The sequence below is a fragment of the Chironomus tepperi genome, unplaced genomic scaffold (assembly GCF_022539635.2).
Source record: "Chironomus tepperi strain 1889 unplaced genomic scaffold, CSIRO-AGI_Ctep_v1 contig_158, whole genome shotgun sequence".
In the NCBI taxonomy this organism is placed as follows: Eukaryota; Metazoa; Arthropoda; class Insecta; order Diptera; family Chironomidae; genus Chironomus; species Chironomus tepperi.
In genome coordinates, this window is record NW_027226280.1 from 21,007 (window position 1) to 93,095 (window position 72,089).

Here is a 72,089-nt window from a genome sequence, read left to right on the forward strand (position 1 = left end):
AAACAGGTGCCAGTGACAGGCAACAGGCAACAGACTTAAAAAAAAGACTTTCTTTGGCTTAGTTGAAGAAAATCCAGTCGGAAAATTGAACTTTTTTTGAGTTTTTCATTTTACTTTAATTTAGAAAATTTCAAATTTCTCTTAAATTTTCTTTAATTAAAGTGAAAAAAGCACTCAAAAGAACCAAATTTCAACTCAACCCGTTCACAGGCAATGCACAGATTCCAACTCTTGCACCATTCTGAGGATGCACAAATTCATCGTTTTACGTGCTCACCTTAGCATGCTTAACTGAGTACGCTCATGAGCACACTACTGACACACATTCTGAGCATGCTCATGTCACATTTAATTTGAACATGCTCATCTGAGCACATCTTTGAGCATGCTCAAGAGCACATCCTGAGGACTACGAGAAACTTGGAAAATCTTGGAAAATCTTGGAAAAATCTATGAAAATACTTTTAAATTTAAAATAATTAACACAAAACTTACCATCTGAAATTCCAGACTGAAACTTATATCCAACATTTTTATTTTTAAATAATTTCACATTTAATTGTTTTGTGTCCATGGCTGTTTTATCACCAATTTTTAATTAAAACACTTTACACATCTTTTTAGTTCCACGTGCTAAGTGATTAACCTTAACAGGCAATGAGCATGTTAAGCTGATAATAATGCTCACAAGGATACTCATTTACTAAAATACATACTAAAATACATAAACACAAGTAAAATACATAAATTATTAGGTAAAATACAGCGGTAGAGTAATAAGGTTAAGGCGATGGTCTCAGATAGCAACAGATCGGTCACAGGTTCGAATCCAGGTAAAAGTGATATTTTCTTATAGTGTTAAGGAAGTGGACTCCTCTCCCCAGCTTTATGTCACATGACATTTCTCAAAAAATGTCTCATGTCACATCACATTCCAGAGCATGCTCACAATGTGCTTTGAGTACGTTAAAAGAGCATGCTCACATTAGTGTGCTCAGCGACGATTTGAGCATGCTCTTAACGTACTCTCTTTGTACACTTGGGTAAAATTTGATAAAAACTGTGCATGTGCATGCCTGTAAAATATATTTTTTGACACATTTATCTATATTATTAGCACCCAATTCCTTTGCTGATACAAGAACGGAATCTATGTGATGCCGAAAAATTGAGGGGTATCAGGGGTAATGGGGGTGTAATGTGATGCCACGTGAAGCTGTGTAAAATAAAAATGTTGGATATAAGTTTCAGTCTGGAATTTCAGATGGTAAGTTTTGTGTTAATTATTTTAAATTTTATTTCATGTCCGGAATTCTAATTTTTGTGATAATAGAAGTGAATTTGATAAAACTTAATGACTGTTGAATGAATTGTTAACATGTAGGTGGGGTAGAAGGGTATGATTAGTATTTATTTGACCCCTAAACTCATCTCTAAATACAATCCAGGTGGTAATAAAATTAAATACTGAAAACTAACCGTGTCCTATTGAACTGATCGTGTCCTTTCGAACTGAATAAGTCTCTGAAAACTAATCGTGTCCTTTTGAACTGATCGTGTCTCTGAAAACTAACCATGTCCTATTGAACTGATCGAGTCCTTTTGAATTGATCCGGTCCCTGAAAACTTATAGTGTCTTCTTGAACTGACCATATCCTCATGAACAGACCGTGTCCTCATGAACTGATCGTGTATCTGAAAACTAATCGTGTCCTATTGAACTGATCGTGTCCCTGAAAACTAATCGTGTCCTTTTGAACTGATCGTGTCCCTGAAAATTATCCGTGTCCTCTTAAACTGATCGTGTCCCTGAAAACTAACCGTGTCCTCCTGAACTGATCATGTCTTTGAAAACAAATCATGTTTTTTTGAACTGATCGTATCCTTTGAGTTTCGGATTTTCCTTTTGATCTGGACATATTTCTTTAAACTAATCGTATCCCTTAGAAAATAAAGTTAAAATCACTATTTAATACTCTGTTTCTTAAATTTTTCTTTATTAATTCATGTTTTTTTTTATCATTCATAATTATTATTTTTTTGATTAGTGAATTACTTTTGCTATTTCTTAACTCTTACAGTAGCAGTGAACAAACTAAATAATGTATTTTATTTTTTAATAAATGAAAAATTATCAACAACTATTGAAATGTTAAAATTATTAAACACAAATAAAATAAGTTTGTGGAACTAGCACCACCCGAATATATTTTTTAAGGTTTTTTTGTTTCTCAATTTTCTTAAATTAAGTTTAAGTTTTGGTAACAATTCGGGCAATTTTTTTTAAATATTTTAATCATTTGATCGATTTTTGCGAGTTTTTTAAGTCAAAATTCCAATCAAAAATATTTTAAAAAAATTAAGAAAAAAAATAAAATTTAAAAAAATTTCAAAAAATTTTTAAAAAAAATTTCAAAAATGTTAAAAAATATAAAAAATATTAAATTTAAAATTTTTAAAATTCAAAAAAATTATTTTTTTTAATTTGAAAAATTTTAAAATTCATATTTTTAAAATTTTTTAACATTTTTTAAATTTCAATTTTTGTTTTAAATTGAAAAAATTTTAAATATTAAATTTAATATTTTTTTAAATTTTTAAAAATTTTAATTATTTTTTTTAATTTTTAAAAATTTTAAATTTTATTTTTAATTTTGTTCTTTTCTTCAAACTTTTAATTTCAATAATTAAATCTTCAAATATTTAATTTTTTTTCAACCTCTTAAAATTTGTTAAAATAAAATTTTTTCAACTTTTTTTTTCTAAATTTTTAGCATTTTTAACTATTTTTAAGTTTTATTAAATAGTCATAATGGGGGAGGGGATTTTGAATAGTTATAAATATGAATATAGAATACAACTTTTTTTGACTCACTTAAATTAGAATGAGAATAAAGGGAAAATAATTGCAAGGGTTGGACACATTTTGATTCAAAATTTTTAATTTTTATTGCAATTTTTTGTCTTTTTTTGTGAAATTTTTAATAATTTTAACATTTTTGGCTATTATTGAATGTTGAAGTTGTGTATAGTAACTTTCAGGCCTATCTAAGTTGAATCAAAATGTTACCATCCCTTGCAAAAATAACAAGGAAGAAATTTGCTTTAAATTATGGCAAAATTTGAACATTTTTTGGCAGTTTTGCTTCATTTTTCACAAATTTTTAGATGAAAATTAATCAAAATTAATGAAAAATTAGCATGGAGACCCCAAAAGATGTCCAAACCTTGTCTTACAATAGGTTTTAGTGCAAATGGCGCAAAAATTAACTTAATCACGTATTAATCAATGGTATGGAACTGAAAAATGTTTAAATTTGACCAAAATTTGATTAAAATTGAATAAATTTGACCAAAAATTGACAAATTTTGATCAAAAAATTATAAAATTCATCAAAAATTGACAAAATTTGACCCAAAATTGACAAAATTGATTGAATTTAATCAAAAAACGACCAAAAATTTGTCAAATTTGACTAAAATCGACCAAAAATTGACAAAATTTGACAAAAAATGACAAAAATTTCATCAAAAAATACTCAAAAATTGACCAAATTTAACACCAAATTCAGTTCCACATCCTCGCTATTAATAGAAGTTCTTGTGTCTTCTTAAACAACCTTCCTTCATCCTTCCAACTTATTTACTTGCGTTGACGAACATCCGAGTCTTTGTTGTAATCATTCTTCCTAAAATGACAATTTAAAAATATCATTTAAGTCTAATTTTTTTTCGTGAATTTTTGTAAATTTTGAATTTAATTTAATTAATATACTTACTGATCGGGACTTTGGTCGGTATCACTGGAATGAGAAGAAGAAATGAGGAAAAATTAGCATTTTTTTTCAGAAATTTAGGAATGTTTTGTCCGTGTGTCCTTGAGTCTTGTGGAATGCACATGTGAACCTGATGCCGAGCACTATCAAACTGTGTCGAGCTGTATCGAGCTGTTCCAAACTTTACCGAACGGTACCAAGCTGTTCCGAACTGTACCGAGCTGTTCCCAACTGTACCGAGCTGATCCCAACTCTACCAAACTGAACCGAGCTGTTCCAAGCTGTTTCCAACTGTTCCGAACTGTACCGAGCTATTTCGAGCTGTTCCTAACTGAACCAAGCTGTTCCCAACTGTTTGGAACTGTACCGAGCTGTTCCGAACTGTACCGAGCTGTTCCCAACTGTACCGAGCTGTTCCCAACTATACCGAGCTGTTCCCAACTGTACCGAGCTGTTCCCAACTATACCGAGCTGTTCCCAACTGTACCGAGCTGTTCTCAACTGTTTGGAACTGTACCAAGCTGTTCCGAACTGTACCGAGCTGTTCCCAACTGTACCGAGCTGTTCCCAACTGAATCGAACTATACCGAGCTGTTTCGAACTGTACCGAGCTGTTCCCAACTGTACCGAGCTGTTCCCAACTGTACCGAGCTGTTCCCAACTGTACCGAGCTGTTCCCAACTGAATCGAACTATACCGAGCTGTTTCGAACTGTACCGAGCTGTTCCCAACTGTACCGAGCTGTTCCCAACTGTACCGAGCTGTTCCCAACTGTACCGAGCTGTTCCCAGCTGTATTGAGCTGTTCCCAACTGTACCGAGCTGTTCCCAACTGATCCGAACTATACCGAGCTGTTTCGAACTGTCCCGAGCTGTTTCGAACTGTACCGAGCTGTTCCTAACTGTACCGAGCTGTTCCTAACTGTACCAAACTGAACCGAGCTGTTCGGAACTGTAATAAGCTCTACCGAGCTGTTCTGAACTATACCGATGCAATTTGGGTCTGTAGTCCGATTTTTCCAATACTGACATGGTATATAGCCACACCATACCATCCCGTACCAGATTAATCACCCCCCATGTCCACCGTCCAGTCTATTCAACACAACTCACCTTTCGTCGAGATCAGTTTTGTTACGTCTCTTTTCATAAATAAGAATAATAGCACAAAGGATGAAAACTTCCGCACAAATTCCAAGGAATGGCCATAATGCTGCCAATTTTCCTTTAATACGAACAAGACCATCTGATGATGTTGCCTCAAGACCAGCATTAGTCATAACTGCATTAGTTCCATTACAATAATAAGTTCCTTTATCACTAAGAAGCACATGATCAATTGTTAATCTTGATGATTCAATCTGGTCGGTGTTACCGACTTTAATATCATCAATCCTGATTCGATCGTCGCCTAAGAGATCAATTAGACTGTCGGTTCCGTTGCCTAAAAATGAGATGAACTTTTTAAATTTTGATTGTTGTTTTGAAGGACTTGAAGATGATTTAGGCTTGTGCTAAATTGTGGTCTTCAAGATCTGGAATTAGGTATACTTACTGTAGTGCCAAGTGATTTCAGCATTGTCTCCTTTAACAATACAGTGAATTTCAAGCTTATCGCCTTCAACAACATAGGTATTTTCGGGAATTTTGGTTAAAACTTTAGCTGTAAAATTAAGAAGAATTTTGGTTAAAATTGATGCAAAAATGGCTAATTTGAATAGGACATGTCGGTTAGTCGATCTGGAATCCAGCATCAGGCACTCCGACACCATGTCAGGCACTCTGACACCATGTCAGGCACTTCGACACCTTGCCAGGCACTCCGACACAATGTCAGGCACTCCGACACCATGTCAAGCACTCCAACATCATGTCAGGCACTCCGACACCATGTCAGGCACTCCAACACCATGTCAGGCACTCCAACATCATGTCAGGCACTCCGACACCATGTCAGGCACTTCAACACCATGTCAGGCACTTCGACACCATGTTAGGCACTTCAACACCATGTCAGGCACTTCGACACCATGTCAGGCACTTCGACACCATGTCAGGCACTCCGACATCATGTCAGGCACTCCAACAACATGTCAGGCACTCCGACACCATGTCAGGCACTTCAACACCATGTCAGGCACTCCGACACCATGTCAGGCACTCCAACAACATGTCAGGCACTCCGACACCTTGCCAGGCACTCCAACAACATGTCAGGCACTCCGACACCATGTCAGGCACTTCGACACCATGTTAGGCACTCCGACACCTTGCCAGGCACTCCGACACCATGTCAGGCACTTCAACACTATGTCAGGCACTTCGACACCATGTCAGGCACTCCGACATCATGTCAGGCACTCCGACATCATGTCAGGCACTCCGACAACATGTCAAGCACACGGTAAGGTCATCCTAGCCTCAGATTCTTGATAAATTAGCCAACTCGTCCTAATTCGACAAACTTGTCAACTTACCTGAAACAATAAAGTTCTTTGATTCGCCATTAACATTACATGAATAATTTCCAGCATCCTCAACACGAAATCTTTCAATTAAGAATGTTCCGGCCTTTTCGTTAATTGTAAAATGTCCGTTTAAATCCTTAATTTCAGTAACGATTTCTTCTCCTCTTTTCCTGTTGACATTATTGGAAATTTATAGAAAAAAAAAATTAGAAATTAGGGTATAATAATAATTTGAGTGTGTATTAAGTGAGGCAGGGGGTGCACCTAAGAGGGATGGGGGTCAAACCCCCTCCCCCACTCATTTTTGTAGAAAACTCTTCAAATTTTTATGAATTTTCATTAAAAATCTTTCAATTTTCCCTTAATTTTCAAAATCTATTCAAAATACCCCAGCGCCCTAATTGTGACTGCATCCCTGGGTATAGCGGAGATATTCTTAGGAGGGGTGTATAGTGATAGCAGGGTCAACACCTCCTGACTCCTCTTATTTTGAGATTAAATTTAAAAATTTGTTGGAATTATCAAACAAAAAATCTCTAAATTCACTAAATTTACAAAGTTACCCCTTGTAGCCAGGGGTGTAGCCAAGAAGGGGAGGGGGACATTATGGGCATGGGCCCCCTCCTCCCTCTTAGAATTAGCAATCCATTTATTTGGTAACGTTTATTTTATTTTTAAATTTTTGTATATTTTTGTATAATTTTTAAAAAAAATTTTGAGCTACCCCCCTCCCCCACTGCACCCCTCAAAATTACTACCCCCCAAATATTTACCAAACAATTTTTGTTGGATCAGGTGTTTTGCATGCCAAAAGCATTGACTTTGTTAAACCGATAATTTTGTATTGTTGGCCATTGTCGTAGACTGCTTCAAGTTCTCCTGTAACATTAAATTTAATAAAAAATTAGTCAAAATTGTTGCATTTAAAATTAAATTTTTGGTTTTTTTGGGAATTTTTAAAATTTAAAAAAAAATAAATTTAATTTTCTACAAAATTAAATTAAATTAGACACAACAAAAATTTAAAAAAAGACACACAATTTCAAAAAAACACAAAAATTAATATTGCAAATCTATATTTAAAAATTTGGACACTTGAAACTTAAGCTATAGAGCAGCAGGAGCTTGGAACCGACTTGGGCTTTGTATGAAGTTGAGATGACATTTACATACAAAATCCGAGTCGACATCAAGCTTTAATTGTCAGACACTCTTGTGATATTTATTATTTTAAATTTAAAATTTAAAAAATTTAAAAAATAAGTAAATTTTTGAATTGAAAAATTAAAAGAATTTTCAATTTTTTAATTTTTGAATTTTCAAAAAATTACAAAAAATTTTTAATTTTGAATTTTCAAAAAATGTTTAATTTTCAAATTTTTAAAAAATTACAAAAATCTTTTAATTTTAAACTTTTAAAAAATTACATAAAATTTTAAATTGTTTTTTAAATTTAAATTTTTAAAAAATTACAATACATTTTATTTATTTTTTTGATTTTAAATTTTTAATTTTTAGATTGAAATTTTTCTTCAATTTTTTATTAAACAAATTTAATTCAAAATTTAAAAATTCTCAACTTTTTAAATAAAATTTGAAAATTTTCAAAATTTTTAAAAATTAAATTTCAATTTTTCCTAATTTTTCCAATAGTATCTGACTCTAGCTTCAAATATTAGACATAAAATCGCACAACTACATAAAAATCTACTCGCAAAAATATAACAAAAAGTGTGTGTTTCATGAAATTATGAATGTTTAATGAAATGCAAGGATGTAGAACTGATCAAAATCATTAAGAGATTAATTAAAATGATCAAAAAAAATTGTCAAAAAATATCAACGATGTGAGATTGATCAGCACGTCACCTTTTATGGATATGATTTATTTTTGGGGACAAGTATTTCACCATCACAAATTTGAAGAATTTTGTTGAATTTTTTTAAACAAAATTAAGTTAATATTTTTTTTTGTAAATTGCGACAATAAAAATCATGACTTAAGGCTTTGATAAAGCGTATCTCGACTTCATCTGGAGCACAGCAGTTAACAAAGTACGATTGCCCACAATTTTATTCAGTTTATCCCAGCAAAATACAGCGAATCTTTACTATGTAGCTTCAATTTAGATGGTGAAATTAACACGGTTTATACATATTATACACATTATGGTGATCGCAGACATAAATTAAATCCCAATCAGTCTTACATAGGGTTTAAAAACCCTGGATAGCATTTAATTCTGCAATCAATCTCGGCATTCTGTGATTGAAAACCAGAGCCCATGCCATACAAAGTCAGTTCTGACAAAATCAGTTTTGTACCAGAATATCAATCAATTCCCAACCTCAGATCAAGATAATTCTGGTCTTTGATGAGAATTATTGTAATTAAAGACTCAAAAGCTCATCTGGAAAATTGAGAAAAAATCCACAATTTTCACAGCTATGTCTGTGGACAAATCTTGCAGAAATTGTGAAAATTACAAAATGTGGAAATTTTGGCAATTCCTGTAGTTTTTGCTGTTTTTCCAATTTTTTCAATTTTTTCAATTTTTTCAATTTTTTCAATTTTTTCAATTTTTTCAATTTTTTCAATTTTTTCAATTTTTTCAATTTTTAATTGAAAATTTGAAAATTTGAAAATTTGAAAAATTGTGAAAATTATTCCAATTTCCCGACAAGCCACTTGAGCCTTTATCTGTCGTCTGTTTAATGTATTTATGATATCAAAGTAAATGCTAATAAATAAGCAATGACTCTATATCCCTAAACTATGGCCAATTTTTTTTATTTCTTATTTCTTCTATTTTTAGCACTAAATAACTTAAATTAAAATTTATAAACAGGAGCATAAATTGATAATTAAATAATGATGGAAATTATATTATAGCAAAAAAATTAAAATAAATTTAAAAAAAAAGTGAAATTTTTAAAGTGAAAATTAAACTAATTAAAAGAAGTAGGAAGACTAGAAGATAAAGTTCTTAGAGGGTACTCAACCGCGTCCACTAAATTGTTGAATTTTATATGGCAATTTAGACTTGTTTTTGGCACTTTTGTAATTAGGAAGACATGTGCCTGAGACTCAGAACTTGAAGCTGAATAAAGAAGTCCATTAAGTCAATTTAACCTTTCCGGAAAGCACATTTGGAACAATTAGGGTTTGGTCAATTCACATGCCTGCATTTCTAACATTTTAGATGCTCAGGCCAGCAATTTTGGACGAACCTTAGAAAAAATGGAACAATTGTGTCGACAGAAGGGATTAAAGACAGATTCGACATAAATTTGACACCAAATCCAGACTCAATGTCACATTTTGTTGACATTTATCGTGTCACGTGTCACTTGGAATTGACCATTTGGCTCAGAGCAATTTGATGTCCCTATCCTCTAGCCCAGTGCTTCTCAAACTTTATGGAGTGTGGCATAACAAGTCAAATAGTGCCAATTTGATGAAATGTCATTTGTTTCATGACATAGTCGAAGGCTTGGCTCCTCTCGCCGCTTTGTAGGGCTATGCTTTCTCGAAATCCCGGTCCCGATAAATTTTCGGGATCGGGATTGAAATTTTCGGGATCTCGGGATTTTTCGGGATTGAAGAAGCTTTTTAGAAGCACTGACCTCAACCCTTGCATTTGAACTCTAAAATTGTACCTGACCACTTGAGCAGCTTAGAGCATGTATATTGCTCCATTTGGTTCCTGTACGAATGTATGGACATTCATGAATCTGTGAGAATCCACGAGCTTTCTTCCCATGAATTCCCCATTGTGTCGGTGACCGACAATCCCTCCTTCCTACTTAAGATCCCCCTAAGACCTCCTATATCCCAATATTCCCTACAGAGTACCCTCAAAGAAACAAATCTCCAACAATTTTTTTGGGGACATAAAATCATGCGAACCTTCGCGATGTTGCTTTATAGTCGTCGTTGTGTGTTCAGTTGTAAGCAAAAGAGTCGACTGTGGCTCATGCATCGATGCCGTTTGACTTTGTTGAGTTGGAAGAGCATGATTCTCATGTTTTTGATGTTTTGTCGACTGTGGCTTATGGACTAAATCTTGATGGGTATTTTTGAGGTTATGTACGGGATCATGGGGGTTATTAAGGGGATTTTCATGTACATTGTATAGGGATTTGGGGTCATGTGGGGTGTGGATTTTATGGGACTTGTGTTTATGCTGTTGACTTTGAGTTGTTGTAGGAATTGTTGTTGTTGTCATGGCCTGCGTCGTCACTTCTACATCCACAAACTCATCCGATACTTTTTCAATGGAATCACCCCGGAATTGCTCATAAGATTGATCAAAATTTGACGAATATAATCGACTTGATTCCGATGTCTCATCAACATACATCATCATTGTACTTTTTAAGGCATCATCGGCAATAATTGGCGGTTCGTAGCTTATACGTCGACTTATTTCATCATCATATTCATCCTCTATGCTTCCATCATCATTGTCTAGTTCCACAATTGCACTATTATCATAATGTACATGCAGAACATGAGACTTTTCATGCTTTGAACTACATTTGTACTTTCCGGCGTGCATCATTAAGGCATGCTTAACTTTAATGCGTGACTTAAAATATCGACTATTTGGAATTGATTCGTCTTGTTGGACATAACCGTAATCATCTTTTGAGTGACGTATTGAGTGAAGTTGTTGGATTGGCTGATCGTCTTTGTGCCACTCAATTGGACCTTCCTCAAGGCACTGTATCCAAAATGGCTTACCAACTGTCACGTTTGTATCGCCGACATACACAACGGAGTAAATATTGTTGGGATTATCCAGTTTGGCTGCGGTATTGTTGGGGGTTGGAGGTTGGTTAATGAAGGTGAATTAAGAACTTCCATGCCGGATTTATGGAAGGTATTTGATTATATTTTTTAATAATAAAATACAGTAAATAAAAGTGAAAAATTAAGTAATTTAGTGCCTATACGTCCTGTCATCGACCCACTCAATTTTTGAGTATTCTGTACAAATTAAACAGCAACAAAATAAGAACCAAAATAACCCAAAAAATAACTGAATTTAATTATCATCAATATTTTTTGTTGTATATCCTTTAACTAAGGCACAGCCAATGTCATTCAGTGGAAAAATATTTGCATAAATAATTTTTATAAAATTAACTGAAAAATGACGTCAAACGAGTCATGATAATGAAGTGATTCAATAAACTGAACGAGATGCTCTTTTGCTTTGTGGAATAAATGTTTGCAAACTAAATTTGTGTGGCTTTGTGCTTTTAGATAGAAAGTTTGTGCATTTAATAGAATTGTTGGAAAATTATTGGAATTGTAAAGAGTGATGAAGGAATTAACCCCAAAAACCCTTCAATCCTGTTAAGAGTCACAAAAACTTTCCAAATTGAACAACATTACCAATCCCATTTTTGTGACTGCGGTTTCTCAAAGTCTAGTCTAATTCTTGGGACCCAGACAGACCAAGAACCAAACTGAGACCCAAACAGAGACCCAAGCCGAAACTCACATTGAGACCCTGAACAAGACTTAGACCGAGACTCAGACCGAGTTCCACAAACAGATCGAGTCCGAGACCCAGACCCAGACCCAATTCGAGACTTAACCCGAGACTCAGACCAAGATCCAGGACAATACTGAGACCTTGAACTAGACTCATATCGAGCCTTAGACCGAGACCCAGAAACAGATTGAGTCCGATAACCAGATAAGACCCAAACTGAAACTCAGATAAAGAACTAGACCGAAAACGGAATCGAGATCCAGACCGAGCTACAAACCTAGAACTAAACTGAGTCCGAGACCTAGATTTAGACTGAGTCCCAAACAGATACCCAAACAGAGATCCAAACCCAAACCCGCATTTGGACAATGATCTAGACTCACAACGAGACTCAGACCGAGACCCAGAAAGAGATCCGAAAGAGTCCGAGACCCTGGCCGTGACTTAGACCGAGACCCAGACTGAGACTCAGACCTTGTTAGAGACCTAAACCGAGACTTAATCCGAGATTCAGACCAAGACTCAGAAAAAGATCTAATAGAATCCAAGAAAAGACTCAGACCCAGTACGAGACTTCGACCGAGACACAGACTCAGATCCAGCACAATACTGGAACTAAGACAGAGACCCAGATCGAATCACAAAGTGAGACCGAGTTCCAGACGGAGACTCAGATCGAGACCCAGAAAGGGGACCCAAACAGAGGCTAAGACCGTAAAAATTTGATAGAGACAGAAACGACAGTCATCCAAATCAAGACCCAGACTCCAATTAAGACCTTGACCGAGATCTCTACAGAGACCGAATGCGAGACTACTCGAGAATTCCTTACATGAGTAACCCTTACTCATAACCTCAGTATTAGCTTCTAAGTCCTAATCTTAAACTCAATAGTCATTAGCACTTCCATTAACAAATGCCATCTTATCCACATTATTACACCACATTCCCCATTTTTATCTACACAAATACACCAAAACTGTTGAAAAAAAAATGAAAATCGTAAACTGATAAGTCTTATGACTCGTCATAGTCACATAATGAGCATGTAAATAAATGTTTTGTAAATAATCAGCAGTGCGGTAAGTGAAGCTAAGACAGACATAAAAAATGAGATATTTGTGGTTGCTTGCTATCATTTTACGAGTGTTACGGAATGTCCGATTGTGGATTTTTTTTTTATATGCGGAACAAAAAAAGTGTGAATTGACGTCAGTGAATTTCTTGCTAATTTTCAGTTTAAAGAATTGGATGTGGAATTTATTTGTCTTATTGGATAGAATTTCAGAATATTTAGGAAGGTTGAATTACAGCACAATTTGGTGTTGAGTGTCAAATTATGCTAATTTATAGTAAAAAAAAGTTAATTTTTTGGAATTTGAGAAATTATAAACAAAATGGTCAAATTATCATGGGCAGCTGTTCACTTATCACGTAAGGCAGTGATGGGAATGAGACCCAGAACGATACTCAAACCGTGACCCAGACTGGGACCCAAACTGATACTCAGACAGTCAGACAGAGATTGATACTCCAAGATCAAGATCCAGACTAATCCAGATAATTAGACCCAGATAGAAACCCAGATCTAAATCCAGATCCACACTCACATCCAGACCCAGATCCAGACCAAGACTCATACTCAGATCCAGACTCATACCTAAATCCCGACGGAGACCCAGATCTAGACCAAGACTAAGACCCAGACAAAGATCCAGATTCAAACCAAGACAATACTCATACTCAGATCCAGACTGAGACCGAAACCCAGAACGATATTCAGACAGTCAGCCGGAGATCAATACTCGGACCCAGATCTTGGCCCAAATTCAGACAAAATCTTAGATTCAGATCCAGACTCAGACCTAAACCCAGACCGAAACCCAGATTCAAAACCAAGACTCAAGCCTTGATCCAGACCGAGACCAAGACGAGACTCATACCCAGATCCAGACCGAGACCGAGACCTAAATTGAGACTGAGTCCAAGACCCAGATCCAGACAAATACCTTCTGTGCCATGGCACATTAGTGGAAATTCTTGAAAATGCCATGAACAATATGCTCCGGATGGTTTCAGTCAGTTTTGACAGGACACCAATGTGGAGGTGCCTCCACTTTAGTCCAGACTCCAAAAAAACAAGTGAAGTCGACTTTAATAGAGTCTGGACTCCCAAAGTCTTGCGAATTCTGGTTTCAGGCGAGACACTATGGGTCCAAAATGGCAAAGGTTGTCAAAAATTCAGGTTATGTGTGGATGTTGTAGTGCCTGAGGAGGAGTGTACGGGAAAAAAAGAAATTTTGTCCAAAACTGCTGTGTGCCTGACTTATGGCCAAAAAACGATTTTTGGTACCTGCCATTATAAAAATTGTTGGCGTGCTTCAATGCATGGACCAATTTTTTCCAAACTTTTTTTATTTATTAGATATACATAGAACCTACAAAATAGCAATACATTTGCATAATTTAGGTTCCACTGTATATCCAAAAAAGTCAAAAATATGTCAAAAAATGCGATTTTTTTACATTTCATGCTCTCATGTAGCTATAATGCACTATGGGACAAAAAATATATATGCATTTGATAGAACCTATTTATACATAATAATCATACATAGATTGTAATTTAATTGGATGCACTACAAAAGCATAAAATAACTTTAAAGCCAAAAATTTTCGGTTTTTTGTGATTTTTTGACCTTTAACCCCATTTTTCCCTATAAACTAAGTTCGTGCTGTTTCAGGTGAACATTGATTATTATAGGACTAATATTGTACTATTATTATGTGAAAAAAAATTTCTATATGGGACCCCCCTAGCTCATTTTTGGGGGGTCCAAAGGTATACCCCCTCAAAATGGGGTCTCTCAAAACTCAATGTTACTTTTCTTAACCGAATGTTTAACAAATAATTTAAAAACACTTTTAAACTACATTTAAACAAATTTTAAGTAGTTTCAAACTGTTCTAAACAATCGAAACTACTCATGTTAGCCAGTTCATAGATTTGTAAGTTTTTGAGTTTTAGACATATTTTCACGAGGTTTTTTGGACTCAAATGGCAATACATATATAAATTGTTTATTTTTTCATAAAGTACTAACAATATACTATCCAACAATATATAAAATGTCATACATAAGGTCAATTCAGCCAAAAATTTTGAAAAATGTTCAAAATTTTATGTTTTTTTAAAATTCATCCTTCACATTTATGCTTATAAATGCTGTTAATCTTAAGTATATGAATGGAATTTGGTATTTTTGTAGACATTAGAGTAGTATTAAGGTAATAAAAAGAAAATCAAAGTTTTAAAATAGCTTAATTTAAGAAAGGACAAAGTCCAATTTACCATATTTTGACTTCCTTTACTCAGTGCAGAGAGCATCCAAATTTTATTTTTTAAAATATTTTCTATAGATATATACTAGAACTTATAGAAAATAGGCAAAAAAATAATTTTCCGAGATTAAATCGAACAAATTTGTCCATTGAAAAACCCTAAAAATAGCAACTTTTTGAATAAATTTGTTTATTCGATTCTTACAATTAGCAACGAAAAATTACTTTTGCGAATATTTTCTGTTAGTTCTAGTATATATCTATAGGAAATATTTTAAAAAATAAAATTTGGATGATCCCTGCACTGAGTAAAGACAGTCAAAATATGGTAAATTGGACTTTGTCCTTTCTTAAATTAAGCTATTTTAAAACTTTGATTTTCTTTTTATTACCTTAATACTACTCTAATGTCTACAAAAATACCAAATTCCATTCATATACTTAAGATTAACAGCATTTATAAGCATAAATGTGAAGGATGAATTTTAAAAAAACATAAAATTTTGAACATTTTTCAAAATTTGTGGCTGAATTGACCTTATGTATGACATTTTATATATTGTTGGATAGTATATTGTTAGTACTTTATGAAAAAATAAACAATTTATATATGTAATGCCATTTGAGTCCAAAAAACCTCGTGAAAATATGTCTAAAACTCAAAAACTTACAAATCTATGAACTGGCTAACATGAGTAGTTTCGATTGTTTAGAACAGTTTGAAACTACTTAAAATTTGTTTAAATGTAGTTTAAAAGTGTTTTTAAATTATTTGTTAAACATCCGGTTAAGAAAAGTAACATTGAGTTTTGAGAGACCCCCATTTTTTGAGGGGGGCATACCTTTGGACCCCCCAAAAATGAGCTAGGGGGGTCCCATATTGAAATTTTTTTTCACATAATAATAGTACAATATTAGTCCTATAATAATCAATGTTCACCTGAAACAGCACGAACTTAATTTATAGGGAAAAATGGGGTTAAAGGTCAAAAAATCACAAAAAACCGAAAATTTTTGGCTTTAAAGTTATTTTATGCTTTTGTAGTGCATCCAATTAAATTACAATCTATGTATGATTTTTATGTATAAATAGGTTCTATCAAATGCATATATATTTTTTGTCCCATAGTGCATTATAGCTACATGAGAGCATGAAATGTAAAAAAAATCGCATTTTTTGACATATTTTTGACTTTTTTGGATATACAGTGGAACCTAAATTATGCAAATGTATTGCTATTTTGTAGGTTCTATGTATATCTAATAAATAAAAAAAGTTTGGAAAAAATTGGTCCATGCATTGAAGCACGCCAACAATTTTTATAATGGCAGGTACCAAAAATCGTTTTTTGGCCATAAGTCAGGCACACAGCAGTTTTGGACAAAATTTCTTTTTTTCCCGTACACTCCTCCTCAGGCACTACAACATCCACACATAACCTGAATTTTTGACAACCTTTGCCATTTTGGGCCCATAGTGCGAGACTTATCACCAAAGAATGCCTCAAAAAATAAAAGGTTGTCCAACAATGACATAAGTGGTGAGGGGGTGGGATGTTGTTACTTAAGGGAAGATGCTGTACATATGGAAGACAGTATAGCATGATATTGTCAATTATCAAAAGACAGCCAGCAATAGAGCCAGCGATAGAGCCAGCGTTAGGAACCATCTAAAAGAGACGCGTTCTGGATCTTTTTGGGATGAATTTACATTTTACGTAAGGCTCTTGAGACAGATGGGCATGTTTGAAGTGCTGTTATGGATCACAACTGATCTGTCGGGCCAACAAATTAAAGGAAGTAAGTAAAGAAAGAAGTGACATTCAAAAAAATCACAATCCGCAATAAATGCCCAACTCATACAATGAATCACAACAAAAAGAGAGACATGATAATCAAATTGATGAGCTACAAAGTTAATTAGGCTAATAGTCTGTTTACAAATAATCTCACATTTTTGGACAAAGAAACTGACATTCATTGTGGAATTTTGTTTATTATTTATTATTTTGCTTCCGTACCCGAGCAGCACAAAGTTGCTAATTGTCTGTTTAAAGGTCTGAGAAGCACATAGGGGAAAATTGGATTTTGAGTCTCAAAAATGGGTCAAAATTAGCCGTCATGGTGGAATTTAGGGCAAATTTGGGTCTTGTCGTTAATATGGCAACGTACTGGTGTCTTAGTGGACATGCTGTACTGTTCGGGAGAGTCATTAGAATGTGTCATATGTTACCGTTAACGCAGCGACTATCCCTCAAAGAAAACAGCTTTTAAAATGTCAAAAAATTGAGTTCCAGACCAGATTTACATCAACCCCGAGTCAGCATGACTATAACCAGCATGACTCAGTCATATACCTCATTTACGAACGTCCCCATAACTCAATTCAATCACATTTAACCCCAATAACTTCAAATCCCATTCACAATCATGTAATTCACTTACATACACAATGCACACAATGACTGACTCTTATCATCCTCAAGTCTCCAACCAACAGCCTTGCTGGCGATAAAAATGAAGTAAAATTATCAAAATACAAACTGTATGAACCCTAAATCTATCACATTATAGTCAGTTGTCTAATCAAAGTCTTATCAGCATTAAGTAACTGTGTAATGCAGCATTGCTGGATTTTAGTAAGGAAAAGACAACAATTTATCAGAATTTAAACTAAAATGTCTGCAGCAACACATCCAAGTCTACTTGAAAAAAAAAGAGAAACTAGTCTCAATGACGTCACAATTTTAAAGGCTGACTCATCAGCATTGTCTCAATGATTATCGCATTTATTAGCTCATAGTTGCTGCTATAGTATAAATTATACTGACACATTCAAGGCAATTCCAAGTATGATGCTGAATATTGATTCATTGGAAAGTTATTTAGACTTGTTAAGGGAACGTTCTAATGTTATGTATCGTGATGAGTTGACTGTTTTGGGATTGACCGCAAAAAATATCCATGAAAAAAATCAATTTTATTGATTTTCATTGTTTGAGGCATAACAGTAAGCGGTAGCTAGCGATATAGTCAGCTTCAGTCGCCGACTGAGGAAGGCCATGGATCACACTTGATATGTACTGCCAGCCAAGTCATTGACACTCTTCACTCACTCCGGATGAAACGTGTGTCAATACCTTGCTGCCAACAAAGTAAGTAAGAGGCATAACAGCACCCCAAACGCACTCCTTTTCGCTTCAACAGCCTTACATAAAATGTGAAATTCCTATCAAGAAGATCCAGAATCGTATCTAGTGAGGTCAACTACTGTCATTTTTGGACAAATACTTCAATTTACTAGGATTTTTCAAGATATACATAGCCTTACTCTCAGAGTCCTGCCAATTATGTTGCATACTAGGGCAATTACCCTAACTGACTAAGAGCATGCTCTCCAGAACAGACTAAACTGACATAAATGGTTAAGTTCATTCCCATTAAATATATTGAAGATGAGTAAGCTCTTGAGAGCATGTTATTTGTCTGCTAGGATTGACTGCAGTACTCTGACGAGCCCGCATTCATTACACAATCTCAGAAAGGCAGACGGTCATGAAAAAGTTGGAAAATTGTAATTTTAGCCCAGCTCGACGCTAGCATAGAATTGAATTTAGATGAATTTGAATCTAAGCCAGAATCATGCTGATCTAGAAGACACCATTTACCGATATTTTCATATCGTGTGTCTTTTGGCTTATGGAGCCTGGAGAAGCTGTCGATCGATAGGGTGGCCAGAGGATTTTCGAAAAATATCGGGACATTTTGAGTCTATGTCGGGACACTGCAGCAAGGTAGCAAAGTACAGCAGTGTCCGGGCAAAAATACAGCAGATGGCCGTGATATCGATCGAGAAAGTATTGGCTTTGGAATCGACAATTGGCAAACGGTAGCCACTGATAGAGCTGGCTTTAGGTGATATCTATGGGATGTCATGGATCATAATTGATCTGTATGACCCGCAAAGTAAGTAAGTAAGTAAGTGTATTTTGGATCCTCAAAAGTAAACCCCATAAGTACAGCTCTATACCTTAATGACCCTAACCTTCCCAAATATTCTCAAACATTCCACAAAACAAAACAAAAGAATTCCGTCCAGTTAAAATAAATTTCAAACCAAAAGCATGGAAAATAACAAAAAAGTTAAATTCAGAATAAGTATTTTTAGTGTGTGTCCATAAAAAGCACAAAACATGTCAAAAATATCATTTCGTGTTTGTTGTGCGCGAGAATTAAAAACAATAACAATAAAAATAGTTTTCACATTTTTTAAAGTTTGTGAAAAAAAATGTGAAAAAATTAGGGAAGAAAATTGGAGAAATTTTAAAGATTTTTTTAATTTTTTTTTTAAATTTTTTCACAATTTTTGAACTTTTTTAGATCAAGTTTATAAAAAAATGTGAAAAAATGTTAAAAATTGGTAAAAATTAGGAAAAATATCTCAACTTTTTAATAATTTTTCACAATTTTTGAAATCATTTTTGAATTAAATTTAGTAAGATTATTAAAAAATGTTTAAAAAATTGTATAAAAAAATTTAAAATAATTGTTAATTTTTAATAAGTTTTTAACTTTTTTTTCACAATTTTTAAAGTTTCTTTCACATTTTTTTAATAAAATTAAAACAATTTAAAAATTATAAAAAATCTGGAAGAAAATCTCAAATTTTTTAACTTTTTTCACAAATAGTTTTAAATATTTTTTAATAAATATTATAAAAAAATGTTTAATAATTGTGAAAAATTGTGAAAAATCAGGAAAAAAAATCTCAAATCTCATCAATTTTTTTTACGTTTTTTTATAATTTTTAAATATTTTTTCACATTTTTTTAATAAAAATTACAAAAAATTGTTAAATTTTTATCAAGTTTTAAACTTTTTTTTAACAATTATTAATTTGTTTTTTACTTTTTTAATAACAATTATAAAAAATTTAAAAAATGTGAAAAAATAATGGAAATTTTTCAATTTTTTAATCTTTTTCACAATTTTATAAACTTTTTTTAATAAAATTTATTAAAAAATTGTAACAAAAATATTAAAAATTGTGAAAAACTTTTAAAAAATTGTGAAAAAATCCTCAATTTTCAATAATTTTTTTAGTATTTTTTTTGTAAATATGAATTTTAGTTTAAAAAACTTATTATAAATAAAAAAGCGAAATAAAAATTTGTAAAAATTAATAAAAACTAGCAAATATGGTGCAATAGTCATTACCTGAAACAACTGTAAAGGCTATAAATAGCATCAACAATAGATTGAGCGAATATTGAATTTTCTTCTCCATTTTGAAAAATTTCTTTTTTTTTCTCCTTTTTTTATTAAATTTTTGTTCCTTAATTCCAACACGATTATTGTCACCTTCTGCTGTGCCTTGATTCTGTCATTCACTTTTTGCAATTTTTTTTAAATTATTTAATTAATTTTTTTCACTATTTTAACCTCTTATAATCTACAAAAACTTCACAGTAAAGCACTTAATGACTCAATTTTTTAAACTTTTTTTTAATCCACAAAAAATTAAATTTTAATTTAAATTTTTAATAAAAATTATTGACACCTTGACAATGCGTGCTGCGATCTTAAATTCTAACAATTATTTGAAAACGATCTTTGAGATTTAACGCAATTTTTTGTGAAAAAAGTTTTCCGACTTTTTTTATTTTTGCTGTCTTTCTCGTCTCTTTTTTTTCTTCACAAATGTCAGGCAGGGTTGAGAATGAATCAATAAAAAGTTTTAAAGACATTTGTGAGGTTTTTTGGATGTGATTCATGTGATGAGAAATTTGAATTTATTTTGACCGTTATTTTTATTTTCTTTGGATTTGTTGTTGTTATTTATTTTTTATTGAGATTGTGGATGGTGATACTTAGATATGATGCAGAGGAGTAGTCAGAAACTATTTGAAGGGTTTAGAATGAGCGGCTCAAGTTTGGAAACTTTAGAGTATGGATACAATAACACAATTTTAAGGAGGTATTTAGGATAATTTTTTTAAATCGAAGTTGACTCAATCCTTGCCTTGCTATCCCCTTTTTGAAATAAAAAATAATTCATTTTCGCAACTCCCCTCCTACCTCATCCCTTCCCCGTTCCCTTTCCTTAAATTTACCCCATTAGGTATGTTTCTATAATATAAGGTTTTTATATAAGGTATCGACACTGTTCATTCGGCCCATACAACCTTTCATCCGGATAAAAGCGGATGAACTATGGCAATGCCCTGGTAATAACCAGAGCCTCGTTTGACTCTTTTTTACTATGTAGCTTGGATATTTGATTGACGGCTTTCACTGCTAGATGGTTAGGTTGAGACATGGTTGTCTTATTGTACGTGGATTCGGAAATTGAAAAGCGATAGTCAGCAATAGAGCTTAGCTATTACATTACTGTTGCTTTTTTGCTGCTTTGTTTTGAGTAGAGTAATATCGTGAATTTTAATATATGGTATAATTAAACCATCATATTTTGATTTTACAGTTTTATTTCCTGAATTTTTGTAAATTATCAATTTTTACAAAATTAAATCAAGTTCTCAGTTTAACAAGATTGTTCTCAAGAATATGTCTAAAAAAATCAATTTTATAATTATTTTCATGATAATTAAATCAATAAGTTCAAAAATGATTAAATCAAATTCAAACCAAATTTACGAATCCATAATATCCAACCTTAGTTACCCTCAAAATATATCAGAATTCCTCCATCATTTTGTTAATCAAAAATCAGACATATGTCAAAATTCTATGAGGAGAATTGCTAATGGATATTTAGCAAAATTTGGTCAATTTCCTTTTGTTGCTGAATTAATAATAAAATTTTCAAATGATAAAATTGGAATTTGTTCTGGAAGTTTAGTGGCACCTAAGTGGATTTTAACAGCCAAACATTGTGTTTTTGAGTGAGTAATTAAGCTAGAACTTATTGAAGTTTGAGTGGTCATTTTGGTTATTTGTGCATTTATAATGCACTTGCATTTATATTTATGTGAATCATGGAATTTACCGAAATTTTGACGAATTTTTAGAAGATTTTGGTCAAAATTCAGTATAATTTAATCATTTCGCAATTTTTGCTTGATTTTAGATGAATTTTCAAAAATTGTTGCATGCTCTAAAGCAAAGTTTCAGCTATGGACCTCATGGTCTGAAAAGCTAATGTTTTTTTAAAGCAAAGTTTGCATCAGGGCTCGAAATCGACCTAGATTTGAAGTTCAACCAAAATCGCTCTAAAATTTGATAAAAATTCATTCAAAATCAAACATTCAACCAATTTTCTTTATTTCAAATTTTGTATCATCCAAAAATGATCATTTCATTCTATAATTCCAGTTTAGACAATCCTGTAATCAACATAGTAATTTTAATGGGCTCATCAACAAGAACCCAAACCAAAAATCAACAATTTGGAATTGTAAAAAACTTTGTGAGATTGAAAACCTTAATCCTTCCTGACATAGCATTAGCAGAACTTCATGACAGTATGCATCTAAATAAATTTGTAAGCACAATTAAACTACCAGAAATCGAGTCATACAAACCAGGACAAGTGTTTACTGCTGTTGGATGGGGAAGTAAGTTGAAGATTTAAATAATTTAAATTGTGACCAATTTTAAAAGATTTTAATAATTTAGAAATTAACGACCAATGCTACTCAAGTGATCTTCAATATGCAAACTTTCAAATCCATGACAATGAACACTGCAAAACGGATATTGGAATTTGGAGTCAATTTGCATTCTGTAGTAAAGGAATTAATCAAGATTCATCAATTTTGAGTGGTGATTCTGGTGAGTTTTTGTAAGATATTTTCAAATTATTGCAGCTTTAAAGTCGAGTCTCAATGGAGTCGTTAGAATGGGCATTACGATGGTCTCTCAGTTAGGATATATTCGGTTCCTTTAGGTTCCTTAAGGTTCATTTCGGCTTATTTCGGTTCTGTTCGGATCATTTCGGCACTTTCCGGTTCATTTCGGTTCATTTCGATAACATTCGGCTCTTTTCGGCTCTCTTCGCGCCCTTTCGGTTCTTTTCGGCTCTTTTCGGTTCCTTTTGGCTCATTTCGGTTTCCTTCGCGTCATTTTGGTTCCTTTCGGCTCATTTCGTGTCCTTTCGGTTCTTTTCGGCTCTTTCCACTTCTTTCGGCTCTTTTAGGTTTCTTTTGACTTTTTCGGCTCCATCTGACCATGTTCTACCTTGTGATAAGACAGAAAGGTGTCATGGTTGCTACGTTATGGCTGATTTTGGGTCATTTTTGCTGCCAAACATGAAATTTGCCACATATTGATGTACGGCAATGAGAAAAATCATACCGAATAATACTTAAATAATACCAAGCATAAGTCAGCATTGGCAATCTGCTAATGATACTCAATTCCAGATTCAGCTTCAAACTCCATCTAAGACTAGCTATAAATCAAATTTGATCTAAAAATCTCTGCAAAATTTCACTTCCAATTCACTAAAACCACAAAAACTACCAAAAAATCCAAAAAAAACATCCTTGCCGTGACCAGGATTCGAACCTGGGTTACTACGGCCACAACGTAGGGTCCTAACCACTAGACGATCACGGCTGACCATTGATGGATATTTGTGTTGTTATTCGTTTTGAATTTTTGCTTTATTTTAACTTCAAATGTGAAAGAAATGCGAAAGAAAAGAAAAAAAGAAATTGAACAAGTTTTTGTTGTGGCTGTAAAATAAGTGTGAATAATTAGTAAATTTTATGGAACAGATTTTGTTTTCATTTGAAGTACGAACAAGTGTATGGTGATGTAGATAGAGTTGAATATGAAGTGGATGGTTGATGTGATTTTATTTGAATATTCATCCTTGAGCCACCGAGATCGATGGTGATTCGGAATTTTTATGGAATTGAGTCGACTTGAGTTAAATTGTTCACAAAATTTCGGATCAATTTTGAGCACTAATCTAAATTGATTTCAAAGGTGTAGAAATAGAATAGAGTGGATAAAGCTTGGCAATCTCGGTCATGAATTGTATAAATCCCAGACTGAGAAGCTCTGCGATATCCATACGAATACCGCTAAATACCGCCAAATACCATGGTATTTCAAATAAATACCGCCGATACCGCCTAGTTTCTCAGCCTGGTATAAATCCCGGGATCAATCCGGGGACTCAGTATATATTGATTTACGGGTTAAAATCCTTATCTGGAATTGATCAACATTCAATATTGAACAAATTGATTAATCGATCAAAAATCCGAGCCCAGACTAGCGTTGCTCTGACTTAGTGCCTGATTTGGTATAAATTCACTGATATCATTGTGATTGATCATTGAAGATTGAACTCCAATCCACATTTTAATTTACACAGGTGGTCCAGCTTTGATCTACAACAGTCAAAATCAACCCATTCTAATTGGAATTAATGTTGCAACAAAACGAGATAGTAATGGAACTATTCTATGGCAAATGACAACAAAGATTGATCCATATTTATCCTGGATTAATCATCATATAAGGGATCAATAATATCCTTTTAGAAGACGTGCTTGAAGGTCTGATGATCAGTGATTTCAAAGTTGTTGAGACTTTGGGAACCTGGACTCTAATAGTCCAAAAAGGTACGGATGGTCTCTTTTAGTTGGAACTGTTGATCACTTCACTAAAATTAGTTCCATTCAGGTGTATTTCACCGAAAAAATGTGAATCCGAGTACCGGAAATTGGTCAGTCAATCCAAAATCCGGACCGAGACCGGCTTAACTGTTGGTGCTCGAGAGCATGACAGAGATACGCTGGTCTGCTGCCGGATTTCGGATTGATTAACCGATTTGTGCAATTTGAAGGATTCTATATAAATCTATTAGGATTCGCTTAGAATTTCTTTGAAATTAGAGCATTTTGAGGTTTTCCGTTAGGTCAGTGACCTTTAACCAGACTACAACCTTAATTTAAATGATTAAGAGACATTAATCTGCTGAAATTTCATTTTAAAATTTAATAAATTTCACCACAATTTTACTTTTTTTTTCAACACTTAATTTGTCAAATTTTTATTCATTTTTCATTTAAATCTTTTGTTAATTTTTCATTTTTTTGTTTTTACAATTTACAGCAAATTTGATTTACAAATAATTTTTTTACTTTTTTTGAGATAAATTTTAGACTTTTAATAATTTTTTTTTTCCATTATTTATCAATTTTCGACATAATTTTTTCATGCTTTTGTCAAATTTTGTTCGGAATGAGAATTTTTTTATTCAAATTAATTAATTAATTTTTTTTTTATAAATTTTATTCTAATAATCAATTTTTTTAATATCAATTTTAATTAATTATTTTTGTTAAAAATTTAATATATTTTTTTTTGTACAACATTGTTATGGTCAGTGCTGGTTGGCACATGTGAATTGAGCATTATTGACATAAAAAATTAATGCAAATTTTTTTTACTTCCACGCTGATGTGGGTCATGATGATGGCCATAAAATGCCGCGCGGAAGTTGATAAACATACAAGACAAGTCGGGGGAACAAAGAATCAAATTAAAAATGACTTTCGTTGCCCTCATGCTGATTATCATTTTTTGTCAATATCAAGTTTTGATTTGTTGTCAAGAGATGACGTTACCATGCTGCCACCATTTCCTGGATACATTTTGTCTAAATGTTTTATTGATTCATTTAAATAGTTCTGGAAATAATTGAGAAAAATTAAAATTTAGTCGGATAATCGAAGCAAACTCTAGTCAGATAATTAAAGTCAAACTCTAGTCGGATAACCGAGTAAAACTCTAGTCGGATAATACAGTCAAACTCTAGTCGGATAATTAAAGTCAAACTCTAGTCGGATAATCGAGTCAAACTCTAGTCGGATAAATAAAGTCAAAATCTAGTCGGATAATTGAGGCAAACTCTAGTCGGATAATCGAGACAAAATCTATTCGGATAATTGAGGCAAACTCTAGTCGGAAAACTAAAGTCAAACTCTAGTCGGATAATCGAGTCAAACTCTAGTCGGATAATTGAGGCAAACTCTAGTCGGATAATCGAGACAAACTCTAGTCGGAAAATTGAGGCAAACTCTAGTCGGATAACTAAAGTCAAACTCTAGTCGGATAATAGAGTCAAACTCTAGTCGGATAATTGAGGCAAACTCTAGTCGGATAATCGAGACAAACTCTAGTCGGAAAATTGAGGCAAACTCTAGTCGGATAACTAAAGTCAAACTCTAGTCGGATAATAGAGTCAAACTCTAGTCGGATAATAGAGTCAAACTCTAGTCGGATAATTGAGTCAAACTCTAATCGGATAATTAAAATCAAACTCTAGTCGGATAATAGAGTCAAACTCTAGTCGGATAATCAAGTCAAACTCCAGTCGGATAATCGAGGTGAACTCTAGTCGGATAATCGAGTCAAACTCTAGTCGGATAATTGAGGCAAACTCTAGTCGGATAATCGAGTCAAATTCTAGTCGGATACTTACTTGAATAGCCGTAAGAGCAGCAACTATGGCAGGTGAACCAAAACCATGTGATATTAATGAAAAATGTGTCAAATGCCTTTGTATTGATCCATCCAAAATGTGTTGTGGTCTGGTGTTGCATAGCGGTGATCTGTCTTGATTCAAGAGATCCATCAATTCCTTTGTGACCTAAAATTGTAATGAAATGAGTTTTAGTAAGGTGGTATGAGGTATGTCAGTGCTGTCCAAGCTAAGAATGCCATGAACCGTATGCCGTGTGCGGTTTTGGTCTAGGCTAACCAACAAGGTGCGCCATGACACTCAGAATGACTTCCTTACCTGTTTAGTATTCAACAGCAGTTCCTTCCTCTTATAAGAATCATGAGGCTGTTCAGTATGTGGCCGGGTGAGATATTCAGCAACTTGTCGTGCAGGAAATTCAGTCTCACATACATAACCAAAGTCTCTGGCTAAATGAATGGCTTCACCTTCAACAAGTGACGTCAACAATGTCACATTTGCGGCTTTTCTTCGTCCAGCTGGCAAATTAAGGCCGATTTTTTCAAGTTTCTCACGTAACAAACGACCGCCGTTCTTGCTTTTGGCACGACGAAGAACACCGCCAAGTAAACTTGCATTAAGGCTGTAAATGGGAAATTTTTGACAATTTAGTATTTGGTGGTGTTAATGGGGAGGGTGGGGTGATTGGGGAGGGGGTATTCAAGGATTCGGCCTTGGCTTCAGCTTCAACTTCGGCTTCGGCTTTGGCTTCGGCTTCGGCTTCGGCTTCGGCTTCGGCTTCGGCTTCGGCTTCGGCTTCGGCTTCGGCTTCAGCTTCAGCTTCGACTTCGGCTTCGGTTTTGACTTCGGCTTCGGCTTTGGCTTCGGCTTCAGCTTCGGCTTCAGCTTCGGCTTCGGCTTCGACTTCAGCTTCGGCTTTGGCTTCAGCTTCGGCTTCGGCTTAACAGGCTTCGGCTTCGGCTTCAGCTTCGGCTTCAGCCTCGGCTTCGCACGTTAGGAAATTTTTCAATATTTTTCCAGAAATTCTAACTTTTAGTGATTATGATAGTTCCTTATGTCTAGTATATGAAACCGTAAAGAAAAAATTTTTCAACCCATGGCTGACGAGAAATAGGGTTTTGAAAATTGAAAAAGTGTATCGACCACTTTTACTAAAAATGCTCTAACTTTTTAAGGTTTATATCAATTTCATTCAAATAACTTTTATTTAGTAGATATAATTAGGAACTATATTTATGACAACAATTTTAAAAATTTCAAGTTCCTTAGTGCCTCTAAAACTTAGATTTATTGAAAATATGAGAGTTCTTCTTACATATTTTCACTTTTCTCAGGTCGAATAGTGCCGATTTTATTAAAAGTTATTTTGTGTGTTAGGTACTAACAATATCTACCAAATATTATAAAAATTATTTTTTTTGACTCCGGTTTATGTAGACAAAAATGGACTTTTTCCTCAAAAAATAGCGTTTTTTCGACATTTTCGAGTATAGCTCTAAAATTAGGGTGCATGGTACGGTATATTATTGCAGTTTTGAATAGTTCGTATGTTATGCTACAAGATTATGGAAAAATATGTGCAACTTTATCTGCGCGTTTTCGAGAAAAATGACAAAGTATCTATTTTCTTGCAACATTTTCATAAAAAAATTAATTTAAAATCATCTAATGACATTTTATGAGGTAATACATATGTTTATTTAACATTTTATGATAGAATTAGTATATGTGATAATAATTCTATAAAAAATTTGAAGCTTTTTTCTAACCTATGCTGGCTGCTTCGCTCAGAAATCTACTATGTACTCAAACCTCTACTGTTCAGCACTGCTGCAAAAATTTTTATTTCTGTCTTAAATTATGTTTAGCTAAGGTCAGGAGCTTTCCAACGATATATAATACTTATATGTTTAGTCTTATATTAGTGGCTAAATAGTCAAAAGTTTAAAATTTAAATTTTTCGACCTCATTTTTTAAGTCAAATTTTCATTAATTGATGTTTGGGAAGGTTTTATAAAATAATATGCAATTTTTTCGACTGATTATGACATAAAATGACTAAAAGTGGATATAAAAAAATTTTCAGCTCATCGAATGGCCGTAGGTCCAAAGTCCACAGTTACACTATGGGATGAGCCCAAAACATTTTTATCATTATTTTTGATAATCCTTAGTCACAAGCAGTCAAAAAAATTACATATTATCTTATAAAACCTTCCCAAACATCAATTAATGAAAATTTGACTTAAAAAATGAGGTCGAAAAATTTAAATTTTAAACTTTTGACTATTTAGCCACTAATATAAGACTAAACATATAAGTATTATATATCGTTGGAAAGCTCCTGACCTTAGCTAAACATAATTTAAGACAGAAATAAAAATTTTTGCAGCAGTGCTGAACAGTAGAGGTTTGAGTACATAGTAGATTTCTGAGCGAAGCAGCCAGCATAGGTTAGAAAAAAGCTTCAAATTTTTTATTGAATCATTATTATATAATCTAGTTCTATCATAAAATGTTGAATAAACATATGTATTACCTCATAAAATGTCATTAGGCGATTTTAAAATAATTTTTTAATGAAAATGTTGCAAGAAAATAGATACTTTGTCATTTTTCTCGAAAACGCGCAAATAAAGTTGCACATATTTTTCCATAATCTTGTAGCATAACATACGAACTATTCAAAACTGCAATAATATACCGTACCATGCACCCTAATTTTAGAGCTATACTCGAAAATGTCGAAAAAACGCTATTTTTTGAGGAAAAAGTCCATTTTTGTCTACATAAACCGGAGTCAAAAAAAATAATTTTTATAATATTTGGTAGATATTGTTAGTACCTAACACACAAAATAACTTTTAATAAAATCGGCACTATTCGACCTGAGAAAAGTGAAAATATGTATGAAGAATTCTCATATTTTCAATAAATCTAAGTTTTAGAGGCACTAAGGAACTTGAAATTTTGAAAATTGCTACTATAAATATAGTCCCTAATTATATCTACTAAATAAAAGTTATTTGAATGAAATTGATATAAACCTTAAAAAGTTAGAGCATTTTTAGTAAAAGTGGTCGATACACTTTTTCAATTTTCAAAACCCTATTTCTCGTCAGCCATGGGTTGAAAAAATTTTTTCTTTACGGTTTCATATACTAGACATAAGGAACTATCATAATCACTAAAAGTTAGAATTTCTGGAAAAATATTGAAAAATTTCCTAACGTGCTTCGGATTCGACGCATATTTAGGGGTGGGCATGTAGAGGAGCATTCAAGGTCAGGTGTGGTAGTTTAAGAGTCAACCATTCACAACTTACCATTCAGGAGGTGATAGTCGTCGTTGAACTTCAGCTACTGTAACCTAGAGTGACAAAAACATAAACAAAGTTAGTCTTCACATACAGATGGCGCGTCGTCAGACTACCTTATATTTACTCGTACTCGACAATAGACTCAATCGACCGGGAACCGAACAGAAAACGTCACTCGGTGAACCGACAATGTTGAGGGACGTTTGATCTTTCTTAATGTCGGGAAAGAATGGCGGTGAATCTGAATAAATATGCAAAAAAGAGAAATGAAATGCATTAAAGAAGGGGGAACATGATGACTTAATGGCTACTTATGTATGGGTATGGATGCAAATTGTTTATTACTTTGTACATGAAATTTTATGTTTGGAAATAAAGTAAATATTCAAATTTGAGTTGAGGAAATGGGAATGGATAGGGGTAATTTAATGGGAAATTTGTAGTTTTGGTGATAAATTTGAGGTTATGTGAATAAATTTTGAGGTTTTGTTCCTCAATTTTGAGGTTATTTTACTTAATTTTGAGGTTATGTTGCTGAATTTTAAGGTAATGTTCCTAAATTTTAGATTTGTTTCATGAATTTTGAGGTTACTTTAGTAAATTTTGAGGTTATGTTGCTAAATTTTGAGGTTAAGTTACTTAACTTTGAGGTTAATTTTATGAATTTTGAGGTTATAATTGTGAATTTTGAGGTTAAATTTGTAAATTTTGAGGTTAAATTGATAAATTTTGAGGTTAAGTTTGTGAATTTTGAGATTAAATTGATGGTTTTTGAGGTTAGGTTGCTCAATTTTGAGGTTATGTTCCTAAATTTAAGGCTAAATTGATGAAATTTCATCAATAACATTCCAATTCCTGTCGTAAAATCCATAAAATTCTCAAAACTACGCCAAAACTACAATTTTGACGCAACACGACACCAAAGTTTTTTGGAGGTTGTATTTGATGAGATTATTAGCAAGGATCAATTTCTCATATTTCTCTCGCACCTTTCCATCTCTTCATGCTGTTCATACAAACAACAACAACAACATTTTAAAGCTTCAAATTTCAAGATTTTTTTTTTTTTTGTTGCTTTCACAATTTTTTTTCTCTTCTTTGTCAGTTCCTTTTCTCATTTCTCATTACTTGCTTCTTTCTTTCTTGCATTTAATTCGCCGGTATGAGCTGCATAAGTGTACGAAGCAAAAAAAAGGGGGCTGGGATGAAGGGAATGACTATGTTGAACTATTAAGCGACGGAAGGCAGTTAAAATTAATTTGTGAATGCTAATAAAAAAGTCTACGTTAAGTTTTTAGGCTTTATTGAGGCACGATTGAGATCTTTTTAATTGAAACTTGTACTTAGTGATGGAATTTTGAGTAGATTTCTGGTTTTGGGCTATCTAGAGCAGTTATTAAGATGATGAATGAATGAATTTAGAACGTCAATGTGATGTGTAATTGAGAATTTGTTCAATAATATAGCAATAGCTACATAACCTCAAAATTGAGCAACATAACCTCAAAATTTAGCAAGTTAACCTCAAAATTGAGCAACATAACCTCAAAATTTACAAACTTAACCTCAAAATTCACAAACTTAACCTCAAAATCATTCAAGTTAACCTCAAAATTTACAAACTTAACCTCAAAATTCACAAACTTAACCTCGAAATTCATCAATTTAACCTCAAAATTCATCAATTTAACCTCAAAATTCACAAAACTAACCTCAAAATTTGCAATCCTAACCTCAAAATTCATAAAGTTAACCTAAAAATTGGGCAACTTAACCTCAAAATTAATAAACCTAACCTCAAAATTCCTAAACTTAACCTCAAAATTCATAAATTTAACCTTAAAGTCCTTCAATTTAACCTCAAAATTATCAATCTTAACCCCAAAATATTCCCAAATAACCTCAAAATATCCCCAAACATCCATCCCCATAAAAGTATAAATGCATAAAAAAATGTCAACACTCACAATGAAACTCACTTTTCAATAAAGGCAAATCAGTCATGAATGTTGTCGCATTCTCATCACAAACTTGATTCTGTTCTTGATCATCGACTGCATTTTGTAGTGCCTGATGAAGTGAGAGTGGATCATGATCGTGTCCGCTAACTGGTGCACCAAGTCGTCCTGTTGCACCCGAGCCTGCAAGTGATGCGCCATAGTCGCTTGTACGACGATCTGTGTAGGCCATTGGGAAGCCGTGGGAGAGTTGAGTCTGAAATAAAAAATTGGGAAATTTTAGTCAAAATTTGGATATTCAGCTTTAACATCTTTAAGACAGTCTAATTTATATGAAGCAACGAGGGGCAACATCTCATCATGTTTTAGAATATTTGTGTAGAAAAATTCTTCCGTACCCTAACTTTAAAAGGAATTTTTCTTGCGTCTTTCGTCTGTATAAACTTAGGAAAATTCTTCTTTGCATAGCATCTGTAGCATAATTTGAGGAAATGATGGGAAAATGGTCTAATTGAGGCTGTATGACTTGATGATGGTGAATTTTGGGGATTTATTAGATTTTATGGAGATTTGTCGTAGAATTGTCAAATTGGAGTCTTTGGAAGGTATCTGGCTGTATCATGGCAGCATTTACCTTCTCCTAGACATCATCTAGACCAGTGATGGACAACCTTTATTTCCGCGGCACACTTTGGCTTTAAGTCTCAACTAAAACCGCTCACTAGTGTTTAGCGGCACATAAGGTTGCCCACCATTGATCTAGACATCCTAACCAGAGTTGCAAAACAAGCACCTGTGACAGGAACAACCTATTAAGAATACATACACATAGCTAGGCATCACCCTTGCTAGGAATCATATTTGCTTAGACATCACCTATACCTGGATGACATCAAAGCATCATCTATATGTAGACATAACTATGATTATCATATATGTCTGCTACAATCAATCATTGTCTATATTCGGTCATGGATAGTAAGACATTGCCTATACGGAGTCATTATACGAAGTTATAGTCTTGCCCAGTCATCGACCTATGCTTTGTCAAAGGATTCAACCCCAACAATTACCCATCAAAGAACGTTTATAACAGACTGTGGAAATGTCGAGACTTGGCGTTATTTAATGTGTAGCAACAAATCATGCTTCATGTGACAGTTTAAGCTGAAAATCAATAGATTTTTACATCGATTTTTATAACGGTCAAAATTTATTTAAAATTTTGACTCCCTTCGGTATTTTTTGAATCCTTCGACATTCGCTTGTAGGAGGTTTACAGAGTGGTTATGCTGGTAACCGGCCGATGTTGTCCATCGATGGGCGTCGGTCATCGGGAACATCGGCCGCTGTTTCACCTTCTGTGCTGCCGCCATAGTGATTGACAGCCGACAGTCCATCCATCGAATATTCAAATCATAACGGTCGTCGGAAGGAAAGGAAGCATCTAAAAACGCATTTATTACATAACATAACTTCCATTAATCCCCTCAGATATTCAACAATCCATGACCTCGACCAAAAAAATTATTAAAACATCTCCAACAACTCAATATTCATCCTCAACAGTCCTCAAATAATTCCTAATCATAATCACAATAAGACATTCGAATATCCCAAAAGTTAATAAAAATTCCTCACAATTCATTCATATTTAATACTAAATATGAAGAAGAACTGACTGCGGAATGCGATGAGATACAGAAGCAAATGGTCAACATTCTCATGTCTCTTTTTTGTTGCCAATTTTTTATGTCCGCTTTTTAATAATTTTTTTCGATTAAAAAAAAAATGTTTGTTTTTTTGGTTCTGTTGCGGATGGGAGACGTAGGAATGATTAGGGAGGATGAAAATGGAAGTTGTGGATGGATTTAGATTGAGATTCTTGGAATGTAGGCGATGGGGGAAATTAGGGGTGTGTTTAGAGGGGTTTATGGGGTAAAATTTGCAATTTTTGAGCAAATTTGTTCGATTTTCAGCCGTAAAATTGAGTTTGGTGACCAAAAAGTAGCTGAATGTGCAGTATGAGCTTGATTAGTCGATGATGGTATGACAAGTCATGGTGTGGTTAGGTATAGGTCAACCTGGGTATGTCTATGTTATCCCAGAGTGCATAATGCGGTAAAATGGCCTATTATCTGTCCCCAGGGTGCCTTAACTCTGATCCAGGAACCAGATTTTGGGTCATTTCCTCACCAAATGCCTTTGGACTATACCAATGACCCACCTGTCTTATCCCAAAGCCCCCAAAACCTACCATCCCTTCATTCATCTCCCCCACCTTAAATTCCTTAAATTCCTTAAATTCCTTTAACCCAAACCCCAATAAACCCCTCAATAATTCAATTCTTATACTCACAACATGACATCCCTGAACGAGATCAACTGAATCCCGATGAGATCGACCAGATAAGCTTAATTGTTCCTGAGACGGACGACTTAAACCAGCTAATTGATTATAATGATGATGTAATGATGATGTATGATGATGTAGTCCTGACGATAATGGCGTTTGACTATATGGATCGGCTGCTGGACTCAAATAATCTAGTCCATGATGATTCTGAAATAAATTGACTTTAAAGCTTCAATTCCTCACAAAAAATTCCAAATTTTACCTGTTGTTGCTGCTGCGGTGGACTCTGATGTGTCGATGGATGATGAAATGGAGGTGGAAAGTATGGCGGTTGAAAGTCAGCTGGTTGATGCATACCGGGACCATGTTGACTTGCTGATAGTCCACCTGATCGGCCCGTACCACCAGCTGTGTGTGCTGAATATGCTGGACTACCGCTACTTAAACCGATACCGCCGCCGTGACTTGTTAGACGTTCCTTTGGTAGAGAAAACTTTTTTGAAATTTCGTGTCAATTTTTTGGGGTAATTTTAAAATTAAAGAGTGGGGAGAGTGTTGGGGATGGTAGTGGGGATTTGGATGGGATGACATGGGGTGTAGGGTAGATAGAACGACATGAAGCATGGAGTTGATAGGATGGTATGAATTGTGGGGTAAAGCGTGACATGGTGTGTGGGTTGGATATGACATGGGGTAGACTTGATAGTATGGGGTAAATTGAGCATGGGATGGATTGAATGACATGGGGTAAATTGGATGGCATTGGGGTAAATTTAATGGCATGGGGTAAATTTGATGGCATAGGGTAAATTGGATGGCATGGGGTAATTTGGATGACATGGGGTAAATTGGATGGCATGGGGTAGATAGCATGACATGGGGTAAATTGGATGGCACGGGGTAAATAGGATTGCATGGGGTAGATTGGATGGCATGGGGTAGATTGGATGACCTTTGGTAAATTGGATGGCATGGGGTAGATAGGATGGCATGGGGTAAATTGGATGGCATGGGGGAAACTAGATGGCATGGAGTAAATTTAATGGCATGGGGTAAATAGGATGGCATGGGGTAGATTGAATAGCATGGGGTAAATTGGATGGCATGGGGTAGATATGATAGTGAGGGGTGGATAGGATGGCACGGGGTATAAAACATAGCATGGAGTAAAAATGGAAAATTCTTTTAAAAATTCTGAGAGAAAAATTCAGTTAAATGTACCTGAACCTCAATAACAGAAGACATATCAACATACGATAGCGCCATGCTTTTAATGTTTACAAAAACTATTGACCTCAGCTTATTCATATACAAAATAACATTGACACATCACAGATAGCACCAATAGCTGTATATGCTAATTAAATCGCGAATGTCCAAAAATATAGACGAAATAAATAAATCTAATCAAAAATCGTTAAATTAAGTATGACGCAGCGTCGACGAGTAATTATCTTATATTTCCCGTTAATCTGTTCCTTCTTCTTCCACCTTTTATTCCCTATTCACTCAGCAAATTCTTTTTTTCGTCACTTTACTAGTCTTATGTATGTAAACATGTATTCATATAAGTCCATTTAATACTGGAGTAGATGATGATGATGATGAATGTTGAGCAAGTTGAGATGAATGAATGAAAGATTCATCAAAATAAGTTAGAATTGTGGATGGATTTTGGAGTGAATTGGGTTTAGAGCGCATTTTTTGGGGTCTGGTTTGGTAAATTAGTCAAAATTCAGTGAATAATGTTTCTGAGGCTTGATAAGCACTCTTGAGCAGGCCATCAATAGCCGTCGAGGTACCCTCAGTGTTAACAGAACCTTCATGCAGTGAAGAGTGGACTTTGGGGGTCCGGACTCTTAAAGGCGGCTTTTTTGGAGTTCTAGAGCTCATAGAGACCAAGAAAGTGACGTTCGGACTTCAATGGAGACACAATCGACTCCAATCAACTCTGTCTTCATACAGCGACGTCGCAACGTAACGACATAGCGACATAACTGCTTCCCTAGCAACAATCTCATCCCACTCGACACCAAATCAATCTCAATCTCAAGATTAAATTAAATCACAAAAAAAAGTACAAAAAAAGAAAAATTTGGCTCCAGAGAGGATCGAACTCACGACCTTCGCGTTATTAGCACGACGCTCTAACCAACTGAGCTATGGGGCCAGATTATTTGTTGGAGCAATTTTGGCGTAAATTCGATGCACGTGCTGAACTAATCATCTTCATTTTTTCTTTTCTGTGTAGAATTGTTTTGATTGTTGGTATGAGATCAGGTTTGGTTAGTCATAGTTTTGAGGAAATTGAGTGATTTGAGATAGTTGGTCAGTTTTTGGATATTCTGAGTAAAAATATTCAGGATTCTAAATACCAATGTGACGCCAATACCCTCAGGTGTATCTGGACAATAAGACAACAAATCGAAGTCTAACAAGACACGGGACGGGCTCAAAACATTAAATTATGCTCCAAATGGTCTGCTTTACTAGGTCAATCCCAAATTACCTTCCTACGATTTACAGTAGATCTTTAGGAACCCATCCCGAATATCTCAAGATGGTTAACCAAAATCCGGCATCAGGACTGCATGACTATGACATGGTATTGGATTTAAGCCTTATCTGGATCCAAATCAAGACTATTTCCATAGTCAGAGTCATGTCAGCCTGGGGTCGGATTGTTGATCAATTAACCAATTTGCCCTATTCAAGAAATCATCAATATTGCTCTAATATTGACCCTAATTTCAATAAATGTCGATTAATTCCCAATTCCACAACAAATATTGTCAGAATTACTAAATAAGTTCTACTAAGAATCATCAAAGAACTCTGGCAAGAATTGTTTCATCAAATAATCTGGCCCCATAGCTCAGTTGGTTAGAGCGTCGTGCTAATAACGCGAAGGTCGTGAGTTCGATCCTCTCTGGAGCCAAATTTTCTTTTTTTGACTTTTTTTTGTCAATTTTTGAATCCAACTAATTAAGTATTTAACCTCAAAATAACCCAAATTATCAACAATTACACCCAAAGTGGCACCAAAGCTTTTAATCATCAACACCGCACCTGAAATTATTGCTGACAAACTACTTGTGCTTGTACATGGCAATTAAAGTGAGTCTCAAAAAAATCTTCTTTTTGTGTCATGCAAAAGTGTCAGTTTGAGATGATTTCTGTTGCTTTGTTGCTTTGTTTTGTGGGACAATTCCTCAAAAAATGAGAATAACATTCAGGAACATGTGGATGATGTTCATTTAAATAGAATAATTTTTTAATTTGGATGTAATCTGAGAAGATTTTTTGTACATTTTTTAACAAAAGCAATTTGTCTGTGGACATTCCATCATTAACAGTAGCCATTTAGATTTTTTTAGAGGAATTACATGAGAAAGTTAGCACTAACAAGATGTTCGGCGACAATCTGTGATGATTTGGAGTGTTGGAATGGATTTTTTTGGGAGGGACAGGATTGGGGGGTTTTGGTCTTAAATCAGAGTAAGGTAACCTTTTTATTTTTGGTGACACAACTGGTGGTAAGCTTCGAGAGAAACCGAACATGGTATACAGGTTTCTTACCACACTATGAACTGTAACTTTAAGATTGCAAGCTCAACAAGTCTAGCTAGATTTACTCTAAGGCTCCAACCTGGATCTCTGGATGCTAATATAAAGAATCAATGCTACATGGATATTTTTAAGATCCCAGAGTTGCCAGGACTCCGCAAATCGGATTCAAAATTCCAAAATGGAGTTTTGCCTACTCTGTTAGATTCATTAGCAATTCAAATGACTCTAAAGACTGTTCTGACTGTTTCATCATTTGCACATACTATGCAGACCTTTAACCTTATGCTTTTCAATCCAGAGGATATATGACTCCAATGTGGAGGCATCTTCAATAGAGTCCGGACTTTGAATTTCGTGTCAATTCTGCTTCAATCCCAACCGTCCAGTGTCTCAGTCAGTATCACAGTCATTATCCAAACCCTGAATAGTGTTGTTGCTTGGGGCAGAGACACAAGCTTGTTTAACTTGTCCTTGGTTGGAATCCACAAGAAAAAAGGTGTCTTGGTGCTCCAAGAGCAACATGGCGTAGGACGGTAATGAAGGAATACCAGTTAGATGTCAAAAATGAGAATTTGTATAAGCTTTGTGATACAGCCAGGAATTGAGTCAGATGGAAAGCATTTTGTAGCAATCTAAGCTCCAAGCCGAAGCGCATGGTTCCAATAAGTAAGCAAATATCCCAACCCTGACTCAACCCAGAATCTCCAAAGACCATTAAAAATTCTTATTTCTTTCTAAATAAAATATACAACAAGATTTTAATTATAAAGATATGACATGACACTAAATTTGTTGCTGTTTAGATGATAAGAAGTGAGAATTTCGCATCCAAAGGAGTGACAAAAATTTCAGCTCAGATAAGCAATTTGAGACAAATTCTGAGAACAATTTTTATATTTGTGAAATAGAGAATTTTAGAAGGAATGAGAGGAAGTTGCTTTGTGGAATTTGTGACTGTTTTAGGGATTTTTGAGGCTGTTTGGGGTGGAATTTTGACGAACTTTGTGAATTCTTAGACAATTTTAGCCAATTTTTGTCAATTTTTCATTGATTTTCGATCATTTTCTGTTAATTTTTGTTCATTTTTTGTGAATTTTTTGTCAATTTTTGGTTCAATTTTGTTCCATTTTTGATTACTTTCAATCAATTTTTGACTATTTTTACACCCTTTTTTTTACCAATTTTTCATTAATCTTGTCAATATGAGTCAACCATTCCATCCGAAATCCAAATCAACTCCAACATCTTCAACCATCCATTCCCATAAATTCCCAAATTCTCATCCCATTTTCCACAATCCCCTCTTAAAGAACCAACTGAAAAATGAAACACATTTTTCTTTTTTTTCATCACATTCTCTTCTCTCAGTGTCCACTGACTCACATGTGCTAACAGAGAAAATGTACTCGACGACATTTAGCAAAAATCGCTCCAACAAATAATCTGGCCCCATAGCTCAGTTGGTTAGAGCGTCGTGCTAATAACGCGAAGGTCGTGAGTTCGATCCTCTCTGGAGCCAAATTTTCTTTTTTGAATTGATTTTTGATGTTTTTTTGGATGTGAATTAATTTTTATGGAATTAAATAGCATTTAATACTCAAGTAGGAAAGTAAGTAGATACTTGATCGATTTTCAAGAGATTGGGAAGTTAGAGGAATCTGGGATCAGGGGTATCGGATGACTTTTGTTTCAAAAATTGGATTTTTATCAAATTTCTCTGAAAAGTCCAAAAATATGTCAAACACATATGAACATGTAGCCTCAACATCCACAACCCCCATCCCCTCCTATCCAACAACTCCTGATATATTAACAGGAAATAACTGAAAATTCATTTTTTTTCTCCTAAATTTCCGCTCCTTTTTTTAAAATCTGAAACAATCTGAAATCTCAACAAAAAAACACACAGCAATAAGTTCAGTTACAGTTTTTATTTAAAAGGGGTTCCCTGCCCTCCAGCCATATTCATTCAACTTCATATTTATATAATTCCTAATAGCTGATTTGCTAGTTTTTGGGTTGAATGGAATCGGAATTAAAAAAAATAGGAGGAATCGAATGCCTTAAGGGCTTAAAATTCTCTGCATTTTATTTCCATTCGATTAAATTTTTGAATGAATTTGAGAAAAAAAAGGATTTTTTTATTCAGCATGAAGTCCTGACTGCCATTTGCTGATACATTGAAGGTCAACGAAAATATTCGAACATTAACGACGTGTAAAAAATGTCAAGCAACAGGAACAAAAAAATATTTTCAGGAAATTCCATTGACTGAGTTTATCGCGACTTGATGGCTTTTGTCATGCAGACATTGAATTTTTTTGGAGTAGCTTAATGTGCTGTCGATAAGAAATAAATTGCTGGTTATGAGGACATTAAGATAAAGATGATGTGTGCTTGTGTGGATGAATAGGATTGAATGTTGGAATGAAAAATGTGGAAATTTTTGGAGGTAAAATGGGATGAATGAGGCTACGATTTTTGATTTATTGTTGCTTATTATGCTCATATTTTGGGTATTTTTTGTTAAAATAGCAACTAGAATAAGCTATGAATGTTCGATTATTCGACTAGAGTTTGATTCGATTACGAACTTAACCTCAAAGTCCGAAATTGAACCTCAAAATCCAAAATTTAACCTCAAAATATAAAATATAACCTCAAAATCCGGAATTTAACCTCAAAATCTGAAATATAACCTCAAAATCCGAAACATAACCTCAAATTCAGAAACACAACCTCAAAATCAGAAACATAACCTCAAATTCCAAAATTTAACCTCAAATTCCGAAATCTAACCTCAAAATCCAAAATTTAACCTCAAATTCCGAAATTCAACCTCAAAATCTGAAATATAACCTCAAAATCCGAAATTTAACCTCAAATTTCGAAATTTAACCTCAAAATCTGAAATTTAACCTCAAAATCCAAAATTTAACCTCAAATTCCAAAATTTAACCTCAAAATCCGAAATATAACCTCAAATTCCGGAATTTAACCTCAAAATCTGAAATATAACCTCAAAATCCGAAATTTATCCTCAAATTCCAAAATATAACCTCAAAATCCGAAATTTAACCTCAAAATCAAAAATTTAACCTCAAATTCCGAAATATAACCTCAAAATCCCAAATTTAACCTCAAAATCCGAAAACTAAGCTCATTATCTGAAATTTAACCTCAAATTCCGAAATTTAACCTCGAAATCCGAAATATAACCTCAAATTCCGAAATTTAACCCCAAATTTCGAAAATTAACATCAAAATCCGAAATATAACCTCAAATTCCGAAATTTAACCCCAAATTTCGAAAATTAACATCAAAATCCGAAATATAACCTTAAAATCAACAATTATAACCTAAAAATCTAGATTTTAACCTCAAAATTAAGAACACAACCTCTCATTTTGCTCTATTTATCCTCCTAGGGATTTCCTCGATCATCCGACTAGGTTGTTCAACTAGATCACTAATGCAGCACCAAACCATTCAGCTACTATAGCCAATTTCTCAATTCTCCCTATGCCTACTTCTAATTCCATTCATTCAACACTAAACAAATTTTACTGCACAAACTTAACATTATAAAGCTGTAATAATGGCAATAAAAAACTGAGTAGAAAAGAATCATTGATACTATTATAGCTCATAACACATATCTTGAGGCGCAGTTGAGAACTAACAATGAAGAGCAGATAGAAGAAGGAAAAAATGAATAATTATCATGTCTTGAAGCGAAATTAGATCATGATTGCCAAAAACTGAAAAGTAAGAACTGAGAATGATGATAGATGACAGAATAGAGGAACTGGAATAGCTCAAAATATTTAAAAAAAGAATTTTTGGAATTCCAATGACTATGAAAATTTTCTGATTTTTCCTCATGTTGAGGGTTAAGGCAGAAAGGAAGTTCTCTTGTGTGTGCATCTTCTTGATGTTATCGTAGCCGTAAATTCTTTATGTGAAAAATTCTTTTTATTTTCTTTCGAGATTTCGGTCTTTAAAGTATGTTCTGGAGGGGTTTATAAAGGAGGGAATTTACGATGGTTTTGATGATTTTTACTTTAAATTTGGAATATTTTTAAGATTTTATCAAAGAAATGCTTGAAATTTCAAAAATAAACCAAAATCTAGTCGGATAATTGAAGCAAAATCTAGTCGGATAATTGAGGCAAACTCTAGTCGGATATTTGAGGCAAACTCTAGGTTACGTTCATAATTTTGAGGTTATATTTCAGATTTTGAGGTTAAATTTTGGATTTTGAGGTTAAAATTTGGAATTTGAGGTTAAACTTCGGATTTTGAGGTTATATTTCAGAATTTGAGGTAAAATTTCGGATTTTGAGGTTATGTTCCTGATTTTGAGGTTATGTTCGTAATTGAGTCAAACTCTAGTCTGAAAATCGAAGTAAATTCTTGTCGGATTAAACAATATTTTATCAACAGCCAACTTCCAATCAAAACAAATGGATTAGCTCCTTCCATAATTTCCATACTCAACAGATCTGTCAAACAAATTCTCTTAATACTCTTAATACTCTTAAATCCCAAACTAAAACACAATCCATAAAAGAGAGAACAAAAAGTCACAGCAAAACCGAAAAATAAAAAAAAGTTTTGAAATTATGAACCAATTTATTTATTTATTTATTTACTATTCTTGCTGCCTTCTATTGCCTATTATCGCTTTCTTTTAATCACACATATATATGAATTGACCACCGCGTTCTTATTCATCAATATATATATATATATTTTCTATTATTTCGATTATAATGTCTATGAAATGACGATGATGATGATGATGATGATGGATAAACATACATAAAATGTAAAGTGGAATAGATTGCAAAGAAATTTTTAAATCAAAAATGAGACAAAGAAGAATGAAGAAAAGGTGAAATAAAGTAGCATGAAGATGATGAATAGTAAGTTTGGAAGATGGTGTGGTGCCGAGATCTTTAAGGTGCATTAATTAAGAATTTTGAAATGAAGAACATAACCTCAAAATCAGGAACATAACCTAAAAATCAGGAACATAACCTCAAAATCATCAGGAACATATCCTCAAAATCAGGAACATAACCTCAAAAACAAGAACATAACCTCAAAATCAGAAATATAAGCTCAAAATCAGGAACATAACCTCAAAATCCGGAACATAACCTCAAAGTCAGGAACATAACCTCAAAATCAGGAACATAACCTCAAAATCATCAGGAACATATCCTCAAAATCAGGAACATAACCTCAAAAACAAGAACATAACCTCAAAATCAGAAATATAACCTCAAAATCAGAATCATAACCTCAAAATCCAGAACATAACCTCAAAATTAGGAGCATAACCTCAAAATCAGGAACATAACCTCAAAAACAAGAACATAACCTCAAAATCAGAAATATAACCTCAAAATCAGAATCATAACCTCAAAATCCAGAACATAACCTCAAAATTAAGAGCATAACCTCTATATCATGAACCTAGCCTCAAAATCAGTAGCATAACCTTAAATTTAGGAACATAACCTCAAAATCACTAACTTAACCTCAAAATCCCATCAGCAAACCCAAACTGAGCCACAAAACCTCTCTATTTCAGCTAACAATCTCTTCCAAAATAACTACAGTTCATCTTAATTTCTTGCCGTCAACATCATGTCAAATGTTATGAAATGCTCGTATTGATGAGATGGTCCGAGTCTCTATATATCTTTAAATGTAGAACACTCGTGTTTTGCCATTTTATCTAGCGCTTCTGTTGAACCTGTTCAGCAGCGAATTTCAGTCATAAAGGAGGATTGGAAATAAAAACCAACAATTTTCAATTCTTTCTATTATGTATTATGATGTATATTTGGGGATGAATGATAAATTGATCAGTTCATTGGCCGATTTGGTGGATTTAAAGATTAGATTTGTGGATGTGTTTTTGGACTTCCGCGTTTTAAGGGGATTGAAGGTTATAGGATTAGGTGTAATGATCTGTTGTGAAGCTACGGGAGGAATTTTAAGGGTTTCGAGGCATTAAGAAAGTAAAGTAAGACATTTGAGATTTGTGAGATGCAATGCAGGTCTTCCAAACCTTATAAAATATTTTCCAGATCTTCAAAACCTTTCAAAATATATTGTGTATCTTTCAAACATTTTAGTCTGAATTTTAGTTCTTTTGGATCCTTTCAGATTGCAATTCAGGGTTTCTAAACCTTGTTGAATCTAATACAGGCTTTCTAAACCCAGCTAAATTCAATGCAGGTCTTCTAAACCTTTAAGATTCGAACTCAAAACTGTTCAAACTTTAAGAACACATTACAGATCTTCTAGATCATTCGAAGACTACAATGCAGGTCTTCTAGACATTTTGGAATAAATTGCAGGTCTTCCAAACCTTTTAGAGTATATTACAGGTCTTCTAGATCTTTTAGAGTATATTCTAGGTCCTTTTATCCTTCTAGATTGCACTTTAATTATTCTTAACATTGGAAAATCCAATTCAGGTTTTTTAAGCCTTTGAAAATACAATATAGATCTTCTAAACCTTGTCAAATTCAAATCAGATCTTCTCAACCTTTTACAAAATAATTCAGGTCTTCTAAACTTTTAAGATTGCAATTAAAAATTCCTCAATATTTAAGAATACATAACAGGTATTTTACATCTTTCAGGGCCATAATGCAGACCTTCTAAACCATTTGGAATAAATTGCAGATCTTCGCAACCTTTCTGAGTAGATTGCAGGTCTTCTAGACCTGTTGAGGTACATTCTAGGTCCTTTAGACCTTCTTGATTGCATTTCAGTTGGTCTTAACATTGGAAAATTCAATCCAGATCTTCTAAATCTTGTCAAATGCAAATCAGGTCTTCTCAACCTTGTCAAATGAAAATCAGATCTTCTCAACCTTTTACAATACAATAAAGAGCTTCTGCATCTTCTAAATTGCAAGTTAGTTGTTCTTATTCTTATTGACTGCAATGCAGGTCTTTTAAACCTTGTCAAAATGCAATTCAGATGTTCTAAACCTTTTAAAATACAAGACAGGGTTTTCAAAACCTTTCAGGGTATATTTCAGATCTTTTGAATTTTTTAGATTGCTCTTCAGTTCTTCTAAACCTTGTTAAATTGGATACAGGTCTTCTCAACCTTTTATAAACTTTTAAGATTGCAACTAAAAACTCCTCAATATTTAAGAATCTAAGAGATGTATCTCAGGTCTTCTAAACCTTTAAGGACTACTATGCAGGTCTTCCCAACCTTTCCCTTTTCCACACAACATCCATCCAAGTTCCCCATCATCCCGCACAGAAGTCCGTCTAATGAAAATACCCAATTTCAAAAAGAAATAAATCAATTGTGACACGACACAAAAAAAATGAGAAGGAATGGAAGTAAAAATTGTTAAAAAAAAAGAATCTAAGCTGACTGTAATTTTCAAATTTAGTATGCAATTATGTGCATTCCACAATCATTTCCACTTATCTTGTGTATGCCTTGTGTATGTGTCTTGTGAGGGCAACAGTAGCTCCAGCAATAATAACGCAAAAAAAATAACAGTTTTGATGACCGACTCGCAGGATCTTGGCATGTATTTCTTAAGAAAAAGGCACAGAATCGTCGGAATTTTTCAAGTCAATTTACTTTGCAGGCACTGGATATTAAATTATGCAAATTTTTTTTTGGTCTTCGTTCCTTTATTTTAGTCAACAGTCATAATGATAAGAAGGTGCACAGACACAGAAAATTATTTTTTTTTCGAGGCCTGCTTTGCTTCTATTTTCGCCACAAAAGTTCTTATTTTGACACTTTACAGAAGTAAACTTTTTGAGGTTGATTGTTTTATTGTTTTTTGGGGCTGGACGGGAAATTTGCATGAAAAATTGAATTTGAAGAGAAGTGATGAACTTTGAGGATCGTTTTTTTGGTGGGTGGAAGTTGGGAATTGAATTTGACATTCAATTTGATAATTTTGAATATTATTTAAATTATGGGAACCTTGAAAGGAATGGAAATTATCTGAAATTAATGCTCAAATTTGGCATTTTTAAACTTTTAATTTAGAGTTCATAAGTGGATAAGTGTCAGTTTTGGATCATTTGAGTCCAAATATTTTGATTAAATTGGGAACCATTTATTATGTATTTGCTGATTGTAAGAAGAACTAAGTGAAGTTCCAATTAATAAAGTCTTTAAGTCTGATTTTGTAGATGGCAAAAGAGTACCAGATTGGCTTCTTGGAAGATGGCTGTTGATAGAGATAGTATTGTCCTTGCTATTGAAAATTATTAAAGGCTAGCCAGTAAAAAAAAATAAACATTAGCTTTGCAGACTTGAGATCCATAGCTGCGCGTTTATATGCGTTTCATGGCTTTTGGGAGTTTATCGAGGGAGGATTCACCAGATCTCTCGCTCAAACCTAGACCTACAGTCTAAAGTGGAATCCGAACCACTTCTTTGATGACATTAATGCCTGTAGCCTTAAAAGGGAGGCTGTTATTGTGATTCGAAAAAGGACATGTGAAAAATTTCCCATTCCGAGTCTCGAACCCATGATCGCTAGCCATAGAGAAGCAAAAAACATACGTTTGGAACGGAAAGCAACTGTGTGTTAATGATTGAATTTCTTAGGAGATTATTGATGTACAAAAGCTATTTGACTAAGAATTAAAAATTGATAAATGGAAGCCAATTACAGAATCAGATTCAGGAGCCTCATTATAATCTATTTTTGTGAAATTCTAGCAATTACATAATCTAGCCAGATTCTTAAAGCTGACAATTTTTAGAACACATTACTCAAACTTAAATTAAGCAAAGATTACTCAATAAAACTCAGAAAACGCTTCATTTAAGGATGGGGATCATGGATCACAATTGATTTATACGAAAAGTAAGTAAGTAAGTAGCCTGAAGATCACACGTTGTAAAAGAGACAGAAAAATCCGATGTTGTGACTTTAACCTGTGGCTTGATCTAACCGAATCCTTTCTTAGACGAGAGCTAAGCGATGAGAGCCTGATTAGCGTCGGAATTTCTTTCGCCTTCTACGCCGTATGTCTCTCGGTTTATTAGATGTTAGATATTTTATTTTAGTAAATTTCGTAATTTTTATCAGGTTCACATCATGCCGGTGTGAATTTGTTTTTAATTGTTTATTTCAGAGATCGAAGTCGCTTAGATCGGCGTTTCGGTTTGGACTAAACTTAGCCAACTGTCGGCTTAGCTAAGCCGTTTTTTTAGCCACTGTCGACTAAAAAATCTTCGGCTTCGATCTCTAGTTTAATTAAAAGATTTTTCATGATTTACTATTCATGATACAACGGAACTAAAGACTATCGGTCAAAAACAGTCAGAAACAGTTCAAAATTTGACAATAAATTGCCATAAATTTGGTAAATTTCATAAATTTAGGATAAAACACAACTTTTAGATCTATTTTTTGCATAATTTCTGTAAATATAACTCCAATTTATCCAAACCATCTTCACTTATTTTGCACAACTTGCTTCATTCCAATAAATTATCATCCAATAACTAATTAAGCATGTAAATAATAAATTGTGTACCGTTTCATAAATCATTTAAATTACACTAAAATTTTATAGTATTTTTTGGATATATTTCGTCAAATTTAAATCAACAATTGCTGTTCCAACAATAACTTAATAACACACAATAATCAGCACAAATCCTTGCTCTTTTTTAATTCCAAAATTTAATTAATTTTCACCAAATTCTCGTCCATTTCCAGCACATTCAAAAAACTGTCACCACTCTATTCACTTTATATCCATCAACAAAAATTATCGCCAAAAAATGTTGAGATGAAAAACGCACGTGTGATGTTGACGAGACTAATGATCAGACTGCCTTTCGCATGTTAAACGAGAACTTTTTTTTTTTCATGTCTTTTTTTTTGTTGCTATTCATCATGTACACACAATGTTGGTAATATTTATATAATATTTGTATATGTTCTGCTGATATCTTTAATGAAATGTGTTGTGCTTGATGTCATGAATGAAATGGAAGAGAAAAAAGAGAAAAAAAGGGAAAGGAAAAGAACACGAATGTTGATGATGATGTTGGGGACAATGGTGACATCTTGATGTCAAAATGAAGAGTTGTGATGAGTAGAAAAAGGGCGATTGAAGGGATTTGAGTAGCTAGAATGGTAGAAAGGCGACAATTTTGATGAATTTTGAGGTTAAATTGAACTAGTCGTGTCCAAAAGGGCTTAGTTTGAACTAATCGTGCCCTTTAACGTTTAGCTTGTACTAATCGTATTCCTTGGAATTTAGATTGAACTGATCGTGTCCAATCTAGCTTAACTTGAACGAATGGTGTCCCTTTGAGCTCACTTTGGACTAATCATGTCCTTTTGAAGCTTAACATCAACTAATCATGTTTATTTATACTTAATGTGAACCAATCGTATCCTTTAGAACTTAAATTAAACAAATCGTGTCTACTGGAGTTGAATTTGAACTAATCGTGCCCTTTAAAGCGTAGATTAAACTAATCCCGCTCCCTTTGAGCTTAGATTGATCTAATCGTGTTCCTTGTTGCTTAACTTGAACTAATCTTGTTCTATCTAACTTAATTTGGTTTAGTCGCGTCTAGTTTAGCTTAATTTAAGTTAATTGAGTCAACGGCAGCTTGACTTAAACTAATTGTCTCCATTTGAGGTTAAGCTTGAACTAATTTCCCTTTGGAGCTTAGTTTGAACAAATCGTGTCCAGTTATGTCTAATTTGAACTAATCGTATCCTTTTGAAACTTAACTTGAACAAATCTTGTCCCTTTTAAGTTTAGCTGGAATTAATCGTGTCCATAGAATTTTAGAATCAACTTAAATTTGAACCCATCGTGTCTTTTTGAGGCTTAATTGGAACTAATCATGTTCATTGTTACTTAGCTTGAACTAATCGTGTCTCTTTGAGCTAAGCTTGGACAGTTCATGTCCATTGGAGCTTAGTCTGAACTAGTTATGTCCCTAAGTGTGATATTTGAACTAATCGTATCTAATTTAGCTTATTATGATCTAATCGTGTCCAGTTGAGTCCAATTCGAGCTGATTGTGTCTTTAGGAGCTTGAATTTAACTAATCGTGTACAATTTAGCTTGATTTGAGCTGATTGTGGCTCTTGAAGCTAATTATGAACTAATCGTGTCTTCTGGAGCAAAGCATGAACTAGTCATGTCCTTTACAACTTAGTTTGAACTAATTGAGTCTAATCAAGCTTGATTTGAACTGTTTGAGTCCTTTTTACTTCTGCTTCATTTAGTCGTATGTCTAGATGATTAATTTGAACTAAATTTGTCCAATTCAGCCTATTTAGAGCTGATTGTGTCTTTTTAATCTCAAAATGAATCAGCCTTATCTCCTAAAGTTTCCCAAGTTTCAAAATTTTGCAAAAAACTCCACAAAATTAGTTTTTGGACCAATCATAGCTTATCATCAAAAATTCTTCAATATTTTCTTTTTCTACGGTGATTCCCACTGAACTTCACCTCTAATAGGCATTAATATCACTTGAATTTCTTCGAAAATAGATAAGTCTATATCATATCGTCCACAGGCACTTATCATTCAAGTTTTATGATTATGATAACTTCTGAATTAATATTACTGATAAATACCCGAACTTGCTTATTTGAATTATTAAAAATTGTTCAGTTTTTATCAATTTCTTCAGCCATAATGAAGTATTTTGTAGTTTTTGTGCTTATTTTGGTCATAAAGTCGTCAAATTCACTGCAAATTGAAAGAAGTCCGAGAATTTTTGGCGGTGTCGATGCAGACATTCATGAATTTCCGTACCTAGTTGTGCTGATTTATCAAGGAACTCGCAGGTGCGGTGGAAGCTTAATAAACAAAAATTGGGTCCTTACAGCTGCACATTGCGAATATCCAATTGATGACACATTCCTGATTGAGTATGGATCAACGGAATTGAAAATTTCCGGTGAAAATGGAAAATTTGGACATCCAGAACTGTTTATTAAACATGAACATTTTAGTGCTGTGACAATTTCACATGACATTGGATTAATTAAGCTTAAAGATTCAATATCCACTGGCTTTCACAACACATTCGTTCACCTACCAATTTCAGGTGCTATTTACACAACAGGAACGCCAGCAGTTGTTGCTGGATGGGGACTTTGGAGCTACACTAATGACACAATTCCACCATTACAGAAACTTGATACAGAAGTTTGGGATTATAAAGATTGTCGAATGGTTTTTGAGGAAGATGGACTTCCTGAGGATGTTTTGATACATTCGACTAATATTTGTGCGGCTGTAGCTGATTTTTCGGGATCTCATTGTAATGGGTGAGTTTTGAATGTTGGAATATTTTGAATTAACTGAATTGGATAGTCTAAAATTGAGAATAATGGAATCTTGAATAGTACAAGTTGGTTATTTGATTAAAAATCCGGATCTAGGCAGTCTTGACTCTGACTTGATGTTGGTTTGAATCCGGAACTATGCCAGAGTTACGCTGCTATTGGGTTCAATCCCAAAACATGCCTAATTATCGAAGCTATTTTTCCATTTCATTGCTCTAAAAAAGATGCTCGGCTCGTGATTTCAGTACTGTTTTGAGGTATTTAGCACATGATGTGCCTCCACTGCTAGATATAGAAGGATATACTGGTACTTGAATGATTTTTTTTACGGAATCTTGCGCATATGAGTTATAATTGAGTACATGGTAGGGTCTTATGACGTACTCGTGTCTTTGGAATGTGCAGAGCTTGTAAGTGATTCGGATTTAACAGTAAAACGTAGGTCTAAAGATGGTACAACAGATTAATAATCGTAGTGCCTCCAGCTCTTAAGCTTGAAGGCTCCAAAGTATTATATGTATATATGCTACTCTAGTGCCGGATTTAGAATCGATTTACCGACTTTAGACACGCATGGTTTAAGGAGCCCATCCCATTCCATAGAGCCTAATAATATTTTAATGACCCATTACCACAACTATGTATAAAGTTTGAAATTTAAATTCAATGCAGTGATTCTGGTGGTCCATTGTTAGTGAATGGAGTTCAAGTTGGTATTGTGTCGTGGTCTATAAAGCCTTGTGGTGTCGAGCATTATCCAGGTAGGCTCTTTATGCTTAAAGCATTTAAAGCAGAGTTGCATAACAGGCAACTATGACAGAAAAAAAAAACCGTATAAATTCTTGACAATTTGTATGGTTTTGTAAGAATTTGTATGAAGAATTTGTACGGTTTTTGCCTGTCACATGTGACTGCTGTGCAACTTTAATTCAAATCAATATTTTCTGTATCATTAAGGTGTGTATACAGCTGTCGCACCGTATGTTGATTGGATAAGTCGAAAATCAGGAATTAAATTTGATCTTCTCATATCAATGGTACAAAGATCTTGAACATTATGTGGACTAAATGTAAATAAAGCCAGAACTCGAAGTCAACAAAAATTGGAATCGACTTCAAGTTCTTCAATAAATTTTTGTGAATTTTTCTCTCAGAATTGTTTATATTAAAATCAATAAATTAAGCTACTCTACTCATATGCTACACATGATGTTAATCTACTCGCCGTACTTACCCATTGAGCGCTGCTGTCGTTGAAGGGATTTTTGTCATATGAATTGATTACACAACGAAATGTCATGATGAATTTTTCTTGGATATACTTCCTTTAAATTTCACTAAATTTTTTTACTTTTTTAAAGTTTTTTTTGATATTTTTGAAAATTATTTTTTTAATTTTTCATTCTTTTTTCCAATTCTTGATTTATTACTGTTCCAGTTTCATTTTGTACGAGTTTATTGGATATATCTGCAATGAAAAATGAAAAGAAGAAAAAAAATTCGATTTGGTTAGAAAAATTAATCAAGTTTTAATAAATGTAATAAAGGATATTTCGATCAAAAATTTACATATTAATAATAAGTGATATATCAACACAGAGGTGGGTTCAGGGAGATACAGGGAAGGGGTTAAGGGTTATTTGAGGGTCGCTCATTAGAAGCTTAGTCAGAATTTTATGGTAAAGATTGTTAAAATTTAATTGATTTTTTGGGATTTTTATCTTGAAAAAAAAGAACAAATCGAACAATTCATACCAAAAATGGGGTTGGATCGACCAACAAAGACCCTTAGGAGGGTCCCTCACGCACACTTCATCAATCTTTTTTGAACAAAAATTGTTTAATTTACTAGGGATTTTTGTGTAAGGAATTCAAAATCGACCTCAATTTCTGAGTTCGATACATAAAGTTTTTACACTGAACCTCCTTTCTTAGAAGCATATTCAGGCAGGCATGGGAAGGGGGAAGGAGAGATGGACCCCCAGTCTAGGTTGATCCCTTTCTGTTTTTTTTTGACAAAATTCTTCAATTTTTAAGGATTTTGCAAGAAAAAATTAACGCAATTTTGATGGTTTTGTCTAGAGCAGTGGTGAACAACCTGTTACTATTCAAGGCACATTTAGGTAGTAAGTTAAAATTAGTAAATTTGGGAATACATATCGATATGGGACATAATCTCATTCTCACCCAATGATGCTCTTAATTTGGAGTAATTATGCTTTCTATATACCCGAATAGCACTAACAGGTAAGTTGTTGTTCAAATTGCATTGGACAAAACCTTAATCTCTATCATATCTATATTATAAACACTCAACTCCTTTTCTGATACAAGAACGGAAGCCATGTGAAGCCGAAAACTGAGGGATATCAGGGGGTATGTCGGTGTAATGTGATGCCACATGAAGCTATGTGAAGCTGAAAATTCTGAAGATGGGGCGCCACGGGCGCTCCCGATACCCTAGTATGGATATAATGAGTGTTGAGGACAGAACCCTAACCCCCAATTCCCAATATTCCCTCTAATTATCATGTGTCCCAAGATTGTCCTAAATTGTCTAAATTCATCTCTAAACAGTCCCAAAAAAATCTCAATTAAGACCACAACAACAAAAATCACATCAAGATCCCCAAAAAAAGCACGTGAGGCACTTGACCTCGCACTTCCTGAGTATATCATCAAACATATGTATAAGATGTATAAAAGAGAGAGAGATTGAACTCATTTCTTTACGATTATTATGAATTGTAATCGGTTTTCAAAGAAACAGCAACAAAAAGGAGCATGCACAGCATAAAAAAAAAATGAGAAGCGAATGTGAATGGAAAAGAAGTTAAAAAAAAAAATCTGAATATTTAAATTAGGTTTTATTGTTTTGATGGGCACTGGCAAAAATTGGTAATAAAACATTCGTACCTTCATATGTATCGTATATATATCTGTGAAAGGAAATGAATTTTTCATTCTCATTTTTTTTGTTTAACGCGTATGCGAAAGCATAAAAGATAATTAAAATTCAAAAAAAATATGCTTTTTTTATGTTCAATGCGAAAATGTTTCTTGTTTTGGTCATGTGTGTACGAGTGAGTGAGGGACTTGAGATTCACTTCATCAGAGAGACTAAGGTGCAGATGTGAATGATAATTTTGAGGTTATACAGTTCAAACTTGTGGATCTTTTGGTCTGTCAACTGGATTTTGATTCTTTTATTGACTTTAATTATCCGACTAGAGTTTGCCTCGATTATCCGACTAGAGTTTGATTCTATTATCCGACTAAAGTTTGACTTTAATTATCCGACTAGAGTTTGCCTCAATTATTCGACTAGAGTTTGACTCGATTATCTGACTAGAGTTTGCCTCTATTATCCGACTAGATTTTTACTTTATTATCCGACACTAGATTTTGACTCTATTATCCGACTAGGGTTTAACTTTAACTATCCGATTAGATTTTGACTTTATTTATCCGACTAAAGTTTGAATTGATTATCCGACTAGATTTTGACACTATTATCCGACTAGAGTTGGCCTCAATTATCCGACCAGAGCTTGACTTTAGTTATCCGACTAGAGTTGGACTTTAATTATCCGACTAGAAGTTGCTTCAATTATCCGACTAGATTGTGACTTTAGTTATCCGACTAGAGTTTGACTTTAATTATCCGACTAGAGTTGGACTTTAATTATCCGACTAGAGTTTGACTTTAATTATCCGACTAGAGTTGGACTTTAATTATCCGACTAGAATTTGACTTTAAATATCCCACTAGAGTTTGACTTTAATTATCCGACTAGATTTTGACACTATTATCCGACTAGAGTTGGCCTCAATTATCCGACCAGAGCTTGACTTTAGTTATCCGACTAGAGTTGGACTTTAATTATCCGACTAGAAGTTGCTTCAATTATCCGATTAGATTTTGACTCTATTATCCGACTAGAATTTGACTTGATTATCCGACTAGAGTTGGACTTTAATTATCCGACTAGAGTTTGACTTTAATTATCCGACTAGAGTTTGTATCGATTATCCGACTAGAGTTTTTCTCGATTATCCGACTTTATTTTGACTTGATCATCCAAATTTTGCCTTTCTTGACGCACTCATCCCTCCTAGTTCCATTACATCTCTTTCTTTCTCTGTAAAAATCATTGTCAATGGCTCGTGTAGCACATTCATTCATTCATTTGGTACATCTTGTGCTATCGTACTGACTTAAGCATGAAAAAGAAATTAATTTCATGTAAATTTGCTTTTTTTCTGCATCTTCTCTCACTTAGCCTGACTTGAGTCATTTAATTTCATCATTTTTACTCTGTTATAATTATTTTATGGAAATATTGAGGAATGCGTTGGATTTGACATGACTTTATGACGCTCTAGATCAACTAAGGTCCAAGTTCCCACTTTTTGCAACCCATAAATCCTCACAAACAATAAAAGTCGACTCATGAACTTCGATGTGATCATTAAAAGGCATTTAAATTATTCAGTCTGTGTCTCTGCTCGAGTGCTGCTTCTTCTACTTTAAATTACCGCGGAAAGAGAAGAATGAACAATAAAAAGAAGACACAAAGCATCATCAACGAGCGTATATCCATATACAAGTCATTCTAAAGTGATCATAAAAGGAAAATCAATAACTAAGCGAAGCTAATAAAAGAAACTTAAGAAATGAGAAAAGAGAAAAGAGAATCTAAACATTCAACAAATATTGTTAACTTTTGACCTGTGCTCGTAATAAGTTGTAACATCCCTTGTGGATCATTTTGTTAGAAATTGAGTTGGAATTGATCATAATTTGGTAGAAAATGTGGATTTTTGAGTTGTTTTGTGTTATTTTAGATTTTTATAAATTTGGATTGAGGAATCAGAGGGGTCAAACCTCATGATGCTCTACTCAACCTCTGCTGTACACCACCTAATCTTAGTTGAACCCCAAACATCTACTAACCCCAGCTAAACTCCCAAAAACCACCCAGCCTTCGCAGAACCGCAAACACTGCTCATTTCCTTCTGATTCTCAAATACCACTACACCTCTGTTCAATCCCAAATGCTATCCAATCTCTGCTGAACTCCAAGCACCACCCAACTTCTCCCTTCCTCAACCTTTAACACTCCTCAATTTGCACTGAAATCTAAGCACTACTAAGCATTAACCTCGAAGATCACCCAATCCTCATTAAATTTCAAACAAGACTACACCTTCGGAACTCTTCTTGAACTTCAAACACTGCTTAACTCCCACTGAACAACTAAAAACCACTTAATCCTCTCCCTCCGTATTATCTTTAGAACAGATTTCTTCGACACTGATATGATGCAGTGTATAATAGTCAAGTTACTAGAACAGTACTATTGCTCTTAGTATACTCGAATAACACAAATCAGTCAGAACAAGCCAGCTGACATGACGAAGTCTAATGTGACTATAGTATGATGCCATATTCGTTTAAGATCCGCACCTATGTCATCAAGGCTCTAGCATTGTGCATAATTTGAATCAAATTCGTATCATAGTCACCCATTCGATGTCATGCCAGAGTTTTATCGAATTTGAATTGAATCCGTCATCATGTTAGAGTCACGTTAGACTGGTGTCGGTATTTGGATTTATTAACCGACTTGTGCTATTCGGAATATCTAAGCGAAACAGTTATACCATACTCTATCATATCTGATGAAGCGACACCTGGATAAATATCATGGGTATACCTGGATTCACTGAATCTAGACCGTCATATAACAATTTATGTCATTTTTTGACAATTTTAAGCCATTACAGACCAATCATGCCAACATTAATTTAGAAAAATTTACAAAAATCAACCCAAAATCATCCCAAGGATCCCATCAATAAACCCAAAACTTACCAAACTCCACCAAATTAAAAAAAAACTTCTCTCAATTTCAAAAGACGAAAAAGCGACGGTAAAAAGAAAGAAAAAAAAACCAAAATTAAAGGAAGAAATTGAGCGCTAATCGCCAGCCACAAACAATGAAATGTGATTTAATTTTAATGACATGATGTGGTCTAGGAATATTTATTACATCCATTGTACCTATTCATCTAGTCTTTTGATGACTTGTTGGCTAACTGACTGACTATTCAGGCGTTCTTGATCACTTGCTTACAGATATAAATGAGTAAATTAAACTAATTTTTTTAACTTTTTTTTTCTATTTAATGAATTTGAATGGATTTTTATGATTTTGTTGGAAATGAGTAAAGCGTGGCTGGTTGTTGGAGGGTTATTAGAGATGTATGGAAGGTAATTTTGATTTTTAGGCTGTGTAGTCATCGATTTAAGGGATTGAGTCATGTAATGTCGTAAGAATTGGGCAAATCCCTGGGCAAATCTTTGTCATATCGACTTCAATCTATCTTAAATACCCGAAATTGGGTAATTGTTTTAGAATTTTGTCCAAAGCTGACGTGATTCTGGATCCTGGTTCAAATTCATCAACTTGACAAAGATCAAGCCAATTTAGTGCTCGATTAACAGATTTGGAGATTGACAGACTTTTCAGGACCCCAATATGAAGGCGGCTGCACTTAAGGCAAATAGCTTGCTCTCAAGAGCATAGTGACTTATGAGCAATGCTTACGAGCATGCACGTCTTACATGTTTAAGGTTAACAAGCTCTCGAGAGAATACTATTTGATTGTTAGATGATGATTGGTTCCTATTGATCCACTGTGAATTGGAGGGCTATAATAAAGCGATTGAACAGGTCTCAGTTTCGGACTTGATTGTTAGGGCTCCTTAAATAGGAATACATAAAGTCGGTCTGTTGATTAACCATGAAATTCAACTCTTATAGGGACAAACTACATTGATCAATTTAGAACAGTTTAGTCACATTCAGAACAGTTTAGAGTGATTTAGATCAGTCAAAACTCAAAGTCGAGCCTATATACGACTCGATACCTCAGATTACACCCTGTTAAGACACCACAAGTTCCGAGTTATGCAATGTAGTGGCTCAGAAGTCTTAATATTGACTGTGAGATGTGTAGGTGACTTGACAGTTATATGACGATTATTTTTGAAGTTGTTGGCATTTTTGTGACTACATTATGCTGCATGAAGAGATTTATTTCATGTTAACTCAAGTATGCTGCTTGTGTTGGTTCAACTTTGAGTTATGACTGGCCTAGATCACTCTAAACTGCTCTAAAATTGGCTAAACTGTTCTAAATTGATCAATGCAGTTTGTAGCTATAAATTCAGAATTTCCTAATTCAAACAAGGCCATTTGATAAAAAAGTATATCATCAGCCTCAACTAATGTCACTTTCCAATTCATTACCCAACGTCCATCCCTCCTTCCATCCATCTCAAATCTCCACTTATGTATTTTTTCATCAATTACATCACAACTAATTTTTCAATTAGAAAATTTCCCTAAATCACTCGAAATTGAGATCCTCAAGAAATTCCCCGTCGCGTGTATTTACACATTTTGTTGTTGTTGTTGCTTACTGCTTGCTATGCATCCTTACATCCACTAACATGCCGAATGAATGATTGGAATTTTATAATTATAATTTATTTACGCAAAATGCTGCAATTTTTTTTTTTTTTTTTTGTTCCTTTTTTTGTGCTTCATCTTTCATTCCACTTTGTTTCTCACTCTGGTTTGTGACTTGATTATTGCTAAATTCCAGGCGCTCTAACATGCTTTTTTTTGTGTTGTTGTCTTTTATGATTCAAATTATGTTTTTGTGTTGTTGCTTTTAGTGCTGTTTGAGTGGATTTTTTGGGGAATTTTGTTCCATTTTTAAGTCAATTTTGAGGAATTTCGGACAATTTTTGGTCAAGTTTTGGGTCAATTTTGGTCCATTTTTTGGCTATTTTTGATCCAATTTTGGTCTAATTTTGGTTTAATTTTGGTCAATTTTTGGTCAATTTTTGGTCCATTTTTGGTCAATTTTTGGTCCATTTTTGGTCAATTTTTGATAAATTTTTGGTCCAATTTTTGATCCAATTTCAGTCAATTTTGATCCAATTTTGATGCAATTCTGATCCAACTCCGGTCCCCAACCTCAAATTCCCACCAAAAATCATCTCCCAGCAACTTTGAATCTAAAAAATGCGCCTTATCCGCTCACCACAATAACTCCCTTACTTGCCAATCTTTTTTTTATCTCTTGCATTTTGGAATGCACTAAAAAGAATTTTTTTTGCGTGGCTTGATTGATGATAAAGAAAATATGTTTTGTGATATTTTGCATTACTGAGCAGCGATTTGCATTTTTGTATATAAAAAAAAGGCCATAAAGTAAATGCACAACAATAACCGGTAAGTAAATGAATTGTGCATGAATTTGAAAGATAATCGGTAAGAATATTGGCTGAGAGGATGTACAAAAAAAAATGAGAAAAACTCGCTTTTTGTCAAATCTGAAATTTTTTTTAAAAATGGTGGATTTTTTGTTGGATGCGCGAAATGATTTTGAATATGCAAATTAAGTTGGATGTGTGATGGAAGTAAAGGAGAGAAGCAGTGATGGAATGGAATTGGTGATTCATCGTTTTGCATAATATTTTTTGTTATTAATTGGAACTCATTGAAAATGACGCTTAAATATTGAAAAGGAATTTTTTAAAGGTAATTATGGAATATTAAGGGAATTCAATGATTTACATGAAAAATTGGTAAAATTTATTAATATTTCTGAGAGTAAATTTTAAGGAAATTTATGAATTATTTTGCATTATTCTCTATTTTTTGGCTTAAAAATGTAAATTATACGAATAAATGTATTAAATACTAACAATTTTTAATTCAATATCAATTCAGATCAATGTTTAAACAAATTTTAAGACACAATAAGATCAAAATGAAGATTAAATCGATCGACTTGTCGACTGATTAGCTGTTTGAATAAATGGCAGTTAATGTGAGATTTTACGGATATTATACTTGAAAATTTTGGAAAAATATGCTGCATAATTCCAGAATTGTATGTGAATAATACTTTTAAAGTGCTCAAATGCCTTTTTGATGGCTTTATTTCGTAATTTTCAGCTTTCAGACTCCAATCAGACTCCAAAGTTTGTATTCAATAAAGGAGGACTCTAAAATAGAGCCTAGAAGGCAAACAACGTATTCTCAAGACCAGAGAAAGTTAAGATCAACGCTCTCAAGCATGTTCATCTAGTAACAAGCTATTTGTCTGTTAGGAACCTCTAAACGAGACATGAATATCCACTAAATGGATAAAAATCATACATTGCAATTAAATTAGCATTTGGGGAATCATAATCATCAATGACAATTGAAATATTGATCAAGAAGATGACCTGTCGTAGAAATTAAATCCACGTCCTCAAAAAACAGAATATTCCTGATTATTGCCTTACTACTTAGTTACAGAGACCTTACCCTCGAACTGAGAGATTGACAGACTTATCTACAACAACCAAATCCCAGATTTTGTTCTAGTATGATAACACAGGTCGGCTAATATGGATTTCAATTGATCTGTACTGCCGTAAAGCAAATAAGTATGGTTAACAGGCTTTAAAACAATGACACACAATTATATGATAGATTTGGCAGATTTCTTTGATTTAAGGATGTCATTTGAGTAGAAATTTGAAACAAATTATAATAAATAATTTATTGAACGAGTGAAACAAAATATGACAAATGTAACAGAATTATTATTTTTAATATTAGCCTTGGTCTGGCTTTAAATTAGATACTTCATGAATGATTGATTAGAGATTATGTTGGACTGTTAGATGAAATTATGGCTTTCTATGTTAACTCAAAATTGACATGACCTTAAGTGTCTTAATTCCAGCTACCAATCTGAATTTAACACATAACATTTGAAAATATCTTCAAAATTCCAACAAAATTTTCCTTAGCCATATTTAATTTCTCAAAATTTGATCATTCAATTCGCAATCAACTCCGGTAGCCACAACCATAAAAATCCTCGAATCGCAGAAATGAAAAACGATTTTTTTTGTCAACTTTTATATTTGTGATAAAATTACCGGTTGTTGTTGAAGAAAAAAGAACTTTAATTCACTATAATTAACTTTAATTTTATTCTTTTGAATTTTTCCTTTTCTCAAAAATATTTTTAGCATCACAGAAAATTTTACTTTATTTGGAAGTGAATCATCACCAATTATTCATCGTTTTAGCACATTTTTCCTTATTTTTTGTGTTACTCATGGAAGATGATTTAAGTTAACATAAACGTTGTAGTTAGTATTTGATTAAATTGATTTAGTATTTATTAAAAAATATATGTGATTTGAAATTATTTGAATTTTTGGAATAGTTCTATTGGTTTTTTATAAGACAAATAAATCCCAAATTGACTAATTGGTTCAAAGTTTGGGACCAAATCCGAGTCAGGCCAATCGAAAGCTGAAGTTTCATCGTTTAACCGGTTTGTGCCTTTTGAGTAAGTGCACAGTCTTGAGAGATTAGAATTTATGACAAAATTATTAAATCATCAATTTAATTTAAATTCAAATACTTTTTTGGACAAATTCGTTGGACATTTTAAGTATGAAGTCATGAAAAGAAAAATGGAAATTTAATTTAATTAATTTTTACAGTTCTATTTGAGGAATCTGAAGTTTTACTCATTATTGACTTAATTTCAAATTTTTAAATTCTGGTGGTTTATCCTGATAATGATAAATACATTTCTAGTGATTGATACTGTTTTGGTATTTGTTTTAAATTTTATTCCTTCAAATAATGACTAAATTTCTGTATCCATTTTCGTTTTCAAAAAATGTCTCGATTTTAGCGAAAGTTAAATAATTACTCTAATCATGCTGCCAAGTTCATAATATCTCAAAATATTATTTAATACCGGAGTTATTAAAAAATTATTTTGATACTTAATTATAAAATCGTTTTCAAATTTTGACACTTACAAAGATTTCGGTTAATTTTTTGTTTTGCTCGTTGTTAAGATTTTGAAGAATTAATTGAACTTTTGAAAATTAATTTCAATTTTTATAGACACTATTACTTGTGTACACTAGTGAATTCATAGTTTAGATTCAAAGTCCTTTATGATTTTCAGTAAATTCAAAATTATTATATTTTTAAAAGTTGAACTTAATTTTGCTCCTAGTTTTATTATTTAACAACGAACTAGTTTCACAACGAATTTAGTTTATTATTTAAAAATTCTTAAATTTTTAAATAAATAATTTTTTTTATTTCACTTTTCTGAATTGGTCGATTATTACAAGTTAATTAAAGTTAATTAATTATTAATCGTGAACAAAATTTCCTTTTAAATTTAGCACAAAGGAAATAAAAATTAGTTATTCTAAGTTCAAAAAACTTTTAAATTTATTCAAATTATTACACTTTAAAATTGCACAAGTTTTATCATTTTTGATTAAGTTCGTTAATTTATATTTCACTTATTTTGAGTTTAATTTAAAATTCACTTTTAAATCATTTTTAAATTTCTGAATTTTATTTTAATTCAGATTATTTTAACAGTTTTTAATTCTTCAGTTTCAGTTAATTTTTATTTTATTTAAGTTTATTTCTCAATTTTCAAACTTTATTTTCCTCGATTTTCAATTTTTTCACATTCCATAAAGTTCTCAAAAATCCTCAATAATTCCACAAATATTTTATTAAATTCCACGAAAAGTCCTTTCAAAAAATATTTAAAATAATTTCATTCCACTTCACTATCCCAAAAAAGTAAGCCTTAAAAAAAATTGTCTAAAAAATATTTTTTCCACCACGAATCACTGTTCCGTCGACGGTTGTAGGCGATACGAAGCTTCCGGCATCAATGCACAAAATATTTTCATTTCAACAACACACAGTGCCAAGATTCTCAAGAGCATGTACCAAAGTATCTCTGAGAGAGAGAGAGAAAGAGAGAGCGAGAAGATATCCAATTGGGGGAACCGAACATTACCAGAAGGCAGAGCATGCGAGCATCAACAGCACATTCACAAATACACAAAAGAGGGAATTTATTTCCATTGTAATAAATGTTGCTGATGCTGGCTTACGGGTATGCTGTATATGCTGTATATACACAATTACACATATCGACCGCCTCTCTCTCACTCTTATGCTGCATAAGCAAGCAACAGCATTCGTCTTGCAGCAGTCACAAAAATATTTTTTTTCATCCCAGGCAAATTCCGGCCAATCAGCATGCGACATGCTCTCTTTTTTTTTTTTTTGTTGCCGACTCTCTTCGAGTCGCTCTTGAGGCGGTTTTTTTTACAGATTCTGGGCGATGCCAAAAGTTGGAAAAATTTTGCTGCTGCTGATTTTTCCATCCATTGTTGTGCACAGTTTTTCATTTTACATGATGAAAATGAGTTTGATGCTGCTTTTTTCTATGTCATGTAGACATCCAAAGGGAATGGCTTGGAGTAAAAAATTGCTTTTGTGAGGTGTGAGAGGAATTGAGGGAGAGGATTTTTTTGTGTGATGAAAAATTATTATTTTTTTGGTGTGGATTTTAAAGTTTTTTAAAGGAATGAATTTTGTAGTGGAAATTGGATGAAAAATTTGTGGATGCTGATGGGATTTGAAGAGATTTTTGACTTTTTGGGAATGAAATATTGATTTTTTTAGTAATTTAAACTGAATATTCTCGATGCCGAGATGGAAACCAAGATTTCCTTAGAAATCTCGGTGTAGGTCCCGAGATTTTGTCGATACGGAAATTTCGAAAAATCGTTGTTTGAACTAGCTTAATTTGAAATATTTATGTATACACTATGAAGTTTTCAAATAAAATTTAACATGATTTTGACCAGAACATTGCTGTCTTATATTCCAGCTTTACTAGTGAAATCATACCAAAATCAGGAACAGTTAAAGTGATTCAAATAATTTAAAATCATCAAAGTTTTGCAATTTATATAAAATAAGACTTTCATTCTAATTAATCCGTATTGAATCAAACCCAAAAGGGAATAATTCAATTATTCTTGATGGTTCTTTTATAATTTCAATGTCATATCTATCTTATTCATTTTTAACATGAATTTCAATGTCATTTTCTGTTTTGCTGGCTGTACAGAATAATTTTGAGTTGTCTAGAATTCTAGTATCGGACTCTTTTGATTTTCAAATTGATTTGAATGTCCGTCTAGAAATTGGAGTCCTCAGTGAACTCTGTATCAATTTTAATTAATAAACTTCCTCAATTTTACACTCTTATATTCATTTGCTAATATTTTAACCAGAGTGTGACCATCTCAAATTCAAATTCTTTGACATTTGATTGTCGAAGAAATCGAACATTTCGAACTCAACTTATTTTGAAATAAAAATTTACGTTTCGAAGAAAATTATAAGCAATGGTCAATAAAATTTGAATTTGAGCGACAAAAATATGTTTTTTTTTTTTCAAAAAAATTAACAGTCGTTTTTGAGAAAGCCACACTCTGATTTTAACATTCTAATATCTGATAATATGCAACTATGTAAACTGTTATCGCACAATAATTTTGAATTCACAGGTTTGATTGGACTGAGCAACAGAGGAGGTCAGTTGAAGCTCTTTAATGCAGAATCAAGAAATGTTATTTAAAAAAAATGTGGATCTGTCGTTTTAATTTCAATCGACAAAATTTTATCTTTTTCAGGACTATTCAATGAATTCATTGTGCAATTTTGTAGCTTTTGTATTGATTTTTCCTGCTATATTTCATGTTTCTTAATCATATTTTGTCAAGAATTTCAACTGATCTTGTACTTTAAATTAGTTACTTACTTACTTACTTCGATTGCCGTACAAATCAACTCTGATCCATTGCCTTTCTAAATTAAATTAGTTAAAGTAATAAAATTTCAGAAAAGGCACAAACTTAGATATAACAGAATTACAACCGTCGACTTTTGAGTTATGGTGCACTTTGACGATTCCTTCATATAGGTGCTTAATTGGTTATAAAACGAAGAATAATAAAAAAATTGAATTTGTTGATGGCAATAGATCATGAGAGTGGGCAATAAAGTCATAAAAGTTAACTATTAATAGAAACAGTCCTGCATTTGGTATTGCAATTTGACAAGCGGTAGCTCCTTAAGTCATCATAATGCCCATTCATTACAATTGATTTTTACGGCTTTGTCATTAACCTGTACAACATATATCAGTTTAATTGATCGAAAATATGGCTTAAGTTGGCGTGACATTGATTTTGTGTCGGATACGGATAGATCGGATTTGGATTCGATTTGAATATTGCACCGTGTTAAGGCTGGAAAGTAAAGCAGCGTCCCGGCAAAAATACAGCAGATGGCCGCCCTATGCTAGGGTCGCGTCGGTCGGATACCGAATTTTGGATCGATTAGTCGACAAAATCGTTAATTTCTAGATCATTTGTATAAAGCCGCTTGAATCCTTTCGAGGATAAATTTATGAAAATTTCAAATTCATAACTTTAAACCCGCCATATTTCCACTCATTCCTTATCACATCTTTAACATAAATTTATCATCATTTTTCATTTTTCAAGCCTTTAAAACTCAAGCTCATTAAAGTGAAAAATTTGTGGATATAAAAAAGAAAACTTTTCTATTTCGATAAAGATGGAAAAATAATGAAAAATAAGAAGAACAAAAACAAGCGCATGGAACAAAAAAAGTTTTTTAATGTATTCGACTCGAGGCAAATGTTCATTAATTCTATTTTTCTCATTTTTAATTAGATTTCGGTGTCACGAAACTCTTGGAAATAAGCAAAAAAAAATGGAAAGAAAATTTTCTTTTAATTTGTTCTTGTTTTGGTTTTTATTTTGTTGTTGTTGCTTTTTTAAGGTTTTTGTTTTGATAACGTTGAAATTTAAATTATAAGAGAAATTTAGGAATTTAAAGAAATTAAATTTGAATTAATAAATTTTATGATTTTTAACAATTTGAGAATTTAATGATTTTTAAATTTGAAATTAAAAATTTTACTTTTATGAATTTCAAAATTTGATAAAGTTTAAAATTTTACAAAATTTTAAGAATTTAGAAAAGTAAATTTTAAAATTTTAGGAAATTAAAAACAAATCAGATTTTTAAAAAATTTGTAATTGTAGTTTAAAAATATTTTAAAACTTTAAATAAAATAATTTGAAAATTTTCTGTAATTTAAAAAATATTTAAATTCAAAAGCCTTCAAATATTTTTTTTAAATTCAAAAAAAAAATTTTTTTCAAAATTTAAAATAATTTGAAATTTAATCAAAAAAATGTTTGAAAAAATAAAAATAATTAAGAATTTTAATTTTGAAATTTTAAGAATTTTTAAAATTAAACAATTTAAAAAATTCACATTTTTTAAAATTTGAAATTGAGCATTTAAAAACTTTTTGAGTAAAATTTTTCAATTTAGACCCAAAAATGTCAAAAAATTCTTTAATTTTATGCAATTTTTCATATAAAATCTGATTTTATTTGCATTTTTTTTACAATTTTAAAATAATAAATAATTCAAAAAAAAACCAAATTAAACCAAAAAACTCTCAATTTTCCTCAATTTTCCATCTTACAAGACAAAAAATCCCATCCAAAAAATTTGAAATGGAAAATTAACTTTTCCTTTAATTTAAACAAAAACAACAGAATTAATTTCTTGTTATTGCCGTTGTTGGATGTTTGTTGATTTTTTTCTTAGTAATTCACTTTGCTGTCCCCTCCGAGTGGTTCTTTTTTCCCTTCTTGTGAGTTTTTCATTTTGTTAAGAATTTCATTTTGAATTTCCCGCAAGACATTTAAGACAATTCGCAATATTTTTATTTAGCATTGTTGAATTCATTTTGAGTGGAGTTGATGTGCGGTTTGTGATGACTAGTTGAGGTTTGGTTGGTAAAAATGGGGAAAATTCAGCTAAAATTCGTCAATTTGCTTTTTTTGCAGGTTTGTCATATTTCGGTAAATTTTGAGCATTTTTAGACTCAAAATTCCATTTAAACTGAAGAATTTGGTCCAAAATTGTGGGTATTCATTAGGTCTTGCATCACCCCCTGGATACACCCCTCTCCACACAGCACCAAGCAACCTCATATCCCCCAAAAAAAATTTATATTCATCCATACCAAATCATCCACATTACAGCATTGTTCAGTCAACAACAAGAATATAAAAAAAAAAAAACTTTTACTTATTATTCATAAAATAAAGAAGAAGAAAATCAGCAATGGCACAGAGTACAGGCAAGAACAAGAACAATAAGAGTAAGAGCACAAAAACACATCTTAAAGAATCCTTTGCCGTGAGCTAAGTTTTAATTTTATGTACATTCATTCCTACTTCTGAGTGTTCGTACAACTACTTCAGTGGAATAATAATAACAATAACAATAAAAATAATAATAATGACGATGAAAATGTCCTAAGAAAATATATGTAGGCATGGGGTGGGCACTTGGGTGATTTTGGGAATTTTTAGATTTTTTGAAATTTTAACGGTTTTTGAATTTTTGAATTTTTTGCAATTTTTGAAATTTCAACGGTTTTTGAATTTTTGAATTTTTGAATTTTTGAATTTTTGAATTTTTGAATTTTTGAATTTTTGAATTTTTGAATTTTTGAATTTTTGAATTTTTGAATTTTTGAATTTTTGAATTTTTGAATTTTTGAATTTTTGAATTTTTGAATTTTTGAATTTTTGAATTTTTGAATTTTTGAATTTTTGAATTTTTGAATTTTTGAATTTTTGAATTTTTGAAGTTTTTGAATTTTTGAATTTTTGAATTTTTGAATTTTTGAATTTTTGAATTTTTGAATTTTTGAATTTTTGAATTTTTGAATTTTTGAATTTTTGAATTTTTGAATTTTTGAATTTTTGAATTTTTGAATTTTTGAATTTTTGAATTTTTGAATTTTTGAATTTTTGAATTTTTGAATTTTTGAATTTTTGAATTTTTGAATTTTTGAATTTTTGAATTTTTGAATTTTTGAATTTTTGAATTTTTGAATTTTTGAATTTTTGAATTTTTGAATTTTTGAATTTTTGAATTTTTGAATTTTTGAATTTTTGAATTTTTGAATTTTTGAATTTTTGAATTTTTGAATTTTTGAATTTTTGAATTTTTGAATTTGAAAAGTGCTCATCCCTTGGAATCCAGCACAATATAAGGATGAAACAATAGGAATGGAACCCGAGCAAGAGTGATGTATGATGTCGTTTCATTTATGGATTCATGCGCGTACATAATTGTGCCCAAGGCGAGCTTCTTATCCCATCCATTTCTCTTCCTTCACTCTATGCTGTACAATGCTGTGTTCAGCATTCATTTTTTTTATATGCAGCATAACATCGACTTGTACAAGCTGCTTTTTTTATTATATCTTGATATTATTATTACTTTTAATTTATTGAAATCTATAAAATTAATGGAAATTACCGAAAAAAAATGAGGAATAAGTTTTTGTACATTTCGCATTATGCATGCTTAACTATGCGAATCGAAAGGAACTGGTGATGGACGAGATGTTATTGTGGATGGAGAAGATGATAAGATGATGCTTTTTGGGGTATGGGATATGATGCGATGTTGGATGTGGGGATGAATATTATCGATTATTTTGTGGAATTTAAGGAAGACATTGAAGTGTGTTTTGTTGCAGTTCAGCTTTAGTTCAGCTTCAGTTCAGCTGCAGTTCAGCTACAGCTCAGCTGCATCTCAGCTTCAGTTCAGCCGCATCTCAGCTTTAAGCTTAGCTTTAACTCAGATTTAGCCAAGTTACAGTTCAGCCTGAAGTAAATTAAAGTTTTAGCTTCAGCTTCAGATTTGGCTTAGCTTCTGTTTAGCTACAGCTCAGCTCCAAGCTTAGTTGCAGTTCAACTTCAAGTTTAGCTGCAGCTCGGCTTCAAATCATCTAATGTTCAGCTCAGCTTTAGCTTATCTTCAGTTCAGCTTTAGCACAGCTTCAGTTAAGCCTAAGCTCAGTTTCAGTTTAGCTGTAGTTTAGCCTCAGTTTGGTTGCAGTTTAGTCTCAGTTTAGCCGCAGCTCAGCCTCAGTTTAGCCACAGATCAGCTTCAGCTTCAGCCTCAAACTTAGAACCATCTCAGTTTCAACTAAAATCTTCAATAATTCCATCAAAAACATTCCCACAACTTTCAAATTGAGCGTAAAAAAACCACAAATTCCCGACATTATTAACTAAAAATTCCAAAACACAAAAACACAACAAAAAAATCTCAAAAAGTGTTTCTCATCATCAGCATAGCATTTAAGTTGTTATCAGATTTGCATCACGAATATTTTTACAATTTTTTATTTAATTCGGCAATAGCACAGAACTAACAAAATAAGGAACAAAAACAAAATTGTTAAAAAACTCCCACGAAAGGCAAAAATGCAGCAAAAAAGAACAAAAACAAAAAAAAATGTTCATGACGCGACGCAGCACAGCACTAAAAAAAAGTAGAAAGAGAAGCGCTCAAGGCCAAAACGTGAGGCTTAATCCTTTTACGGATGGTTTTTATCTGAACGAAAAAGAGTTAAGGAGGGCTAATTATTGTTAAGACTAAGCGATTTATGGCATTGAAATATTGTAAGAGACACGAAAAGGCGTAAAATGACAGATTTGGGGCAGTTTTGAGACTGAATGGGAATTAAAAAGTTGAGATTATAAGATGATTTTGATGGGATTTGAGGAGCTGAGATGTGGATTAGTTGTGGTTGGAATGAATTTGAGCTGAAGCTGAACTGAAGCTGAGCTAAGGCTGAACTGCACTTGAGTTGCAGCTGAACTGAAGCTGAGTTGAAACTGAGTTGAAATTAAGCTGTTTTTGAGCTGAAACCAGAAAATTTACAGGCTGAACTGAAGCTGAGCTGAGGCTGTACTGATCTGGAGTTATATATGAAGCTGAAGCTGAACTGAATTTGTACTGAAGCTGAATCTGAGGAATAGTTGAAGCTATGCTGAAACTGAGATACCAAGTTGATCCTCAATTGAAACAAAAACGGAAGCTAAAGTTATAGCTGAGCTGGGACCGAACTGAAGCTGAGCTTAGGCTAAGCATAGCAGAGATTTAATTGAGGCTGAACTAAAGCTAAGCTGAAGCTATAATAAGTTTGAGCTAAAGCGTATCCAAAATTGAGTCGAAGCTAAGCCGAAGTTGTGCCTAAATGAACTGAAGCTACACCGAAGCTGAAGCTAAACTAAAACAGTAACTCAACTAAAACTGAAGCTGAATTGCAGTAGAGCTGAAAGCTAAATTGAAGCCTAGCAAAGCTAAGCCTATGCTAAGTTGAAGCTGAACAGAGACTGACCTGTAGTTACGCAAAGCATACATTATACCAAACTAATTCCAATAACAAGCTGCACATTTAATAAAATTTCAAAACAATCCAATCTATCTAAATTTCCATCAATTTAAAAGTAAATAAACACGCAACGATCCACAAGATAATTCAAGGAACCCCAAAAAAAGCAATTCCAGCCCATAAGTCTAGCAGATTTTAATAACATTAAAAAATTCTTAATCGATTTTCGACATTTTTGTTCACAAAATTATTCTCTGACGAAAAGTGATCGAATCTTAAAGATCACCGTCCATAAATCAATCACACATGGATATCCACTCAAAAAAAAAAAAAGATTAGAAAATTTGCTCTAAAAAAAGCTAGAAAAAAAAACAGCACGAAATATTTGACAGATTAATTGGAAAAAACCTTCCAATTCCTATAAACAAGGCACAATAATCAATAAATCTTAAATATTTTATCCATGCCATGCTATGCCATGCCATGCCATGCACACAGCAATCTTGATACGAGTGCACAATTTAATATCGACAAAAAAGGAATGAAATAACATTGTGAGCTTGATTGAGGCACTGCATTCGATTGATTGATTGGCAATTTCGCGAAGTTTGAAATTAGAGGCAATAAATTTGTTGCTTGTGCTGCATTTTTTTTGCTTTTTATTCTCCAATTTGGGGTTAAAAGCTGGCAATAAATTTTGATTTAATCTTAATCTTAATCTAATCTCAATGTTAGAAATAGTGAATGCATTTAACATGTCCTTGTGCGGAATTGCGTTAGAGTTTTGAATTATGTAAGCTCTGCTGCAGCTCAGCTTCAATTTAACTCAACGCTCAGCTTCAAATTGTCTACAGTTTAGCTTCAACCTAGGCTCACATTTAGATTCAATATAACTTTAGATTTAACTACCGTTCAGCTACAGCTCAACTTTAGTTCGGCTTCATATCAGCTAGGATTCAGCTAAGTTTCAATTACACCTCAAGCTTTGCTTATGTTAGGTTTCAGCTTAGTTTAAAGCAGTAAACCTAGTTTCAACTAAGCTTTAGCTTCAGCTTAACTGCAGTTCAGCTTCAGTTTAGCTTCAACTACACTGCGGCTCAGATTTTGCTCAGCCTCAACTCAGCCTCTGTTCAAATTCATTTCAGTTTCGATTCAGCTTCTACTAAGCCCTAAATGTAGCTGCAGCTTGGCTACAGTCCTGTTTTGGTTCAGCTTCAGCTCAGCTTAGTTTCAATGCAGCTTAAGCTTAACCTCAAGCTGCAGCTTAAGCTTAACCTCAAGCTTTTAATTCAGCTGTAGTTCACAATCAAATTTAGCTGCAATTTAGCTTCAACTCAAACTAAGTACAGGTACAGCTTAATTTTTGATAAGCTTCAGTTACGTTTCTGTTCAGTTTAAAGCTTAGCTTTAGTTCAATTGCATGTTAGGCTTCAATTAAGCTGCAAACTTAATTTTACGTCACTTGTAGCTCAGCTTCACTTATAACTTATTTTCAATTCAGCTACAGCTACATCGCAGACTTAGATTCCATACAGCACATCTTAAGATTATCCATAGTTCAGCTTCAGCTTAGTTGCAGCACAACTTCAGTTTAGCTTCAACTCAACCTCAAGCTCAACTTCAACTTGGCTTCAGCTCGACTCAGTTACAGCTCAGGTTTAGCTCAGACTCCAGTTAAGCTTCTGTTAAGCTGCAGCTCAGACTCAAGGTTAACTCCTGTTCAATTTCAAGTTTGGCTTCAGTTCAGCCACAAGCTTAGCTTTAGTTCAGCTACAGCTCAGTAACAGTTCAGCTAATTTTAACTCAGTTTTACTTCAGGTTCCGCTTCAGCTTCTGCTCAGCTTCAACTCAGCTTCACCTTAGCTTCAGCTCAGCTTGAGCTCAGTCTTAGTACAACGTATAATACCAGCATAAGTCGAGCATTGATACAACTCAAAATCACCAAAAATCTTCACATCATGTACCTTTATTCGAATTACAACATCAATAAATCTCAAAAGCAGCTATTTATTCCACCAAATTGCATTTAAAATCAACATTTCCAATTCATTAACAATCAAATTAACTAAAAAGACCCAGAAATTTAAATCCTCAATTCCACTCACATTAGCTTAACATCTTTCAATCTATCTAAATTTGCAATCATTTTTCAATTTTAAAGATCAAACAGAAAATCCCAAAAAAATAAAACAAATTTGTTCTTAATGACAAAGACATGACAAAAAAGTGAACCTCGACTGTATTTAAAATTGCTGTTAATATATGTAAAATAGACTCTTTTTTTTGTGTGCATGCAACCCCTTCTCAATTTGTCGATTCACTTTAATAATATTTATATCATCATTTTCGTCAACCCCTCCGCGTTCGCGTACACAACAAAGCACTTGAGCGGTCCCTCAAATGTAAACATTTAATTTTGCGTCATATGATGTGGAAAATGAGAAATGGAAGTTAGTTAGGGATGGTTTGTGTGAGTGGGTGTGTGCATAGAGCGCATTAATTTGGATGATTTATGTAGATTTATTGGCTTTAGAGCTGAATTGAAAATAAATTTGAAGCTGAGCTGCAGCTAAACTGAATCTAAGAATGATACTGAACTGTAGCTGAATTGAAGCTATGTTTAGGGCTAAGCTGCTACGATACTGAAGCTAAACTTAAGACTGACCTGAAGCTAGGCTTGAGGCTGACCTGAAGCTGAACTGAAGCTAAGCTTGAGGCTGAACT

The 72,089-nt window shown here is 33.2% G+C and overlaps 4 protein-coding genes and 4 non-coding genes across 12 annotated transcripts; 3 read left to right on the plus strand and 5 right to left on the minus strand.

Moving 5' to 3' along the window:
* Positions 1-2,682: 2,682 nt before the first annotated feature.
* On the minus strand, positions 2,683-20,799 carry Bsg (immunoglobulin domain-containing protein Bsg). Of its 2 annotated transcripts, none has more exons than XM_070636967.1 (7): positions 20,310-20,799; positions 7,017-7,122; positions 6,253-6,413; positions 5,331-5,438; positions 4,889-5,219; positions 3,780-3,803; positions 2,683-3,721 (listed from the first exon to the last, which is right to left on the minus strand). In XM_070636967.1, exons 1-7 carry the CDS (start codon positions 20,377-20,379, stop codon positions 3,712-3,714), a joined length of 810 nt encoding a protein of 269 aa, XP_070493068.1. In that variant the 5' UTR covers positions 20,380-20,799; the 3' UTR covers positions 2,683-3,711. The 2 variants fall into 2 exon arrangements, with proteins under 2 accessions (XP_070493068.1, XP_070493067.1); XM_070636966.1 differs by having other exon boundaries at positions 2,702-3,689; positions 20,310-20,797.
* LOC139087973 (uncharacterized) lies at positions 9,957-11,072 on the minus strand (the record flags this gene model as incomplete). The annotated part of the gene is made up of 1 exon (XM_070636950.1): positions 9,957-11,072. A coding segment is annotated over one exon (984 nt), but the record flags the coding sequence as incomplete, so codon positions are not given.
* A 2,798-nt stretch (positions 20,800-23,597) lies between the features above and the next one.
* TRNAH-GUG (transfer RNA histidin (anticodon GUG)) lies at positions 23,598-23,669 on the minus strand. Its single transcript has one exon. It is a non-coding gene; the product is annotated as a tRNA-His (tRNA).
* Positions 23,670-25,309: 1,640 nt separating this feature from the next.
* On the minus strand, positions 25,310-51,511 carry TfAP-2 (transcription factor AP-2). Of its 4 annotated transcripts, none has more exons than XM_070636959.1 (10): positions 47,319-47,350; positions 35,408-35,769; positions 34,449-34,664; positions 34,190-34,393; positions 31,852-32,086; positions 29,986-30,113; positions 29,879-29,922; positions 26,872-27,175; positions 26,554-26,721; positions 25,310-25,759 (listed from the first exon to the last, which is right to left on the minus strand). In XM_070636959.1, the coding sequence occupies exons 2-10, from the start codon at positions 35,492-35,494 to the stop codon at positions 25,646-25,648; spliced, it is 1,500 nt and encodes a 499-aa protein (XP_070493060.1). In that variant the 5' UTR covers positions 35,495-35,769; positions 47,319-47,350; the 3' UTR covers positions 25,310-25,645. The 4 variants fall into 4 exon arrangements, with proteins under 4 accessions (XP_070493060.1, XP_070493058.1, XP_070493059.1 ...); XM_070636957.1 differs by having other exon boundaries at positions 31,840-32,086; XM_070636958.1 differs by lacking the exons at positions 35,408-35,769; positions 47,319-47,350 and adding an exon at positions 51,346-51,511 and having other exon boundaries at positions 31,840-32,086; positions 34,449-34,679.
* TRNAI-AAU (transfer RNA isoleucine (anticodon AAU)) lies at positions 36,283-36,356 on the minus strand. Its single transcript has one exon. It is a non-coding gene; the product is annotated as a tRNA-Ile (tRNA).
* TRNAI-AAU (transfer RNA isoleucine (anticodon AAU)) lies at positions 37,051-37,124 on the plus strand. The gene has a single exon. It is a non-coding gene; the product is annotated as a tRNA-Ile (tRNA).
* TRNAI-AAU (transfer RNA isoleucine (anticodon AAU)) lies at positions 39,202-39,275 on the plus strand. The gene has a single exon. It is a non-coding gene; the product is annotated as a tRNA-Ile (tRNA).
* On the plus strand, positions 49,456-51,536 carry LOC139087985 (thrombin-like enzyme elegaxobin-2). Its single transcript, XM_070636971.1, has 3 exons — positions 49,456-50,093; positions 50,784-50,872; positions 51,069-51,536. The coding sequence occupies exons 1-3, from the start codon at positions 49,456-49,458 to the stop codon at positions 51,161-51,163; spliced, it is 822 nt and encodes a 273-aa protein (XP_070493072.1). The 3' UTR covers positions 51,164-51,536.
* The last annotated feature ends 20,553 nt before the right edge of the window (positions 51,537-72,089 follow it).

Excerpts from the sequence above, each read along its gene's own strand:
- Bsg (XM_070636966.1), bottom strand. The coding sequence starts at position 20,379 with ATGGAGAAGAAAATTCAATATTCGCTCAATCTATTGTTGATGCTATTT. Across the intron at positions 5,220-5,330 it reads TGAAATCACTTGGCACTACA|GCAACGGAACCGACAGTCTA; the intron begins GTAAGTATACCT and ends TCTCATTTTTAG. Across the intron at positions 3,804-4,888 it reads AAAACTGATCTCGACGAAAG|TGATACCGACCAAAGTCCCG; the intron begins GTGAGTTGTGTT and ends TTCTCATTCCAG.
- TfAP-2 (XM_070636957.1), bottom strand. The coding sequence starts at position 35,494 with ATGAATAAGCTGAGGTCAATAGTTTTTGTAAACATTAAAAGCATGGCG. Across the intron at positions 30,114-31,839 it reads ATTGAAAAGTGAGTTTCATT|ATTCACCGCCATTCTTTCCC; the intron begins GTGAGTGTTGAC and ends ATATTTATTCAG. Across the intron at positions 25,760-26,553 it reads CTGCTCTTACGGCTATTCAA|AACTATTTAAATGAATCAAT; the intron begins GTAAGTATCCGA and ends AATTATTTCCAG.
- LOC139087985 (XM_070636971.1), top strand. The coding sequence starts at position 49,456 with ATGAAGTATTTTGTAGTTTTTGTGCTTATTTTGGTCATAAAGTCGTCA. Across the intron at positions 50,094-50,783 it reads TCGGGATCTCATTGTAATGG|TGATTCTGGTGGTCCATTGT; the intron begins GTGAGTTTTGAA and ends AATTCAATGCAG. Across the intron at positions 50,873-51,068 it reads TGGTGTCGAGCATTATCCAG|GTGTGTATACAGCTGTCGCA; the intron begins GTAGGCTCTTTA and ends TGTATCATTAAG.